We start from the raw sequence: 72,089 nt of genomic DNA on the forward strand, positions 1-72,089 counted from the left end.
ATGGAAGCCTGCAAGGTTAGAGAAAAACAATCCTCATCTACATACACTCTTAGAAAAAAGGGTTCCAAAAGGGTTCTTCGGTTATCTTCACAGGAGAACCCTTTTTGGTTCCAGGTAGAACCCTTTTTGGTTTCAGGTAGAACCCTTCTGGGTTCCATGTAGAACTCTTTTCACAGAGGGTTCTACCTGGAACCAATAAGGGTTCTTCAAAGGGTTCTGCAATGGGGACAGCCAAAGAACTCTTTTAGGTTCTACAGTCGTGGCCAAAAGTTTTGAGAATGACACAAATATTAATTTTCTGCTGCCTCAGTTTGTATGATGGCAATTTGCATATACTCCAGAATGTTATGAGGAGTGATCAGATGAATTGCAATTAATTGCAAAGTCCCTCTTTGCCATACAAATTAACTGAATCCCCAAAAAACCTTTCCACTGCATTTCAGCACTGCCACAAAAGGACCAGCTGACATCATGTCAGTGATTCTCTTGTTAACACAGGTGTGAGTGTTGACGAGGACAAGGCTGGAGATCCCTCTGTCATGCTGATTGAGTTTGAACAACAGACTGGAAGCTTCAAAAGGAGGGTGGTGCTTGGAATCATTGTTCTTCCTCTGTCAACCATAGTTGCCTGTAAGGAAACACGTGCCGTCATCATTGTTTTGCACAAAAAGGGCTTCACAGGCAAGGATATTGCTGCCAGTAAGATTGCACCTAAATCAACCATTTATCAGATCATCAAGAACTTCCAGGAGAGCGGTTCAATTGTTATGAAGACGGCTTCAGGGCGACCAAGAAAGTCCAGCAAGCGCCAGGACCGTCTCCTAAAGTTGATTCAGCTGCGGGATCGGGGAACAACCACTACTGAGCTTGCTCAGGAATGGCAGCAGGCAGGTGTGAGTGCATCTGCACGCACAGTGAGGCGAAGACTTTTGGAGGATGGCCTGGTGTCAAGAAGGGCAGCAAAGAAGCCACTTCTCTTCAGGAAAAACATCAGGGACAGACTGATATTCTGCAAAAGGTACAGGGATTGGACTGCTGAGGACTGGTGTCAAGTCATTTTCTCTGATGGGGCATCCGGAAAAAAGCTTATCCGGAGAAGACAAGGTGAGCGCTACCATCAGTCCTGTGTCATGCCAACAGTAAAGCATCCTGAGACCAATCATGTGTGGGGTTGTTTCCCAGCCAAGGGAGTGGGCTCACTCACAATTTTGCCTAAGAACACAGCCATGAATAAAGAATGGTACCAACACATCCTCCGAGAGCAACTTCTCCCAACCATCCAGGAACAGTTTGGTGATGAACAATGCCTTTTCCAGCATGATGGAGCACCTTGCCATAAGGCAAAAGTGATAACTAAGTGGCTCGGGTAACAAAACATCGATATTTTGGGTCCATGGCCAGGAAACTCCCCAGACCTTAATCCCATTGAGAATTTGTGGTCAATCCTCAAGAGGCGGGTGGACAAACCAAACCCCACAAATTCTGACAAACTCCAAGCATTGATTATGCAAGAATGGGCTGCCATCAGTCAGGATGTGGCCCAGAAGTAAATTGACAGCATGCCAGGGCGGATTGCAGAGGTCTTGAAAAAGAATGGTCAACACTGCAAATATTGACTCTTTGCATTGACTCTTTGCATTTCATGTAATTGTCAATAAAAGCCGTTGACACTTATGAAATGCTTGTAATTGTACTTCAGTATTCCTTAGCAAAATCTGACAAAAATATCTAAAGACACTGAAGCAGCAAACTTTGTGGAAATTAATATTTGTGTCATTCTCAAACTTTTGGCCACGACTGTAGATAACACCTTTGTATATTCTCTCTGGCAGTTCAATTTATCCAATGAGTTTTTCACAGCTAATCTCCAACAACCGCTACCTCTACCCAGCCCAGCTTCATCTCCATCCATAGGCCCTGGCATTGGACATGTATTCCTAATATGGACACCATATCAGTGGATGTTTAGGAGGGTTATGTCAATCAGAAAGAATGCAACTCATTTTCTGTCTTTATTTACTCCCTTCCCAGAGGAGTAGAGAGCAAGGACAGGACTGACCCTGCCCAAACTTTATTCTTGTCCTCCTATCCTCGTCTCCTCTCCTAGTGGGTCCATTGTCGTCACTGGTCTGCTCCATGCACCAACTAATTGGCTGCTGTTTCTGCGAATAACACGCACAGAGATGTATTCTTTTCGTATCTTTCTTTCTTGCGTTCCAACTTGCAGAATGTCTGAAATTGAATAGGACACCAAATAGGTATCTTACTTTTCCATATCAAATCCACCAACTGTAGCAAAGGAGAATACTATTATTTCTGTATCTGTATTCTTCAGTCAGAGTTATGACTAGTAGTGGAGGGCTACACTGAACATCCCTAAGCCAACGAAGATAGAAGACATGGGTTAAAATACTATTTGAAATCCTTTCAAATACTATATTTGTGCTTAAGTGAACTTGCCTGGAGCAATAGAATAGTCTCACAATTGCAAACCTGCCCCTCTGGCAGTCTAGGCACAACCTCTCCCCTCTGGCAGTCCAGGCACAACCTCGCCCCTCTGGCAGTCCAGGCACAACCTCGCCCCTCTGGCAGTCCAGGCACAATAGAACACACACATTATTTGAAAGATATCAAGTAGTATTTGAACCCAGGTCCGGAAGATCGTATCTGTTCTGAGTTTCTGCTGTCTATTTATTGGTCACAGAGGGATTAGACTAGCCCTGTAATTACCAGACTGATTACCGCTGCGTAGCAAAAAGCCATGTAAGTTCGCGAGACCTGGCGGCTTGCGAGGCTGGGATTAGACAACATGGCTGAGAGAAGACAGTGGATCAGGGGGAACCAGGAAGGACAAAGCTCAGAGGAGAGACTGCAGGAACAGAATGTTGTGATGAAGAGAGGAAGGCTAGGGGAGAGCAGCTGATAGTGATGTAGCACATTTGGAAACAAAGACGATAAACTATTATTTTACAGCATCTGGTGGATGGAGAGGAAAATGGGTATTGTGGAAGCAACATTACACAGAGATAGAGAGAGAGAATGACAGAGAGAGAATGACAGAGAGAGAATGACAGAGAGAGAGAGATAGAGAGAGAGAATGACAGAGAGAGAATGACAGAGAGAGAGAGATAGAGAGAGTCCAGGCACAACCTCGCCCCTCTGGCAGTCCAGGCACAACCTCGCCCCTCTGGCAGTCCAGGCACAACCTCTCCCCTCTGGCAGTCCAGGCCCATCTCTCCCCTCTGGCAGTCCAGGCACAACCTCTCCCCTCTGGCAGTCCAGGCACAACCTCTCCCCTCTGACAGTCCAGGCACAACCTCTCCCCTCTGGCAGTCCAGGCACAACCTCGCCCCTCTGGCAGTCTAGGCACAACCTCTCCCCTCTGGCAGTCCAGGCACAACCTCTCCCCTCTGGCAGTCCAGGCACAACCTCTCCCCTCTGGCAGTCCAGGCACAACCTCTCCCCTCTGGCAGTCCAGGCACAACCTCGCCCCTCTGGCAGTCCAGGCACAACCTCGCCCCTCTGGCAGTCCAGGCACAACCTCGCCCCTCTGGCAGTCCAGGCACAACCTCTCCCCTCTGGCAGTCCAGGCACAACCTCTCCCCTCTGGCAGTCCAGGCACAACCTCGCCCCTCTTGCAGTCCAGGCACAACCTCGCCAATTAGGATCTGGCTAAAAATACTTGAATCAGTCATAGAGCCCATTGCCCTTTATGGTTGTGAGGTCTGGGGTCCGCTCACCAACCAAGATTTCACAAAATGGGACAAACACCAAATTGAGACTCTGCATGCAGAATTCTGCAAAAATATCCTCCGTGTACAACGTAGAACACCAAATAATGCATGCAGAGCAGAATTAGGCCGATACCCACTAATTATCAAAATCCAGAAAAGAGCCGTTAAATTCTACAACCACTTAAAAGGAAGCGATTCCCAAACCTTCCATAACAAAGCCATCACCTACAGAGAGATGAACCTGGAGAAGAGTCCCCTAAGCAAGCTGGTCCTAGGGCTCTGTTCACAAACACAAACACACCCCACAGAGCCCCAGGACAACAGCACAATTATACCCAACCAAATCATGAGAAAACAAAAAGATAATTACTTGACACATTGGAAAGAATTAACAAAAAAACATAGCAAACTAGAATGCTATTTGGCCCTAAACAGAGAGTATACAGTGGCAGAATACCTAACCACTGTGACTGACCCAAACTTAAGGAAAGCTTTGACTATGTACAGACTCAGTGAGCATAGCCTTGCTATTGAGAAAGGCCGCCGTAGGCAGACATGGCTCTCAAGAGAAGACAGGCTATGTGCTCACTGCCCACAAAATGAGGTGGAAACTGAGCTGCACTTCCTAACCTCCTGCCCAATGTATGACCATATTAGAGAGACATATTTCCCTCAGATTACACAGATCCACAAAGAATTCGAAAACAAATCCAATTTTGATAAACTCCCATATCTACTGGGTGAAATTCCACAGTGTGCCATCACAGCAGCAAGATTTTTGACCTGTTGCCACCAGAAAAGGGCAACCAGTGAAGAACAAACACCATTGTAAATACAACCCATATTTATGTTTATTTATTTTAACTTGTGTGCTTTAACCATTTGTACATTGTTACAACACTGCATATATATAATATGACATTTGTAATGTCTTTATTGTTTTGAAACTTCTGTATGTGTAATGTTTACTGTTCATTTTTATTGTTTATTTGACTTTTGTATATTATCTACCTCACTTGCTTTGGCAATGTTAACACATGTTTCCCATGCCAATAAAGCCCCTTGAATTGAATTGAATTGAGAGAGAATGACAGAGAGAGAGAGAGAGAATGACAGAGAGAGAATGACAGAGAGAGAGAATGACAGAGAGAGAGAATGACAGAGAGAGAGAATAACAGAGAGAGCTTGAGAGAGAAAGAGCAAAAGAAAGAGATATAGATAGGATTAAAGGTACTACGTGTAACAATGTAACACACAAACTGTCTCTATTGTCAAATTGACTGGGGCCAGCAAATCTCTTGATGTCAAATTGACTGGGGCCAGCAAATCTCTTGATGTCAAATTGACTGGGGCCAGCAAATCTCTTGTTGTCAAATTGACTGGGGCCAGCAAATCTCTTGATGTCAAATTGACTGGGGCCAGCAAATCTCGTTGTCAAATTGACTGGGGCCAGCAAATCTCTTGATGTCAAATTGACTGGTCCGTTGTTGAATTGAACGTATAGCTTCTTTAAGTTCGGACAGGTCACCATACTCTCATCTCTTTGAGTGACGCTGTCACGATCGTGTGGAGGATTGATGGACCAAAACGCAGCTTTAGGAAAATAAGCCATCTTCTTTTATTTTTTAAAGATGACGAAAAATAAACACGAAACACTTAATACAAACTAACAAAACAACAAACGATCGTGAAGCTAATAAACGTCGTGCACATACAACAGGCTACAAACGGTCTGACATAGACAACTACTCACAACCAATGAGAGCCTATGGCTACCCTAAATAAGGCTCCCAATCAGAGACAACCGAAATCAGCTGTCTCTAATTGGGAACTCATTCAGGTAACCATAGACTCTCCTAGACAACTAAACATACATAGACAACACTAGACACATGCACTCCACACAAACCCATATACTATACCCAACAACCCCTTTACCATAAAAAACACCCAAAACCAACAAAACACAAACATTCCCCATGTCACACCCTGACCTAACTAAAATAATAAAGAAAACAAAAAATACTAAGGCCAGGGCGTGACATAACCCCCCCCTTAAGGTGCGAACTCCGGGCGCACCATTACACAGTCTAGGGGAGGGTCTGGGTGGGCTTCCATCCACGGTGGCGGCTCCGGCTCTGGTTGTGGTCCCCACGTCACCACAGTCCCTAACCACCTCCTAGGCTTCCTCCAAATGACCCCCCTCCACATTAACCCCATTGCATTAAGGGGCAGTTCCGGACTAAGGGGCAGCTCCGGACTAAGGGGCAGTACCAGGGTCAGGGGCAGTACCAGGGTCAGGGGCAGTACCAGGGTCAGGGGCAGTACCAGGGTCAGGGGCAGCACCAGGGTAAGGGGCAGCACCAGGGTAAGGGGCAGCTCCGGACTGAGGAATGGCAGCTCCGGACTGAGGAATGGCAGCTCCGGACTGAGGAATGGCAGCTCCGGACTGAGGAATGGCAGCTCCGGACTGAGGGACTGCAGCTCCGGACTGAGGGACGGCCCATGGCTGGCTGACAGATCTGGCTGCTCATGGCTGGCTGACGGATCTGGCTGCTCATGGCTGGCTGACGGATCTGGCTGCTCATGGCTGGCTGACGGATCTGGCTGCTCATGGCTGGCTGACGGATCTGGCTGCTCATGGCTGGCTGACGGATCTGGCTGCTCATGGCTGGCTGACGGATCTGGCTGCTCATGGCTGGCTGACGGATCTGGCTGCTCATGGCTGGCTGACGGATCTGGCTGCTCATGGCTGGCTGACGGATCTGGCTGCTCATGGCTGGCTGACGGATCTGGCTGCTCATGGCTAGCTGACGGATCTGGCTGCTCATGGCTGGCTGACGGATCTGGCTGCTCATGGCTAGCTGACGGATCTGGCTGCTCATGGCTAATTGACGGATCTGGCTGCCCATGGCTAGCTGACGGATCTGGCTGCTCATGGCTAGCTGACGGATCTGGCTGCTCATGGCTAGCTGACGGATCTGGCTGCTCATGGCTAGCTGACGGATCTGGCTGCTCATGGCTAGCTGACGGATCTGGCTGCTCATGGCTAGCTGACGGATCTGGCTGCTCATGGCTAGCTGACGGATCTGGCTGCTCATGGCTAGCTGACGGATCTGGCTGCTCATGGCTGGCTGACGGATCTGGCTGCTCATGGCTGGCTGACTGATCTGGCTGCTCCTGTCTGATTGGCGGCTCTGGTAGATCCTGTCTGGTTGGCGGCTCTGGCAGATCCTGTCTGACGGACGGCTCTAGCGGCTCCTGTCTGGCTGGCGGCTCTAGCGGCTCCTGTCTGGCTGGCGGCTCTAGCGGCTCCTGTCTGGCTGGCGGCTCTAGCGGCTCCTGTCTGGCTGGCGGCTCTAGCGGCTCCTGTCTGGCTGGCGGCTCTAGCGGCTCCTGTCTGGCTGGCGGCTCTAGCGGCTCCTGTCTGGCTGGCGGCTCTAGCGGCTCCTGTCTGGCGGACGGCTCAGTGGGCTCATGGCAGACGGGCGGCTTTGCAGGCTCATGGCAGACGGGCGGCTTTGCAGGCTCATTGCAGACGGATGGCTCAGATGGCGCTGGGGAGACGGATGGCTCAGATGGCGCTGGGGAGACGGATGGCTCAGATGGCGCTTGGCAGACGGGCAGTTCAGTCATCGCTGTGCAGACGGCAGACTCCTGCCGGCTGAGGCGCACTGTAGGCCTGGTGCGTGGTGCCGGGACTGGTAGCACCGGGCTGGGGACACGCATCTCAGGGCTAGTGCGGGGAGCAGCAACAGGACGCACAGGACTCTGGGGACACACAGGAGGCTTGGTGCGTGGTTTAGACACTGGTGGTAAAGGGCTGGAGACACGCACCATATAGCTAGTGCGTGGAGGAGGCACTGGTGGTACTGGGTTGGGGCGGGGAGGTGGCGCCGGAAATACCGGACCGTGCAGGCGTACTGGCTCCCTTGAGCGCCGAGCCTGCCCAACCTTACCTGGTTGAATGCTCCCCGTCGCCTGACCAGTGCGGGGAGGTGGAATAACCCGCACCGGCCTATGTAGGCGAACCGGGGACACCATGCGTAAGGCTGGTGCCATGTACGCCGGCCCGAGGAGACGCACTGGTGACCAGATGCGTTGGGCCGGCTTCATGACATACGGCTCAACGCTCAGTCTAGCCCGGCCGATACGTGGAGCTGAAATGTACCGAACCGGGCTATGCACGCGTACAGGAGACACCGTGCGCTCTACTGCGTAACATGGTGTCTGCCCGTACTCTCGCTCTCCACGGTAAGTACAGGGAGTAGGCGCAGGTTTCCTACCTGACTTCGCCACACTCCCTTTAAGGCCCCCCCCAAGAAATTTTTGGGTTGTACTCACGGGCTTCCAGCCTTGTCTCCGTGCTGCCTCCTCATATCGCCTCCTCTCGGCTTTAGCTGCCTCCAGCTCTTCACGAGGAAGGCGATATTCTCCCGGTTGTGCCCACGGCCCCTTACCATCCAGTATCTCCTCCCATGTCCACGAATCCTGTGTAGGTGGGTCCTGTTGCCGCTTTCCATGCCGCTTGGTCCTGTAATGGTGAGTAGTTCTGTCACGATCGTGTGGAGGATTGATGGACCAAAACGCAGCTTTAGGAAAATAAGCCATCTTCTTTTATTTTTTAAAGATGACGAAAAATAAACACGAAACACTTAATACAAACTAACAAAACAACAAACGATCGTGAAGCTAATAAACGTCGTGCACATACAACAGGCTACAAACGTTCTGACATAGACAACTACTCACAACCAATGAGAGCCTATGGCTACCCTAAATAAGGCTCCCAATCAGAGACAACCGAAATCAGCTGTCTCTAATTGGGAACTCATTCAGGTAACCATAGACTCTCCTAGACAACTAAACATACATAGACAACACTAGACACATGCACTCCACACAAACCCATATACTATACCCAACAACCCCTTTACCATAAAAAACACCCAAAACCAACAAAACACAAACATTCCCCATGTCACACCCTGACCTAACTAAAATAATAAAGAAAACAAAGAATACTAAGGCCAGGGCGTGACAGACGCATGTTCCGAGAGTGGACATAGACAATGTTGTCACACTAAGTCAAGCAAGGGTGCCATGCATCATAGGAGTCGTCAGCTCCAGAGGTCTTTCCTCACCCTGTTAACGTTCACCACCGTCCACAGGCTTTAGAGTAGGTCTATTTCTCTGTCTTTTTATTGAGTTTTTAGCTCTACCCCTCCTTCCTGGCTCTCTCTATATATCTCTTCCTCTATTTTATGTCTTTTGCTCCCTCTCTCCTTACATTCCTCCCTCTCCTCTCCTTGCCTCTAGGGAGCCATCAATGCATATGCTGGTGAACATTTCTCCCTCTCCCTCTCCGTCTCTCTCTCCCTCTCCGTCTCTCTCTCCCTCTCCATGTCTCTCACTCTCTCTTTCAATTTCAATTCAATTTCATTTCATTGCCAAAGCAAGTGAAATAAACAAGAATTAAAACTGAGACGAAACAAATTTAACAACATCAACAAAAACCTATTAACAGTAAACATTGCAGTCAAAAAGGTTTCAAAAAGATAAAGACATTTCAAGTGTTATATCATCAGTTATGTACAGTACTTTAGCAATGTGCAAATAGTTGCAGTACGAATAGTAGTACAAATAGTACTACAAATACCACCAATACTTATAAACAGATCAATATTGGTGATATTCACAATGTTGTTTGTGCTCCACTAGTTGCCCTTTTCCCATGGCAACAAGCCACACGTCTTGCCACTGTGATTGCACATGGTGGTATTTTGCCTAACAGATGTGGGAGTTTATCAATGCTGGATTTGTTTTCAAATTCCATTTGGGTCTATGCAATCTGTGGGAAGTATGTGTCTCTAATGTGGTCATACATTTGGCAGGAGGTCAGGAAGTGCAGCTCAGTTTCCACCTAATTTTGTGGACAGTGGAGACATATCCTGTCTTCTCTTGAGAGCCAGGTCTGCCTATGGCGATGTCTCTCAATAGCAAGGCTATGCTCACTGAGTCTGTACATAGTCAATGATTTTCTAAATTTGTGGTCAGTCACAGTGGTCAGATATTTTGCCACTGTGTAGTCACTGCTCAGGGCCAAATTGCATTCCAATTTGTTTGGCTGATTCTTTCCATTTAGTTATCTTTTTGCTTTCTCATAGTTTGGTTGGATCGGTTTGTGTTTGTGAACAGAGCCCCAGAACCAGCTGGCTGAGGGGACTCTTATCTAGCTTCATCTCTCTGTAGGTGAGGGCTTTGTGGGGGAATGTGTGGGCATTGCTTCCTTTTAGGAGGTTGTAGAATTGAAGATCTCTTTTCTGGATGTTGATAACTAGCGGGTGAAGTCATAATTCTGCTCTGCATACATTGTTTGTTTTGGTTTTGGTTTTGGTTTTGCATTGAACACAAAGTATATTTTGTCAGAATTCTGCATGTGGATTCTCAATTGGATGTTTGTCCCATTTTGTTAATTCTTGGTTGGTGAGTGGACGTCAGAACCATAGAGGGCAATGGGTTTTATAACTGATTGAAGTATTTGGGATGTCAAGTTTCCTGTCTCTCTCTCTCTCTCTCTCTCTCTCTCTCTCTCTCTCTCTCTCTCTCTCTCCTCTCTCTCTCTCTCTCTCTCTCTCTCCTCTCTCTCTCTCCTCTCCTCTCTCTCTCTCTCTCTCTCTCTCTCTCTCTCTCTCCTCCTCTCTCTCTCTCCTCCTCTCTCTCTCCTCTCTCTCTCTCTCTCTCTCTCTCTCTCTCTCTCTCCTCTCTCTCTCTCCTCCTCTCTCTCCTCCTCTCTCTCTCTCTCTCTCTCTCTCTCTCTCTCTCTCTCTCTCTCTCTCTCTCTCTCTCTCTCACTCACTCTCTCACACAGAGGGAGAGAGAGCAAGAACGAACGAGAGAAAGAGGCCGTGTTCACAATCTGTCTTGCCAACTAAAAAAAACTAAACTAAACAAAAACTACATACTGTATACTAATTGTACCACATACTATTTAGAATTTTACTGTTTAGTAAAAATGAATGAAGTAAGCAACACATATTACCACACTAGGCTCATACATACTGAGAATGCATCATCTAATGGGCAATTACGTTGATTCCCACCATTAGTTAATTTTAGAACAGTGCATCCACTTATCTGATTATCAGCTTTTGTCAAACCCGTGGGTCTGGAAAGATGATTCTCTTCTTCAATAGTGTGCAGTAAATTCTACTAGATGAACAACCAAAATTAGTATGACATCCTGGCATTTAAAGCATAATCAACTGTAAAAAATGTGCATACCGATAATGCCTACTATTTAGAACACATGTATTCGGACACGGCCAGAGCGAGGGAGAGGGAGAGGGAGAGAGAGAGAGAGAGAGAGAGAGAGACAGAGAGAGAGAGAAAGGGAAAGAGAGAGCCATAAAGAGAGAGGAAGAGAGACATGTACAGTCACTCTAACCTATAATAGTCCTTAGTAAGTGGTGACACGTAGCTATAGTGGTCCCTTGACCGGTGCTTCACACTGCCACAGCCTGGAGACTGCCCCGGGGCACTGGGCAATCTCATGGTGGTTAGCGGCCCGTCTCAGGGCTACCGGAGACTGGTGGGGGCAGTTGGGGATGGTGGATTGGAGAAAGTAAGGAAAAGGGAGATTTGAAGACTTGGAATGGAGAGAATAGGGCAGTGAGGAGGCGAAGAGGAGAGGGAAGGAAAGGACAGGGAGAGGTAGGGGTGTGTCTTAAAGAAGGTTTAAGGTAGTGAGAAGGAAGGGAAGAGAGGAGAGGGGTGGCGGCAGTTTACCTCCTGGGTAAAGCAGGGCAATGGAGGTGGACTCTTAGACATATCAGTTCATTCATCAGAGTGACAGCTATCTTGAGTCAGATTGTATCAGGAGACATCGTTCCCACTTCCCAGGAAATCACTGTCAAATAACTTCACCCCCCCTTTCCTCCCTCTCTCTCTCCCTTCCTCATCCCCCATTACTCCCTCTCTCTCTCCCCCCCTCAGCCCTCTTCATCCCCCTTTCCTCCCTCTCTCCCTTCCTCATCCCCCTTTACTCCCTCTTTCTCCCCCCCTCAGCCCTCTTCATCCCCCTTTCCTTCCTCTCTCTCTCCCTTCCTCATCCCCCTTTACTCCCTCTCTCTCTCCCCCCCTCAGCCCTCTTTATCCCCCTTTCCTCCCGCTCTCTCGCCCCTAGTGTATTATGTCCTTAAGCAATACAATCTCTCTCTCTCTCTGTCTGTCTGTCTGTCTGTCTGTCTGTCTGTCTGTCTGTCTGTCTGTCTCTATCTTTCTCTCACTCTCCCTCTCTGACCCATTTCAGTTGAAGGCATTCAGTTGTACAACTGACTAGGTAGCCCCCCCCCTCTCTCTCAATTTCAATTCAATTTCAATTTAAGGGGCTTTATTGGCATGGGAAATATATTTTTACATTGCGAAAGCAAGTGAAATAGATAATAAACAAAAGTGAAAAAATGAACCTTAAACATTACACTCACAAAAGTTCCAAAATAATAAAGATATTTCAAATGTCATATTATGTCTATGTACAGTGTTGTAATGATGTTCAAAATTTGCACCATTGTAACTACAACCTATATTTACGTTCATTTATTTTCCCTTTTGTAATTGAACTATTTAATAGTTAAAGTACAAAAGGGAAAATATATAAACATAAATATAGGTTGTATTTACAATGGTGTTTGTTCTTCACTTGTTGCCCTTTTCTTGTGGTAACAGGTCACAAATCTTGCTGCTGTGATTGCACACTGTGGTATTTCACCCAAGCGGGATAAGCGGGATAAACTCACAATAGATATGTGAGTCTCTCTCTCTCTCTCTCTCTCTCTCTCTCTCTCTCTCTCTCTCTCTCTCTCTCTCTCTCTCTCTCTCTCTCTCTCTCTCTCTCTCTCTCTCTCTCTCTCTCTCTCTCTCTCTCTCTCTGCTTTGTGATATTTTTACCGTTGAAAGTCAAACACTGCAGCTATCACAGGATTACAAATGATACTTTACATGTCATCATATGATTGGCTGTGTATGACCCAGGCCATTGCATTGTTATTTGGCTGCGTTTACACAGGCAGCCCAAATCTGATCTTTTTTATCACAAACTGGTCTTTTGTCCAATCACATCAGATCTTTTCACATCAGATATTTTTCAGAGCTGATCTGATTGGTCAAAAGACCAATTAGAGAAAAAAGTACCAGAATTGGGCTGGCTGTCTAAATGCAGCCTTACTTTCTCTCTCTCTTTTTTCTCTCTGTTTCCTAATTACGCTGAGTGCACAAAACATTCGGAACACCTTCCTAATATTGAGTTGCACCCCCTTTCACCCTCAGAACAGCCTCAATTCATCGGGGCATAGACTCTACAAGGTGTCGAAAGCGTTCTACAGGGATGCTGGCCCTTGTTGACACCAATGCTTCCCACAGTTCGGTCAAGTTGGCTGAATGTCCTTTGGGTGGTGGACCATTTTTTGATACACACGGGAAACTGTTGAGCGTGAGAAACTCAGCAGCGTTGCAGTTCTTGACACACTCAAACCGGTGCACCTGGCATCTACCACCATACCCCGTTCAAAGACACTTCAATCTTTTTTCTTGTTCATTCAACCTCTGAATGGCACACATATAAAATCCATGTCTCACTTAAAAATCATTTTTTTACCTGGCCAGTCATGGAAAGAGCAGGTGTTCCTAATGTTTTGTACACTTAGTGTAGTTTTCCATATAATAAAAATAACCCAAGGGCATACTAAACAATAACACAAGGCAATGCTAATACACAGGAAAATACAAAAACACATCCCAGTAGTATAGGCAGGAAGTTGAGCGATGAGTCAAATATATAAACCGGTTTCTCATGGTCCTGTTCCTGCCAAATCCAGACATATGAACATAATCAGTACAACTTTGGCCACATGGGATTGATAGATAGGCAATACTTAAACAGTGATGGAGGGTACGGGTCAGTGTTTCCCAATCCCAGTCCTCTGAGAGAAGAAGAAGAGGGAGAAGGAATAAAGGAGGAGCAAGCAGTTGGAAATAAACATTCTATTACTTTTTGCTACGGAGTTCCCTTGCAATTGCTGTTTTGTGTTAAAGTAAAATGTTTGAAAGGAAGGATAATCTCACATTTATGTGCTACGGAGTTCCCTTGACATTGCTGTTGTTTTGTGTTTTGCATTGTGTGTGTTTTGTGTTTCTGTTGTATATTTTCTGTTGTTGTTGGTGACTGTCATACATTTAAATGATAAAAGTCAAATCTTTGAAAAGAAGCATAATCACATGTATGTGCTGTGCCAATAAAAATGCAGCCTGAGTGCCGGTCTGTTTGTGCTATCATGCCAACTCAATGTCACTCAATGGCTGCATTTACACAGGCAGGCCAATTCTGATTCTCGTTTCCACTAATTGGTGTTTTGACCAGTCACATCAAATATTTTCACTTCAGATCTCTTTCAGAGCTGATCTTATTGGTCAAAAGACAAGTTAGTGAAAATAAGATCAGAATTGGGAGGCCTATGTGAAAGCAGCCATTAGGTCAAACACATAAACCAGTTTTTCATGGTACTCTTCCTGACATTTCATTGTTGGTTCACCACAGAGGTTCGAAGTAAATCCAGACACATGAACATAATCAGTAAACCCCACAAGGGGCCACAAGCATAAATCAACTGATGTGGGCTAAAGGTCAGTGTTTCCCAATCCTGGTCCCGGCCATGAGGACCATAAGGGGCGAATATTTTTGTTTTTACCATAGCACTAACACATTGAAACAAGTAATCAGCTCATCATAAAGCCTTTTATCATTTCATAAAAGGCCGTGTTGGTGATAGGGCAAAAACTAAAATGTGCACCCCATTGGTTCCCCGGGACCAGAGTTTGTAATTTGAGAAACAACTGGTGCATGTGCTTTATAAGGATTTCAACTTGTATGTGACTTGTCTAGGCCCAACTGCAGCAGAGGCAGTAGTGGTTATACCAAGATGGATCATCTGTGGTTGTTTCCTCTGGAAGGACTGGCGTACTGTATGTCTTCCAGGGGGAACTTGATAGGTTTCTGTGCATCTGAATCCCCGTGGTTCGGTATATGGGAGAGGATGCAGTGTTGAGGGGGTTGGCTAGCCCGTAAGAGAAGAAGACGAGGGACAAGGGAAGGAAAGTTAGAAAGAGTGATGAGTTGGATCATCGTGACAATGCTGGTTTATTCTTCTTCTTTTTCTAGTATGTTTTTGGAGTTCCTTGACATTGTTGCTGTTTTGTTGTGTTGTACATTGTGTTTGTGTTGTATGTTTTCTGTTGTTGTTGGTGACTGTCACATGTCTAAATTATAAAAGTAAAATGTTTGAAAGGAAGGATAATCTCACATTCATGTGTAAGAAAGTCATACATATTTAGCATGAGTGTCAATCTGTTTGTGCTGCCATGCCAATTCCTTATCGCTCATTATCATGACAGACATGTTTGTCTTGACAATGAGCAATGGGGTTGGGACCAGGCTAATGCCCACATTCCACCCTGACAATGATCTCTACTTCGGCCACAAGGGTGTGATATAGGGCCATAATCAATCATCTAATGGAGGGTATAAGTCAGTGTTTCCCAATCCCGGTCGTGTGACCCTATGGGGTGGATATTTTAGCTTTTGCCCTAGGACTAACACATTTTATTAACTTGATTCAACTCATCATCAAGCCTTTGATTATTTCAATCAGGTGTGTTGGTGATAGGGAAAAAATTATAATTTTGGGTTCCCAGGAAAAGGAATTGTAATTTGGGAAACAATTATGTATTTAAAATAAAAATCTAACAACACAAGTCAGTTAAGAACAAATTCTTATTTAGAATGACAGCTTAGGAACAGTGAGCTAACTGCCTCATTCAGGGGTAGAATAACAGATTTATCCCTTGTTAGCTAGGGGATTCGATGTAGCAACCTTCCGCTTACTAGTCCAACGCTCTAACCACTAGGCTACCTACCGCCCCGTGTATGTGCTTAAAGGGGATTCAAACATGTTTGGCTTGACAAGCACACAAACATAACTGGGACCAGGCTAATAAAAAGGACTGGAATACATGTCCATGCAATATTGTATGTCTCAAACAAGATGAAAAGACCCCATGATGGTAGAGGAATACATTTTCTATGATCTTAGTTCATTAGTGTCTGACACCCAAACCATACAACCATTCATCTGTCAACATAAAAAAACATGAAAGCATTCCAAGTCAGAAATCACAGCTGTGGGTTTATCCTATGGGGAGAGAGTCTCAAATATTGAACTCTATATAGCCAATATAGTGATATAAACATCTTCCCTCTCAAATTAATGTCTTGAACCATACATCAATCCAAGTGTAGAATCATTTTTTAAAAATAGAATCCTGGATATTCCTAGCCTAATTAAAAAACATCCTTTTTTAACAAAAGATAAAAAAAAAAAAAAGGTAAGACTGATATTTGGAAAGGTGTAAATATAGTTGATAATGCTGAAAACAGCTGCTGTGCAAAGATTTCATCAGTCAGCTTGGTCTCATAGAATAGACGTAACATAGTAAACGAAAATCCGGGTAACTCAAGTTACATTTGGTATGGTGACATATATAACGCGAATGTCTAGCGCCCTAAAGGTTGCGTGTTCGAATCTCATCATGCACTTTAGGTAATTAGCAACTTACTAATGAACTACTTGCTACTTTGCAACTACTTAGCATGTTAGCTAACCTTTCCTCTAAACATAACACTTTAACCTAATGCCTAACCCTAACCTTAACCTCAACCCTAACCTTAACCCTAACCTTAACCCTAACCTTAACCACCTAGCTAACGTTAGCAACAACAAATTGGAATCCGTAACATATCATACGCATTGCAAATTCACAACATATTGTACGAATTGCAATTCTTAACATATCATACGAATTGTAATTCATAACATATCATACACAATTGATGATAGATATCCACACATGTATAAATACCAGACCAAATGTAACATATCATACTAATTTGAACATCCACGACTGTCCTTTACTATGTTAAGTCTAACCCTGAGTCCAGGTTGCATCAGTCCTATTGCCTTAGCTTGTGCAACAGGTGAGTACTGTATGTATGGCTTTATGGTGGATCAGTAGCTATTGGTGAGAGACCTGCATAGAAGCATAGTGACGTGGTCACGTTATTGTGATATATAAATACCAGCGCAGCAGCCAGCCTCCCTCTCCAAAAGGACTAGCCGAAAAGCTCCAGATGAATTAACTGCATTCCCAGCTTCAAATGAGTTCTGCACCCTGCAGAGCTGGAGCTTGCTGTTTTACTTTGCTAACAGTAAACTACACATTCATCACAATCAAACAAGATATTTTGATTTGATAAGAAAATGTATCTAAGTTTACATAACAATAATGATTAAATTGTGGGCGTTTTGAGATCAGCAAAGATGCAAAAACGGATTATTGAGTGTGTGCTGCTCCCGCTTGGATTTGAGACGAGGACTTGATCGTTGCCTTGATCGTTGTGTAACATCGTCAATTTCTTCAAAACATTTCGTTGCTTTGATACAAGTCTTTAACAGCACCACGTCGATAAAGGCGCGCGTCGGAAGTGGAAAAGATATGGAAATGCGCACTGCGCGAATGGCTAAACTCGGACGTGCCATGGACAGTGTATGAAGCGCTCAGGTAAGTCTTTCAATAGAAATGAATAAAGCGAGCAAATATGTTGGTTTTTTCATGGGAATTATTAAAACAAGATTAAAGTTACATTGTTTAATATGTCCCTAAGCAATGAAGGATTGGTGTGCTTGGTGAAAGCAAGACTACTCTAACACTCTTACAGAGGAGCTGCTGCACACCTGGATGGCGCGTACCCAAACTGTGAACAGGACGTTAGTGCAGTCATTTTACACGCTACACCAGAGAGGGAAACAGATGCGTGGGTGGAAGCAGAATCAGTAGTACTACATCTCTTCTGCAAGGAATCTATTGATTTTGGGTCCAATGTGGGTATAGGACTATATGACGACCACCATATTTCTCATTACATCAAAAAATAAAGTTGAGTAAAAATTCTACAACCATCTGCAGTCAATTCATTAACCTCATTCATTAATCAACAGTTGAACAGTTGCTGGCTAGCTGCAGTGGTAGCCTGCCCATTTGGGCGTTAGGGGCAGAGCCCCACATGTGATTGGTCAAATTGTAAAAAAAAAAAATATATAAAAATATATATATATACAAATAAATATATTATATAATTCATGATTATGTTTTAAATGTTTCATAAAAGTGATAAACCCAGATTTTTTCTGTGTAAGTCAACACAACATGTCGCCTGATAAACAGCATGGGGGAAACAATACAATTGACCAGCCACAGTCATGCTTTTTTTGCCCTACCAGATCTGCGATGAGAAGGTTCTAGCTAGTGTATGGTGCGAGAGACTCATTGGGAGGTAGACTAGAGCAGACCCAGAAGTTCTGACTGAGTGAACATTTCAGCGCTCCAGGGTGGTCCATTTACAGGTGGAAAAACAGGTGGAAAAACAATCGAAGCAATGTTCGCACGGCCTACGCGCCCACGGAGCTGCTGCTGCTGGCAGAGTCAATGAGGAGCAGAGTAGTAAGTAACTGCACCACTTGTTTTGAACAATAAACAATTTTTTAAACAGGAAAATGTACACACAATTAAAAAATTGTTTATTGTTCAAAACAAGTGGTGCAGTTACTTACTACTCTGCCCTCATTGACTCTGCCAGCAGCAGCAGCTCCGTGGGCGCATAGGCCGTGCGAACATTGCTTGGATTGTTTTTCCACCTATTTGATATGAGGGAGAACTGCCCCAATGAAATCACTGAATTTTATAGCATACATTTTTACAGCACTAAGTAAATGGACCACCCTGGAGCGCTGAAATGTTCACTCAGTCAGAACTTCTGGGTCTGCTCTAGTCTACCTCCCAATGAGTCTCTCGCACCATACACTAGCTAGAACCTTCTCATCGCAGATCTGGTAGGGCAAAAAAAGCATGACTGTGGCTGGTCAATTGTATTGTTTCCCCCATGGTGTTTATCAGGCGACATGTTGTGTTGACTTACACAGCAAAAATCTGGGTTTATCACAAAGCATGATCAAATTAATTAGCTACCTGTAGTAACTTTGAGAAACATTGTGAAATAGTTTGGTAGTATCATGACACAAGGCGAGACCCAGATGCAGACACAAGAGGCAGATTGTTGGAGTCTTACAATGTTTATAAATCCAAAAGGAGTATGCAAGAGAATGATCATGGACTGGCAAAAGGTCAAAACCAGATCAGAGTCCAGGAGGTACAGAGTGGCAGGCAGGCTCGTGGTCAAGGCAGGTGGTTACAAAGTCCAGAAACATGCAAGGGTCAAAACCAGGAGGACTAGCAAAAGGAGAAATGCAAAAAGCAGGAGAACGGGAAAACCGCTGGTTGACTTGGAAACATACAAGACGAACTGGCACAGAGAGACAGGAAACACAGGGATAAATACACTGGGGAAAATCAGCGGCACCTGGAGGGGGTGGAGACAATCACAAGGACAGGTGAAACAGATCAGGGCGTGACAGGTAGATTTTTGGGTCAAATGAACCCTTTATCTACCTTTGATAAGCAGATAGCTAGCTAGTTAGCTCCCATGCCAATTTCAAGTCTTTCTAAACTAATATCTGACTAACTCAGATAAGAAAGTTAGAAAGTTAACTTGCTCGCACATCATGCTTTGTGACATTATGTTAGCCATCCCTAGTTAGACAATGTGTTTTCACTTATAGTATCTGCATGCTTGTTGCATTCTCCCTGGGGCACTTGTTCATTTGTGAGCTGGCTGCTCATTCTAAATAGACCCACACCCCTGGGTTTCAACCAATCACAGCCGCCACTGGCTGACTGTCTGTACTTTGCAGGCCAGAACAAATGCACATCAATTGATTTTGTTGACAAAACATACCTGGTTCTCCGAGGACGGTTGCTACAGCATCCCATGCTTTTTCTTTGGACAAAGCGTCCTTGTATTTGGGGTTGCTGGGGTCGTACAGCAAAGAGTGCTTCTCAACTTCGATGATCAAACGGGTGTCAACCATTTTGCCAACTTTGTCCTGTCCTGTCAAATCAGAATAACTTCCAAGGAGGGTTAGGGGAGGGGTCTACTCTACAGCATCATCTGCCTCAAAAGATAATACAAGGTAGACCATCAGCTCTGCAACTGCCTTTCTGTTCATCAGCTGGTTTGAATGTTTAAATGTTTCTAAAAGTATTGCTACTATACATATAACAACCTACCTCCAGTTATGAACTAGGAAGACTACAATCAATCAATCAAATGTATTTATAAAGCCCTTCTTACATCAGTGCTGTACAGAAACCCAGACTAAAACCCCAAACAGCAAGCAATGCAGGTGTAGAAGCACCTAAAACTTCAGTTTAGTTTATATGGGATTTTCATACAGGTAGCCTTCTACTATTGTATTGATGTAGCCTACTACTATTATTCATGTTTCTATTACATTTTCACTATGAAGCTGAGTGAATATGTTTTTAAGTGTCAAAAAAAGATTTAGGCACTTTGTATGGTGTTTACGCATGTGGATCTGAGAAAAATAGACTCCAGACCTAATGTTAGGTTGCTGCTACAGCAGCTGCACAACACCTATGATTTATGCACGTGCTGATATAGCAAGTAACATTGACTACAGAATGACTCTTATCAACTCAGTATCAAGCAAGTCTCACAGAAATCCATGCGTGGCATAGCTAGGCCGTTACATACTCTTATTATTATTAGTGTGCTTGCTGAAGGCAAGACCACTCTAGATCTCTTACATAATAATGTGAATAATATTTTGGGCGGCATAAATTAACGTGGGCTTGAATGAGAACAATTGTAATACATTGGTAGCTATTCAACAGTGTCCTGCTCCTCAGCCAATTAAACCACATGACCAACTTTAAAATGTTCAGGCTATACTAACTACAAAATTCTCTAAAACCTTTCTAAACTATATAAATAAATGTATTTGCATACATTTGCATAACACTTAATGGATTCAATGCCAGCCATAAGAACAAAGTGGTGCACATTTTAAAAGCTACCACTCTTTAACCATTTCAGCTACAAACATTAAAGCAACTTTAACATTTTCAAAACTTAAAAAAATTATAACTATTGACATTTGCATAAATTCCCAAAACATTACCCATCTAAAATAGCAGTAACTCTTGAACCGTTCAAGCTAGAAACACCAAACCAACTTTTACATATTCAGGCTATCAATCAATACATCAATAAATCAATTAATCAATCAATCAATCAATCTTTCAATCTACCTACTTTTTCAACTATAACCGGTCACTACCTTTACTACTGCAGTCACTAGCACTACCATAAATACTTCAAGACAAGCTAGCAAGCACACACATATTCTTTAGGAAATGTACTTTTCTAGTATGTCTGTGTTATTCTTTTCACATGGCTGAACCAACTTTATATGTATTATACAATTGTAAAATGTGAACAATTCAAAGCATGAACATTTTTGGCCTGCAGGCTTTTGCATTGATATGCAGCATTGCCTGTGTGTAGTTTTTTTTATTAGTTCAATGACTGACTGTGAAACTATCTGACTTGACGTTAGGTATTTGCTCAGCGTCACCCATCATAGCGTTTTACTGTGACAGAAGTCACCCGGAGATGAGCTGATTTACTGCCAGGACATGCATGTCCTTAAAGATAAGAACGTTCCATTGTGGTTAGCTAAACATGTCATAAGATAGTTGACAAGGACATCATCCAGAGTTTCAAATGAACAGATATGCCACTTTTCCAGTTCGCTCTTGTTGCAGGGCGCGTTGACAGGAATTAGAATTTGACTATAGAATACCATGCCTTTGTTATGTGTGACATGACAATTGGAGAGAAAGAAGATTACACAGGCAGCCACATTCTGATCTTTTGCCCAATTATTGTCAAAAGAGCTGATCTGATTGGTCAAAAGACCAATAAACAGCAAAATATCAGAATTGGGCTGCCTGTGTAAATGCAGCCAAAGAAGAGGTGTGGAAAGAATGTCACCATGCAGGTTTGCAGATAGTCGCCCCATTTCCATCCAACCATGTTTCTGTGTAAAAGGTAAGTGGATGTAGGAGGGCAACATGATGCTATTCTATTAATAGGCTATTTGCTCCAAAAATGCATTTTCATTGCCATGTGGATTTCCACAAGTGATCACATAACCTTTCACATGTGAAATCATGTGAAACCATGTGGTTTTGGAACACTTCACATGTGATGATATTTCACATTAACCTTCACATGTGAATTAAAATGTTCACATAATGCACTACAAGCTAAAATGTGTCATTAGGATGTCCCCGGAACATCCTGAAATAGCCAAAGTGTTTTAAACTTACAAATGTGATGTACATGATTACATTGTGTATGTATATTTATACTGTCATTGTTATTCAACATGTTCTCACCCGGGATTTGAACTCATAACTTCTTAGTCCCCGGTATTCTGATCCTCCTGCTATGCCACCTTGTCTGTGTGAATAACTGAGTTCATCTGTACACTGAGTTCACTTCCTACAATTTGGACTTCAACGTAAATCTCAGCATTGTATGAAGAAAAACGATTTGATTTATCATAGTGATTCAGGAGTAACATTTAAACATAATAACATTAGACAACTATACAAAAAAAATCTAGTTGCTGAAATAAGTAAATAGAATCAATGATGAGAGAATAGTCAGATTAACTGATAACTAAAATAGCAGTGCAGATGGCACTCTTTTGCTAAGTGCAGAGATGTTTTATAGGTACTGAAAGTGATGGGCCTACTGAGAATGTTACAGACTTTGTGGTGCTGCAGAAACATCAGCATACCCAGATGGGGTCATATTGAAAGGTCACTAGTACGTGATCATGCTAAATGTAATCCTATTGTCAATGATACAAGATTTGCACCCAATTTTAGCTGAGCAGCATACCACTTACCTTAAAACCTCCATTTCATTACTTCTCTTACAACAACAAAAAATCACATGAAGAGAATAAGATGTTTTCACTCATTTCTATTTTTTACATGTGAAAATTGAATTAGCATTTTCACATGTGAAAACTTAACTTTCACATGTGGAATTGCATTTTCACATGTGAAAAACTGTCACTTGAAAATCTAATTTGCACCTTAACGGGAAAAACTTTCAAAAGTTGTCACATAGTTTCATGGTATCACATGATGAAATTTTACATCCCCATGTTGTCACATTTATTTCACATGAGATCATGTTTTCATATGTGTGGTTTCATGTTCTTTTACATGTTGACACATGTAATCACATTAACTTCACATAAGATCACATATGAAATTCATATGGTTTTTCCTGTAAGGGAACTGCAGTCACTATCACTACTATAACTTATTTCAAAACTATAAATACTTTAAGACAGGCTATCAAGCACACAAATGTTCTTTAGGAAATGTACTTTTGTAGTTTGTCTATTTATTCCACTCACTCTAGCACTTAAACCGAGTACGCATTCAACACTTAAAATACCACTTGAATGGTCAAAACTTAACGCTACTCCTCTTGAACCGTTTAAGCTATCAAAAGCAAACAAATGTTGAGATATGCAGACTGAAACAATGTAATAATTGCGCACAGCTTTTTGACACTATTATACTTTTCGAACCATAAATATTTTAAATGTGCATTACAATGGTAAAATTAAGATGCTAGCATACATCCAAATGAGGAAAAAATGTATTACCCTTCAGAAATACTTGTAATAGGCCTTTGATTATTGATTTAAAAAAAAGAAAAAAGCAATGGCAGATTGCATCATCTGTGGATCTATTGAGGGGTTATGCAAATTGGAGTGGGTCTAGCGTTTCCGGGATGATGGAGTTGATATGTGCCATCACTAGCCTTTCAAAGCGGTAGTCATTTAGGCAGGTTACCTTCGCTTTTATGGGCACAGGGACTTTGGTGGTTTTGTCTGAAATGGCAAAATGTATCAACTTGACCAATCCACATTTTGTATTTTGCCCTCAAAAACATATATTTTTTAAAAGACCAAATGTTTTGTGGATCTTCTATGTAACTTTCTTTTAGTAATATGTTGTTCTCCTTTATGGTTTAACTTGGAGACATAACCCGGGTTTAAATTGGACCCCGGTCCACCAGGTTACACTCCAAATGAATGGCTCAGAAATAATACTTTTTAACACACTTTAATAATTATACTCAGATAGGCTAAGTTGCCTTTTTACAGAATGGCATTACAGAATTTGCACTTCCATATGTGGAAACATTGCCACTGCAACATGTTAACAACACCTTTTCACATGTGAGGAGAATAACACTATTTCACCATCACACGTGAAAGGGAGATTTTCACCTGCGGAGTTTTCATACATGTGAAAATGCAAATGTGATTTTTACGTGGTTGTTTTTTACTTGTCTTGGTGTGGGCTCAGGAGTGGAGCAGCGGTCTAATGCACTGCATTTCAGTGCTATAGGTGGCATTACAGACCCTGGTTCGATTCCAGGCTGTATCAGAGCTGGCTGTGATTGGGAGTCCGGTAGGACGGCACACAATTTGATTTTCAAATGTTAAACTGCATATACAAATGTTGAAGTGAAACAGCTAATTTCACATGTGCAACTGCAACTCACATGAAAAGTTGGTGTTAACATGTGAACTCCACATTTTATACATGTGAAAATATGGTTTCACGGGAAATTTAAGCTCAACATTTGAAAATGCGATTTTCACATTTTTCAACTGCAAATTTTACGTCCTTTTTTGTAAGGGTAGTATGCAACAGCAAAATCAAAGAATCCCGGTTGAATAGTTGAACTATTCAATTGTTCAGCCTATAATATATTCCTCTCGAAGGCGTATTCAAATTGCGAGTGCTGCACAGGGAGAGAAATATGTATGCCCTGTCACTCACTGTACAACATTCTTAATGCAGTCGCAGGAAACACACCTTTGAAAGCAGTTTTGATGGTCACTGTTCAAAGAGGAGGATCACTTGTCTTTCTAGTGTTAATACAGATGTAGGATCTTCATTTCACCTGTATTGTCACAGCAAAATAATCCTGCAGCAACAGGATTTGAACATTTAGTCCATTGGCTGCGTGCCAATGGAATGTTCTTTTTTGGGGGGGGGGGGGGGTGGCGACATTCAAGTCATTAATGTGTTGCTAACTAGCAACAAGATAGCCTAATGTTATACTTTAGAGTTTGTGATTTAGCTAATGATTAGCCAAATGGGGTAAATGCAGATGGGTAACCCTCAGCCTATTTATTTATTGACACTATGCTGCATCATATGGGCTACATCAGGTGATAATGATAACCCCTGCCTAATAGTATTGTCCAATATGTTATTGGGCTCATTTCTGGAGGGGGAAAGTATATTTTAAATGTCCGCATCATTTTATTTTCATTCATTTTGTAGTAGACTGCCCATTTAAAAAGTTACCAGAACTGACTTTCTCACAGTTACCGACTTTCTCCCCAAAAAGTGTAGGTCCCCCATGACCTGTAGTATGAAGTGCTGCTGTCAGTATTGTTGTCAGGAGGTTTAGGTAAATCCCAGTTTGACCGTACTTCTTTAACGTCAAATGAATGGACGTAATGGCAGTATTCCGACCTCATAAACCACCACTTTTTTGTTGTTGTTGAAATATATACATTTGAGTTATTTTGATGTTGGAAGGTAAACAATCTCTCTAACTTGTCTATCATATATGAATGTGGTTCTATGACTCAGTTTGGCAACCCTTTAATTAAGCCCAATGTTGCATTTTTGCAGCACTTACAAATCTAACTCTAGCTCTGGCTCAGAATGTTTGTTTCTGAAATGTATTTTTATTTTTATTTTACATAATCACTACATCTTAGAGAAGATAGGAAAAAATATTTCATGTCATGTACTTGCATGGATGGCTTACAACATATGCTTGTTTGGTGGACTAGTGTAGTCTTAGACGAGTGGACAGGTTTCTGATGTTTCAGAGTCTACTGATGCCACAATAATCATACAGACACACAACACACACTGCTCAGAGATACATCTGGGTCTAAGGAGATGCACTAGGTAGTGTTTGTCATGATGTTTTAGTTTAGGACCTGTACACAATGACATTTTCTGGAAGCATTGCATTTGTGAAACCATGGTTCTTACAGGGTTAAGCTTTGAACTTCAAACCAATGTTGAAATGTGCAGACTGACTCAACTTAGTCAGTGCATACGGCTTGTTGATACTATTTATACTTTTTGGATTCATAACCATTTAACATTTGCATAAATTAACATGGGTTTGAATGGGAAGCATAAGAATACAGTGGTAGCTATTCAAAACGGTCCTGCTCCTTGGCTACAAGACCAACTTTAAGATGCTGAAGCTGTCCTAACTTCAAGTTCTCTAAAACCTTTAGAAACTATAATGACATAATATAGACTATAATGACAAAACATTAGGAAAACACGCCCTTTCCATGACATAGACTGACCAGCTGAATCGAGGTGACAGCTATGATCGTTTATTGATGTCACTTGTTAAATCCACTTCAATCAGTGTAGATGAAGTGGAGGAGACAGGTTTAAGAAGGATTTTTAAGCCTTGAGTCAATTGAGACGTGGATTGTGTATGTGTACCATTCAGCGGGTGAATGGGCAAGACAAAAGATTGAAGTGCCTTTGCACGGGGTATGGTAGTAGGTGCCAGGAGCACCGGTTTGTGTCAAGAACTGTAACGCTGCTGGGTATTTCATGCTCAACATTTTCCCGTGTGTATCCAAGAATGGTCCACCACCCAAAGGACATCAAGCCAACCCCAAGCCAACCCCATTATACAGAGTGGCTACGCTAAAGATACTGAGATTTTTGCGCATGTGCAGGATCGAGTCCTTTCAGCTGTTGCCTTAGTGCTCACTCATTTTGTGACTCTGCTTCCGCTTGTTCAAACAAAATTAGTTCATTGTCTGTTGTAACAGTAATCAAAGCAAACATGAGAACGACACAACAGGCAGTCTAGCAATTTCATGTTCTTTTTTCAGGAGGGGAGTTGGCCTACATGCAGCTATTTAGGCAAGCTAGATGTACACAGCATATCAAAAAGCAAGCCACAGACAGGCAGTAAGTAGCGATTCGATGTGCAAGCATTGGCTATAGGGAGACAGAGTTCTTTTTTTAGCAGCTGGCTATATGGCAGCATAACAATAAAGATGACATCATCACAAAAAACGCTGTTCGTTTTCCCCAATGCAATGTGTAGACTTGCTTGTGCAATGGCAATATCCGTTACAACAGACAGATAGCCTTCATATATATATATATTTTGTCCACTCAGTATATATATACAAAACATTAGGAACACCTGCTCTTTCCACGACATAGACTGACCAGGTGAATCGAGGTGAAGACTATGATCCTTTATTGATGTCACTTGTTACTTCCACTTCAATCAGTATAGATGAAGGGAAGGAGACAGGTTAATCAAGAATAGTCCACCACCCAAAGGACATCCAGCCAACTTTTTTATTTTTTTTATTTCACCTTTATTTAACCAGGTAGGCTAGTTTAGAACAAGTTCTCATTTACAACTGTGACCTGGCCAAGATAAAGCAAAGCAGTGCGACACAAACAATAACACAGAGTTACATGTGGAATAAACAAACATACAGTCAATAATACAATAGAGAAAAAGTCTATATATATTGTGTGCAAATGAGGTAAGATAAGGGAGGTGGGCAATAAATAGGCCATAGTGGCGAAATAATTACAATTTAGCAATTAAACACTGGAGTGATAGATGTGCAAATGTTGAATGTGCAAGTAGAGATACTGGGGTGCAAAGGAGCAAAAAAAATAAAACAAATAACAGTATGGGGATGACGTAGTTGGATGGGCTAGTTACAGATGGGCTATGTACAGGTGCAGTGATCTGATCAGCTCTTACAGCTGGTGCTTAAAGTTAGTGAGGGAGATATGGGTCTCCAGCTTCAGTGATTTTTGCAATTCGTTCCAGTCATTGGCAGCAGAGAACTGGAAGGAAAGGCGGCCGAAGGAGGAATTGGCTTTGGGGGTGACCACTGAAATATACCTGCTGGAGCGCGTGCTACGGGTGGGTGCTGCTATGGTGACCAGTGAGCTGAGATAAGGCGGGGCTTTCCTTAGCAGAGACTTGTAGATGACGTGGAGCCAGTGGATTTGGCGACTAATATGAGGCGAGGGCCAGCCAACGAGAGCATACAGGTCGCAGTGGTGGGTAGTATATGGGGCCTTGGTGACAAAACGGATGGTACTGTGATAGACTGCATCCAAATGCTGAGTAGAGTGTTGGAGGCTATTTTGTAAATGACATCGCCGAAGTCAAGGATCGGCAGGATAGTCAGTTTTACGATGGTATGTTTGGCATCATGAGTGAAGGATGCTTTGTTGCAAAATAGGAAGCCGATTCTAGATTTAATTTTGGATTGGAGATGCTTAATGTGAGTCTGGAAGGAGAGTTTACAGTCTAACCAGACACCTAGGTATTAATATCAAAATATTACAAAGCAGTGACCCAGCCACTTGTTTTGGTAAACAGCTGAGGGGTGGGACTTGAGTAAAATAACCACTCACAAATTCATAGACAAAGCTATGGATGCAAGGACCTACCATCCATGAGATTGAAATGATAGTTTTACCATGTTTTAAAGCTATAGTGGTTGTTTACATTGACTTTGTTTACAAACATTGGAGTAAAACAAGCTTATATTTTGGCTTCTGATGGGTTCCTACAGTTGAACTAAGCTCACTAAGAGAACTAAGAGGCATTGATAAAGTATATTATTCAAGAGTCAACGGCTATATATCAATCATTTAACGGTCCAAAAATGGATGTAGTACCTGCGGGTTGCCTCTGTAAATGACACAAACATGAGTTATTAACAAAGTCATGTTATGTTTTCTGTATAAATTAGAATATTATATAACCAACTTTTGGGCACTGGAAAGTGCAATTTGTCATGAGTGAAAATAGAAACTGTCATGATTTTGCGCTAATAGAGTCAGACAATTATGTCCTTACAATAGTTTTGATTTAGATTGACAGAAATGTCTAACCGATTTATGCAACTTCGCCTCCATGCCACATGCAATTGTTTACAGTCACAACACTAGGCTGTTGAATGGACATCATTCCAATGTTTTGGACTGCGGTTCAATGAATCCCCACATCAGACCACTTATTGGCGCAACAGGTTTCAGGTGCTAGGGCTAGGGGTTTACTCAGAAACACTGACCCATCTTGAACAATAAAATGTCAACCCTTGACCTAGCCTTGACCGAGTCTTCAATCAGATACACCCAGTGTTGTCCAGGACTTGCACGCCACTGATAGACTAGCCAGCCTACTAAAATTGTGCTGATTGGAACCTGCTTGTCCATTTCTGTCTTAACCTAAAGTAGGGGCAACCTGCGATTGTTACATCCATTTTTGGACTTAGAATTCATAATATAAACCCATTGAAGAGTATAAGAGTTTAGTTCCACTGTCCAACCCCATCAGAACCCAAATATAACCATGTTTTACCCCTTTGTTTGTAAACAATGCAATTGTAAACAAACACTGTATAGCCTCAAAACATGGTTAAAAGTATAATTTGGATATCTTGGATGGTCAGTCCTTGCATCCATAGCTCTGTCTATGAACTTCAGAGTGGTTACATTTCTCCAGCCCCATCCTTTAGCTATTTACCAAATCAGTGGCAGGGTGACAACTTTGGTTACATTTCTCCAGCCCCATCCTTTAGCTATTTACCAAATCAGTGGCAGGGTGACAACTTTGGTTACATTTCTCCAGCCCCATCCTTCAGCTATTTACCAAGTCAGTGGCAGGGTGACTGCTTTGTAGTAAAGAGGCATGGGGAATACGTGGAAGAAGTGCATGGATGTATGCCTGCCTGAGGTAGTCCATGGAAATGTGCTGTTTTTCTGATGAAGGACACAGTGAACAGTGTCAATATGGGCCCCCTGCCCAGAGAATGTCCATGTGCTGTTGTGGGTGAACAAAGTGGAGTGGTGAAGCAGTATAGTGGAAAAGGTGAAATAACACACTCTTACATAACAAAAACATTGAAACATCACTCAACCCCTCATCCATAAGATGGTTTTCATAGACAAATGTCAGAATGACTAATGATGTTCAATTCTATTCTAATTTATTCTATATTCTTCATCTATTCTGTTCTTTTCAAATTGTCCATTACTTTAGGCTACTAGAATGTCTATTTTCCATCCTCAATAACTGACAGTTCTATTTTTATTTTCAGCCTTATGGGCCATTTCCTGATTCATCTCCCTGACCTCCAACCCCACCCCCACCTCCCCGCTATGAATCCCCAAGACTGCACCTCCATCCCTGGGGATTTCAACCTCTCCTCCTCCTCCAGGGGCTACTCCACAGTCACCAACCTCTTCATGAACGAGTCCGGCGAGAGCGCTCCCTTCCAGGACAGCAGCACCGTTATCACCGCAGTAATCTCTATGACTGTATTCATGGTGGGCCTCCTGGGAAACACGCTGGCCATCTACGTGGTCCTGCGCTATGCCAAGATGAAGACTGTCACCAACATGTACCTTCTGAACTTAGCTCTGGCAGATGAATTGTACATCTTAGGACTTCCCTTCCTGACCACCCAGAACGTGCTCTCTTATTGGCCGTTCGGGCAGTTTCTGTGCCGCGTGGTCATGACGGTAGACTCCATCAACCAGTTCACCAGCACTTTCTGCTTGACCGTGATGAGCATTGACCGCTACCTGGCTGTGGTGCACCCCATTCGGAGCGTCAAGTGGCGGCAGCCGAAGGTGGCTAAGGTCATCAACGGGCTGGTGTGGGTGGTGTCGTTCGTGGTGGTGCTGCCGGTCACCATCTACTCAGATGTTCAGGACCGCTTCAACTCGTGCAACATGAGCTGGCCTGATCCCCAGGAGCTGTGGTCAACGGTCTTCATCCTCTACACGGCCATCTTGGGCTTCTTCGGCCCCCTGCTGATCATCTGCCTCTGCTACCTGCTCATCATCATCAAGGTATAGTTGGGTTGTACTATAACCCACATCCTCTTTAGTCTTATGTTGTTCATTGTTTGTTCATTGTTTAAGGCCCCTTCCATTTGTTTGAGACCCCATTCCATTTGTTTGAGACCCCATTCCATTTGCTTGAGACCCCATTCCATTTGTTTGAGACCCCATTCCATTTGTTTGAGACCCCATTCCATTTGTTTGAGACCCCATTCCATTTGTTTGAGATCCCATTCCATTTGTTTGAGATCCCATTCCATTTGTTTGAGGCCCCATTCCATTTGTTTGAGGCCCCATTCCATTTGTTTGAGGCCCCATTCCATTTGAGTCCTTAATCCCTTCTTCTCACTGTCCCAAACTGAATTCTAATGGTTCTTAGGTTTGTTTCTATTTCCAAACCCAATGGACCAGTGCCTTAGACCCTGGCCTGGGCCTAAAACCTCTCCAAACAACTATAAAACCTCTCAATATAGTGATCGTCAAAGGTGTCCATGTCCAAAGGTATTCCTTCACAAAGTCACAGACCAAAACCTCCCATTCATTACAGGTGAAGTCTGCCGGGGCCAGGGCGGGCCTGACCAGGCGGCGCCGCTCCGAACGCAAAGTCACTCGCATGGTAGTCATCATCGTGGTGGTCTTCGTCATCTGCTGGCTGCCCTTCTTCACCACCAACATAGTCAACCTCGTCTTCATCATACCAGAGAACAGTGTCACCGCCGGCGTCTACTTCTTCCTGGTCATCATGACCTACGTCAACTCCTGTGCCAACCCGCTCCTCTACGGCTTCCTGTCTGACAACTTCAAGCAGAGCTTCAGGAAGGTCCTGTGTCTCCACAAGGCGAACGGGGTTGGGGTGGGGGACGGAGGAGACATGGGGAGCGGAGGGGGACGTCCCATATCCCCTAGGCTGGAGAGGGTGGAGACGACGCAGCAGCATGACCCGCTCTTCACCCCCCGGATCATGGACTTCAACAATGGACACATGCAGAACAACCAAGTAGGTAAATGTATAGAAATAAAACGACTAGAACGGACATTCGTTCTGTGATGGGTGGACTACTAATTCTATGGGTCAATATTCTACCCAAGAACTGTGAATGGCTGTCAGGTATCAATTATTTTGGTCAGTCTGCCAAAGATAATCTTGAAGGCTGTCATTTTCATTCATTGGTAGTCAACTGCAGCATACAATATAACTAGATTCACAGCCAATTTATATGTCATTTATATTTATCTAAATTATAGTACTTGATCGTTTTTTCACCTGCAGAGCATCTTAAGAAGTAGAATAGATTAATAAGCACTTACTACACAGGGCGTTTACCCTTCTCCTTGGCCCACAACTGCTTTACAGCATAGAGGGTGAGAGGAGCTGAAAAATTACTCTGGAAGCCTAACATAGTAAATCCTCCTGATCAGAAGCTTTGACGCTGAGGGGATCCAGTGTACTGTGTGCTGATAGTTAGTTACATCCACTAGTACTGTAAATGGGTACCACTGATTTCTCCTCTACGGTTGATGCCTCCAGCATATTTCATTTTTTTAAAGTTCTGAGTGCTATGCATTTCACTAGTATTTTTGCATCACAACATTGAAGTGTAAGGGGCCTCCAGTTTTTTAGATAGACTGGGGCTTTATATTTGCCATCTGGCTCTTGTTTAAATAATAGAGAAATCAGACCTTCCTGTTGAGTGCCTGACAGACTACCATTTCTATAGGAGTAGTTAAAACAATCTAACAATGGCACTTTTAGTATTTAAAAAAGGCTTGATATACCTCTACCGGTATGCCATCAAGCCCTGGGGTTGTTCCAGACTGAAAGGATTTAATAGCATCAAAAAGTTCTTCCTCTGTAATTTGGCCTTCGCACTGATCTTTCTGTACATTTGTTAATTTTCTATTTTTATATTATTTGGAAAGAATTCCTTACTGTAATCTTCATTCAGTGGGAGAGGATGAGACGGAAAAGAGAACATCTGCCTAAAATAATTATCTTCCTCTTTTAAAATACCATTCGGAGAATCATAGATGACTCCGTCTTCAGTAACGAGTTTCTGCAAATAGTTTTTGTTAGTGTTCCTGTATTGGAGATTCCGGAAGAATTTTGTGCATTTTTCTCCATATTCCATCCAGTTTGCTTTATTTTTGTAATAGATTACATTAGATCATTCTTGAATAAGTTCCTCAAGTTCTTTTTGTTTTTCCTATAACTTATTTTGTATCTCTGTAGTATTGTTTTTATTGCTATCTACCTGTACAATTAGTTCATGGATTTCCCTTGTTAGTCTTGTCTCTTTAGCCAGAAACTGCTTTTCATTATTGATGAATATTGAATTTGATTTACCCCTGAAGGTACATTTAAAGGTATCCCAAACAATAAGGGGATTTGCTGAACCTATACTATACTGGAAAAATTCTGTTATAAATGATTTTGTCTTAGTTAAAAATACGTTGTCCTCCCGTAAACTTTGATTAAATTTCCAATATCCCCGTCCACGTGGAAAATCTATAAGAGTTATGTGAAGGCCAATTAGATGATGATCCGATCACATTCTGTTTCCTATTAAAACTTTTTTGCAAGAGAGAAAGAGACAAGAAACTAGTCAAGACGACTAGCTTGATTAAGTCTCCTCCATGTATATCTCACTAGGTCGGGGTTTTTTAGTCTCCAAATATCCTAACTAATAACTATATCCACGGTGATGATAGTTTGTAGAGTGATTACCTTTACGGTCCACTGGGATATTCAAAAGGATCCATCTTCCTTGCCAATCATTCCGGACTATTTGCACATTTAGATCTAAATTTCTGTTAATTCAAATCATCACACCTTTTGAGTTCCTTTGTCCATGACAGAAAAGTATTTCACCACCCCATTCCTTTTTCCACACACTCATCTAAGGATGTAGAGTGAGTTTCCTGTAAACAGTATATGTTAAATTCCTTTTCTTTTAGCCATGTAAAGACTGATCTTCTTTTTTAATCTGCTAAACCATTACAATTATATATATTTTATTTTATTTATTTCACCTTTATTTAACCAGGTAGGCTAGTTGAGAACAAGTTCTCATTTACAACTGTGACCTGGCCAAGATAAAGCAAAGCAGACAACAAACAACAACACAGAGTTACACATGGAATAAGCAAACATACAGTCAATTATACAATAGAAAAAGTCTATATACTGTCTGTGCAAATGAGGTAGGATAAGGGAGGTAAAGCAATAAGTAGGCCATAGTGGCGAAATAATTACAATATAGTAATTAAACACTGGAGTGGTAGATGTGCAGAAGATGAGTGTGCAAGTAGAGATACTGGGGTGCAAAGGAGAAAAATAAATAAAATATATAACAGTATGGGGATGACGTAGTTGGATGGGCTAGTTACAAATGGGCTATGTACAGGTGCAGTGATCTGTGAGCTGCTCTGACAGCTGGTGCTTAAAGTTAGTGAGGGAGATATGAGTCTCCAGCTTCAGTGATTTTTGCAGTTCGTTCCAGTCATTGGCAACAGAGAATTGGAAGGAAAGGCGGCCGAAGGAGGAATTGGCTTTGGGGTTGACCACTGAAATATACCTGCTGGAGCGCGTGCTACAGGTGGGTGCTGCTATGGTGACCAGTGAGCTGCGATAAGGCGGGGCTTTACCTAGCAGAGACTTGGACCTGGAGCCAGTGGGTTTGGCGACGAATATGAGGCGAGGGCCAGCCAATGAGAGCATACAGGTCGCAGTGGTGGGTAGTATATGGGGCCTTGGTGACAAAACGGATGGTACTGTGATAGACTGCGTCCAATTTGCTGAGTAGAGTGTTGGAGGCTATTTTGTAAATGACATCGCCGAAGTCAAGGATCGGTAGGATAGTTAGTTTTACGAGGGTATGTTTGGATCATGAGTGAAGGATGCTTTGTTGCGAAATAGGAAGCCAATTCTAGATTTAATTTTGGATTGGAGATGTTTAATATGAGTCTGGAAGGAGGGGTTACAGTCTAACCAGACACCTAGGGGTTTGTAGTTGTCCACATATCAGAACCGTCCAGAGTAGTGATGCTGGACGGGCGGGCAGGTGTTGGCAGCGATCGGTTGAAGAGCATGCATTTAGTTTTACTTACATTTAAGAGCAGTTGGAGGCAACGGACAGAGTGTTGTATGGCATTGAAGGTCGTCTGGAGGCTAGTTAGCACAGTGTCCAAAGAAGGGCCAGAAGTATACAGAATGGTGTCGTCTGCCTAGAGGTGGATCAGAGAATCACCAGCAGCAAGAGCGACATCATTGATGTATACAGAGAAAAGAGTCTGCCCGAGAATTGAACCCTGTGGCACCCCCATAGAGACTGCCAGAGGTCTGGACAACAGGCCCTCCGATTTGACACACTGAACTCTGTCTGAGAAGTAGTTGGTGAACCAGGCGAGGCAGTCATTTGAGAAACCAAGGATGTTGAGTCTGCCGATAAGAATACAGTGATTGACAGAGTCGAAATCCTTGGCCAGGTCGATGAAGACGGCTGCACAGTACTGTCTTTTATCGATGACGTTTATGATATCGTTTATTACCTTGAGCGTGGCTGAGGTGCACCCATGACCAGCTCGGGAATTGGATTGCACAGCGGAGAAGCTACGGTGGGATTCGAAATGGTCAGTGATCTGTTTTTTAACTTGTCTTTTGAAGACTTTAGAAAATCAGGGCCGGATGGATATACAGTAGGATAACAGTTTGGGTCTAGAGTGTCAACCACTTTGAAGAGGGGGATGACCGCGGGCAGCTTTCCAATCTTTAGGGATCTCGGACGATACGAAAGAGAGGTTGAAGAGACTGGGAATAGGGTTTGCAACAATGGCGGTGGATAATTTTAGAAAGAGAGGGTCCAGATTGTCTAGCCCAGCTGATTTGTACAGGTCCAGGTTTTGCAGCTCTTTCAGAACATCTGCTATCTGGATTTGGGTGAAGGAGAAGCTGGGGGGGCTCGGGACACCCTGAGGGGCAGACCACAAGCTGTCAGGATTGACAAGCCAATCTCCACCACACTGACTCTTAACACAAAGGCCCCCCAGGGGTGTATCCTGAGCCCTCTGCTGTAGGTATAATAACCAACAACGGCGAATGAGCCTATAGGAAGGAAGTAAGTGAACTGGCATTGTGATGCCAGGACAACAAACTTTCCTCAACATCAGCAAAACAAAGGAGTTGATTGTTGACTTCAGGAAGCAGAGGGAGGAACATGCCTCATCCACATCAATGGGACTACAGTAGAGTCATTCTCCTCGCTGTCCACATCACCAAGGACATGACATGGACCAACAACACCACCACAACACCGTCTCTACTTCCTAAGGCGGCTGAAGAAATTCCAAATAGTACTGCTGACCTGTTGCATCACGGCCTGGCACGGGAATTGCTCCATCCAGCTGTTGGTGAAGAAGGCCCAGTACATCACTGGGACCGTGTTCCCACCCATCCAGGACATCTACTCAAAACGTTGCCTGGGGGCAGGGGGCAGCATTATCAAGGATCCCACACACCCCAGGCACTCCTTTACCGTCAGGCAGATGGTATCGGAGTATGAGGTCTGATAGCAACAGACTCAGAGACAGTTTCTATCTACAAGCCATCAGACTGCTGAACAACTGGTCTGACCACCTCCACTGACTCTGCACACCTTAGCACCACTCACTTACTCACTCACACAGCCTCACAGATATGCAGTCATCCACACACACACACACACACACACACACACACACACACACACACACACACACACACACACACACACACACACACACACACACACACACACACACACACACACACACACACACACACACACATTCATGCTACACACACACACACACACACACACACACACACACACACACACACACACATTCATGCTACACACACACACACACACACACACACACACACACACACACACACACACATACATGCTACACACACACACACACACACACAATCATGCTACACACACACACACACACACACACACATTCATGCTACACACACACACACACACACACACATTCATGCTACACACACACACACACACATTCATGCTACACACACACACACACACATTCATGCTACACACACACACAATCACACACATTCATGCTACACACACACACACAATCACACACATTCATGCTACACACACACACAATCACACACATTCATGCTACACACACACACACAATCACACACATTCATGCTACACACACACACACACACACACACACACACACACACACACACACACACACACACACACACACACACACACACACACACACACACACACACACACACACAATCACACACATTCATGCTACACACACACACACACACGTTCATGCTACACACACACACAATCACACACATTCATGCTACACACACACACACACACACACACACACACACACACACACACACACACACACACACACACACACACACACACACACACACACACACACACACACACACATACATTCATGCTACACACACACACACACACACACACACATTCATGCTACACACACATCACAACTGCTGCTACCAGACCTTATTATCATTGTCAAATATTGCACAATTTATACACTTGCCCACCAATCGCCCATTCCCCAAACACGTGTAAATATTGGACTATAAACTGTGCCTTTCTATATTATACTTATGCAAAAAGAAAAATGATATTCTACTGAGCCATTTACTTTATATTTTAATTCTAATCTTTTGTTATGTCTTTCTGTTGTTGCGTTGTCAAGAAGGAACCTGCAAGTAAGCATTTCGTTGGATGATGTAAACCATGTGCGTCCTGTACATAAGACTAATAAAACATAAAGCTTTACTTGTTTGTGCGTGTGTGAATAGATTCTTGGTGATCTCCATGGAGTGACTTGTCTCCATCTGAGAGCTGTGTCTTTGTCTAGTACTCCCTGTTAGTGTGAATGTGTTTCTTTGATGCCATAATGTGAGAATACACAATCATCAAAGCAGCTCTGTGTGACATATCAGACAGAAGATGCTCAGAGAGATGTCCTCTTTTCTATTATATCTTAAAAGAGATTTATCGTCTCTTTTACAGTTTGAAGATTAAAAACAAATCGTGACTGACGGGGGGGGGGGGGGGGGACAAGGGGGGACGGACGGGGGCGGAGGGGGATGGGGGGGTGTATGTCATGAGCTTTGTCCAGTCAAGCAGTCCATGATGGTGGTCGTTGCTGGTCGTTGTTTGTAATGTCTAAAATGTATCTCTTGCTGTCTTTGCAGTGTGTTCAAAATGAGACTTGTGGCAACATGACGACGGAGCTTCTGCCCTTAGAGAGCCCAGTGATTGATCAGTCTACTCTATGATGAGGCCTGATTGGTCAGTCTACGCTATGATGAGGCCTGATTGGTCAGTCTACGCTATGATGAGCCCTGATTGGTGAGTCTACGCTTTGATAAGCCCTGATTGGTTAGTCTGTGCTTTGATGAGCCAAGTCGCCTCCCTCTCCATCACGACAAACAATCCATCATCTGGAGCCTTCCCATTGTCAACCCATGTAGCTCTTGACCAATGACCTCTCTCGGACGATACAGGAAGAAGAGATACATGGGACTTCAAAGAACACTTCCTGTTCTGACACTACACTGAACGATTTCTGCCATGACACCTCTCCTGTTTGTCAGTATAAACCTCAGACATGTACAGCACATTGCACCACTGGAAGGGGCTGAGGGGAGGACGGCTCATAATAATGGCTGGAATAGAAACTATGTGTTCAATGTATTTTATACCATTCCACTGATTCCGCTCCAGCCATTACCACAAGCCCGTCCTCCTCAATGAAGGTGTCACCAACCGCCTGTGCATTGCACCAGCTTGGTGTCATGGAACCATCAAGTGCACTATCTTCATGTACTTTATAGAGTCCTTACATATACTATATGGAAAGACTATTTTTTAGACTGTGAATGGGCGAAAACTTGCCCTAGATTAAAATTCCCTAGAAAATGAACCAGAGTATTCCATTCACTTTATATGAACTGGGTCATTTGATTTGATCAGAAATGTTGTGAATTTAGATGGATTGTCGTCTTTGTGAGCTTGGAACCTTCTGTATGTATTCCATCACTATGTAGGTGTGGCCATGACGGGAATGTACTACACACACTGTCTATGACCCTTGTCCATTTGTCACTATGATCACCTGTAACAAGTCCCAATGGGTCATAATGCCCACCTATGGACTCATGGATGATTTCTGCTCTGGGCAAAGTTATTTCAAGCTGGGATGACCAGTGAAATGGTACTAGAGGAAACCTGCATTGTGGAAAACGAACACTGTCTCCGAACAGAGAGAATGATGATAACGATGATGTCAATCCAACAGATGAATCTGGCGTACAGTACTCACTGTATCTATGGCATAATGTTATAACTGAGGATCCTATTCATATTATTGATGAATTATTGTTATTTGTTGGGTATTATTATTATAAACTTGGGTAGTTGTTCCAAGTGTTTTGGTTATTTGAATGTGTTTATTTGAGATGAATGGATCCCCTTGACCTTTTATTGGCGGTTGAAGCACTGGTGCAACTTCCTTGTGCTCGGCCTTACCTGGGGTTGTGCTCGGCCTTACCTGGGGTCGTGTTCGGCCTTACCTGGGGTTGTGCTCGGCCTTACCTGGGGTTGTGCTCGGCCTTACCTGGAGTTGTGCTCGGCCTTACCTGGAGTTGTGCTCGGCCTTACCTGGGGTCGTGCTCGGCCTTACCTGGGGTCGTGTTCTTTAGGCACCACACGGAATCAAACTGACTGAAACAGGGAGGGACTACCTCCTAGACTAATGTCCAGTAAGATACACAGATTTTAATTTCCCGTTTTGAAATGTTTTCCCTTGCATGCCCTACTGAACAATCTGCGTACAACAGCATAGTCGTCGCTGTCTGATGAAAAGCACTAATCTCCAAAACAGATTTTTTTCAGGAAATGGAAGAAATTACCATATTGTTCCATTAATGAACACACAATTATGAAACTTCAGGAGCTATTTTGAATACATTTTCTTGGTCCTAGAGTCATTAAATGTTCAGAGTACATTGCTTTCAATAAATAAATACAAATGTAAATGGCAAGAATGGAGTTACAAGGTTTTCATCAGACAGCGTCGCAGTGATTCATCTGCTGTACACACATGCAGTATTTTATGGATTACCTTTAACTGTATTGATTTCAATGAGCACACAATCCACACTGACTGTCTTACAGTCATGTATGACACGTTCAAGATTTATACAGTAAGTTATTATCTGTGTATTCTACTCTGGTATTACACCGTGGTCAAGTAAATTTAAAAAAAGTTGCTGTTACTTATACTAATTATTTTAGATAATAGATAGCATTATTGCTAATGTGCACCATCTGGACATGTGTTCAAAATGTTTCATTTCAGTGTTATTGTTTTAATAAAATGACAAAAAGACAATTGGTTCGATCAATATGCATGTAGCCTGAGTACCAGTCTTTTTAGCTAACATTCCACTCCTTTGGAAAACGACAGGAGTGGCAAGGAGTGGAATGTAAAAGCTGAACAGATACTGCGACCAGGCTAATATGCATGCTCTTTGGATGGATGTCGCTCCCGCTGTCTCTGTCTCTCTCTGTCTTTCTTTCTTTCTCTCTATGTGCCCTTCTTTCATCTCCATGATCCCTCCCTCTCACCAACCGTCCTTGGTGCTTTCTCTTTCTCTTTCTCTTCCTCTTCACCCCTATCTCCAGTGTGTTTACAGGCAACGTGTCCCAGTGGCGTACTACTGCAGGTGTACGGGTGAAAACAACAAGCTCCCCATTAAACCGCTAGGCCCTAGGCTACACCTAACTGTTTGACTGGCATGTTTTCCACCCCTCAATGTCAGGGGAAAGGACAGAATGAGAGCAGCAGGGTATTGGAAGGTCTGTTCTCAAATCTTCCTCTGTACGTCAGCTAGTCATTACATGGACCGTTGAATAAAGCTCATGTGTGTTGACAAGCTTTGTTGTGTAGTCTTACTTCAAATCTGTTGGGAACAATGGCTATGTTTTGAGACTTATCTCAATGAGGTCAACGTTATAGCTTCAAGAAAAGGTCCACACACTGCCATAGCGCTTTTAACGTTCTCCAATTATACGAACAAATGGTGGATTTTAAAAGTGTAATACCTTTTAATAATACAATAATAATAAAAATGAATAAAGTTTTAATATACCAAGTAGGCAGCAGTTCCATCAATTTCTGCTTACAGGAGAGCAAGGGATTAGTTATAACTGCGGTATTGTCCGACACAGGCCCCGTGGGTCTTAAGAGGTCGCAGGTGTGGGGGGAATTGCTTTTTCCACCCATAAATGTTTATTCAATAGGAAATAAACAAACCTGCAATTACATTGGTGCTTGCGGTGGTGTCAAGCCCGGCTTGCCTCTAGTGATAAATCTGTAGCCTCCATACTCTGGCTTGAACAGTGATGAGACTATGAGGTCTCAGAGGAAGATGTAACGTTGTGGAGAAGAGGAGAGAGGAAGACCTAAGGCAAAAGCCAAATACTATTTTAGGGTTTTAATTGGTTTACAGATGTTGGTTTTATATTGACGCTTCTTGAAATAGGGTAACATTAGACTGCACTGTACGGCATTCTACAGCTAAGTCTTGGGATGAGTTGATGCATTTTGAAATACAATGCAATCAATATGTAGGCTATTTTATTCATTTCTATTTATTTAACCTTTATTTAACCAGGTTAGTCTCATTGAGATAACATATCTTTATCTCAATGAGATTAACCTGGTTGACTAAAGGTTAAATAAATTAAACATTATAAAATAGCCTACATATTGATTGTATTGTATTTCAAAAAGCATCAACTCATCCCAAGACTTAGCTATAGAATGGTGTAGCCCAGAGGGGCGAGACAGGCACCCTTTCCCAGAGAAAGAACATTTTCAGTAGGGAAGAGCTTCTCTGTTATGAATGACCACACATACTTCTCTTTCAGTAGGGAAGAGCTTCTCTGTTATGAATGACAACACATACTTCTCTTTCAGTAGGGAAGAGCTTCTCTGTTATGAATGACCACACATACTTCTCTTCCAGTAGGGAAGAGCTTCTCTGTTATGAATGACCACACATACTTCTCTTTCAGTAGGGAAGAGCTTCTCTGTTATGAATGACCACACATACTTCTCTTCTCTTCCAGTAGGGAAGAGCTTCTCTGTTATGAATGACCACACATACTTCTCTTCTCTTCCAGTAGGGAAGAGCTTCTCTGTTATGAATGACCACACATACTTCTCTTCTCTTTCAGTAGGGAAGAGCTTCTCTGTAATGAATGACCACACATACTTCTCTTTCAGTAGGGAAGAGCTTCTCTGTTATGAATGACCACACATACTTCTCTTCTCTTTCAGTAGGGAAGAGCTTCTCTGTTATGAATGACCACACATACTTCTCTTCTCTTCCAGTAGGGAAGAGCTTCTCTGTAATGAATGACCACACATACTTCTCTTTCAGTAGGGAAGAGCTTCTCTGTTATGAATGACCACACATACTTCTCTTCTCTTTCAGTAGGGAAGAGCTTCTCTGTTATGAATGACCACACATACTTCTCTTCTCTTTCAGTAGGGAAGAGCTTCTCCGTTATGAATGACCACACATACTTATCTTTCAGTAGGGAAGAGCTTCTCTGTTATGAATGACCACACATACTTCTCTTTCAGTAGGGAAGAGCTTCTCTGTTATGAATGACCACACATACTTCTCTTTCAGTAGGGAAGAGCTTCTCCGTTATGAATGACCACACATACTTCTCTTTCAGTAGGGAAGAGCTTCTCCGTTATGAATGACCACACATACTTCTCTTTCAGTAGGGAAGAGCTTCTTTGTTATGAATCACCACACATACTTCTCTTTCAGTAGGGAAGAGCTTCTCTGTTATGAATGACCACACATACTTCTCTTCTCTTCCAGTAGGGAAGAGCTTCTCTGTTATGAATGACCACACATACTTATCTTCTCTTCCAGTAGGGAAGAGCTTCTCCGTTATGAATGACCACACATACTTCTCTTTCAGTAGGGAAGAGCTTCTCCGTTATGAATGACCACACATACTTCTCTTCTCTTTCAGTAGGGAAGAGCTTCTCTGTTATGAATGACCACACATACTTATCTTCTCTTCCAGTAGGGAAGAGCTTCTCCGTTATGAATGACCACACATACTTCTCTTTCAGTAGGGAAGAGCTTCTCTGTTATGAATGACCACACATACTTCTCTTCTCTTCCAGTAGGGAAGAGCTTCTCTGTTATGAATGACCACACATACTTATCTTCTCTTCCAGTAGGGAAGAGCTTCTCCGTTATGAATGACCACACATACTTCTCTTTCAGTAGGGAAGAGCTTCTCCGTTATGAATGACCACACATACTTATCTTCTCTTCCAGTAGGGAAGAGCTTCTCTGTTATGAATGACCACACATACTTCTCTTTCAGTAGGGAAGAGCTTCTCTGTTATGAATGACCACACATACTTCTCTTTCAGTAGGGAAGAGCTTCTCTGTTATGAATGACCACAAATACTTATCTTTCAGTAGGGAAGAGCTTCTCTGTTATGAATGACCACACATACTTCTCTTTCAGTAGGGAAGAGCTTCTCTGTTATGAATGACCACACATACTTCTCTTTCAGTAGGGAAGAGCTTCTCCGTTATGAATGACCACACATACTTATCTTCTCTTCCAGTAGGGAAGAGCTTCTCTGTTATGAATGACCACACATACTTATCTTCTCTTCCAGTAGGGAAGAGCTTCTCTGTTATGAATGACCACACATACTTCTCTTTCAGTAGGGAAGAGCTTCTCTGTTATGAATGACAACACATACTTCTCTTTCAGTAGGGAAGAGCTTCTCTGTTATGAATGACCACACATACTTATCTTCTCTTCCAGTAGGGAAGAGCTTCTCTGTTATGAATGACCACACATACTTATCTTCTCTTCCAGTAGGGAAGAGCTTCTCCGTTATGAATGACCACACATACTTCTCTTCTCTTTCATTAGGGAAGAGCTTCTCTGTTATGAATGACAACACATACTTCTCTTTCAGTAGGGAAGAGCTTCTCTGTTATGAATGACCACACATACTTCTCTTCCAGTAGGGAAGAGCTTCTCTGTTATGAATGACCACACATACTTCTCTTTCAGTAGGGAAGAGCTTCTCTGTTATGAATGACCACGCATACTTCTCTTTCATTAGGGAAGAGCTTCTCTGTTATGAATGACAACACATACTTCTCTTTCAGTAGGGAAGAGCTTCTCTGTTATGAATCACCACACATACTTCTCTTTCAGTAGGGAAGAGCTTCTCTGTTATGAATGACCACACATACTTCTCTTTCAGTAGGGAAGAGCTTTTCCGTTATGAATGACCACACATACTTCTCTTCTCTTCCAGTAGGGAAGAGCTTCTCTGTTATGAATGACCACACATACTTATCTTCTCTTCCAGTAGGGAAGAGCTTCTCCGTTATGAATGACCACACATACTTCTCTTTCAGTTGGGAAGAGCTTCTCTGTTATGAATGACCACACATACTTCTCTTTCAGTAGGGAAGAGCTTCTCTGTTATGAATGACCACACATACTTCTCTTCTCTTTCAGTAGGGAAGAGCTTCTCCTTTATGAATGACCATACATACTTCTCTTTCAGTAGGGAAGAGCTTCTCTGTAATGAATGACCACACATACTTCTCTTCTCTTTCAGTAGGGAAGAGCTTCTCTGTTATGAATCACCACACATACTTCTCTATCAGTAGGGAAGAGCTTCTCTGTAATGAATGACCACACATACTTCTCTTCTCTTTCAGTAGGGAAGAGCTTCTCTGTTATGAATGACCACACATACTTCTCTTCTCTTTCAGTAGGGAAGAGCTTCTCTGTTATGAATGACCACACATACTTCTCTTTCAGTAGGGAAGAGCTTCTCTGTAATGAATGACCACACATACTTCTCTTTCAGTAGGGAAGAGCTTCTCTGTTATGAATGACCACACATACTTCTCTTTCAGTAGGGAAGAGCTTCTCTGTAATGAATGACCACACATACTTCTCTTTCAGTAGGGAAGAGCTTCTCTGTAATGAATGACCACACATACTTCTCTTTCAGTAGGGAAGAGCTTCTCTGTTATGAATGACCACACATACTTCTCTTCTCTTTCAGTAGGGAAGAGCTTCTCTGTTATGAATGACCACACATACTTCTCTTCTCTTTCAGTAGGGAAGAGCTTCTCCTTTATGAATGACCATACATACTTCTCTTTCAGTAGGGAAGAGCTTCTCTGTAATGAATGACCACACATACTTCTCTTCTCTTTCAGTAGGGAAGAGCTTCTCTGTTATGAATGACAACACATACTTCTCTTTCAGTAGGGAAGAGCTTCTCCGTTATGAATGACCACACATACTTCTCTTTCAGTAGGGAAGAGCTTCTCTGTTATGAATGACAACACATACTTCTCTTTCAGTAGGGAAGAGCTTCTCCGTTATGAATGACAACACATACTTCTCTTTCAGTAGGGAAGAGCTTCTCCGTTATGAATGACAACACATACTTCTCTTTCAGTAGGGAAGAGCTTCTCCGTTATGAATGACAACACATACTTCTCTTTCAGTAGGGAAGAGCTTCTCTGTTATGAATGACCACACATACTTCTCTTCTCTTTCAGTAGGGAAGAGCTTCTCTGTTATGAATGACCACACATACTTCTCTTTCAGTAGGGAAGAGCTTCTTTGTAATGAATGACCACACATACTTCTCTTTCAGTAGGGAAGAGCTTCTCCGTTATGAATGACAACACATACTTCTCTTTCAGTAGGGAAGAGCTTCTCCGTTATGAATGACAACACATACTTCTCTTTCAGTAGGGAAGAGCTTCTATGTTATGAATGACCACACATACTTCTCTTTCAGTAGGGAAGAGCTTCTCTGTTATGAATGACCACACATACTTCTCTTTCAGTAGGGAAGAGCTTCTCTGTTATGAATGACCACACATACTTCTCTTTCATTAGGGAAGAGCTTCTCCGTTATGAATGACCACACATACTTCTCTTTCAGTAGGGAAGAGCTTCTCTGTTATGAATGACAACACATACTTCTCTTTCAGTAGGGAAGAGCTTCTCCGTTATGAATGACAACACATACTTCTCTTCTCTTCCAGTAGGGAAGAGCTTCTCTGTTATGAATGACCACACATACTTCTCTTCTCTTCCAGTAGGGAAGAGCTTCTCCGTTATGAATGACCACACATACTTCTCTTTCAGTAGGGAAGAGCTTCTCTGTTATGAATGACCACACATACTTCTCTTCTCTTTCAGTAGGGAAGAGCTTCTCTGTAATGAATGACCACACATACTTCTCTTTCAGTAGGGAAGAGCTTCTCCGTTATGAATGACCACACATACTTATCTTCTCTTCCAGTAGGGAAGAGCTTCTCTGTTATGAATGACCACACATACTTATCTTCTCTTCCAGTAGGGAAGAGCTTCTCCGTTATGAATGACCACACATACTTCTCTTTCAGTAGGGAAGAGCTTCTCTGTTATGAATGACAACACATACTTCTCTTTCAGTAGGGAAGAGCTTCTCTGTTATGAATGACCACACATACTTATCTTCTCTTCCAGTAGGGAAGAGCTTCTCTGTTATGAATGACCACACATACTTATCTTCTCTTCCAGTAGGGAAGAGCTTCTCCGTTATGAATGACCACACATACTTCTCTTCTCTTTCATTAGGGAAGAGCTTCTCTGTTATGAATGACAACACATACTTCTCTTTCAGTAGGGAAGAGCTTCTCTGTTATGAATGACCACACATACTTCTCTTCCAGTAGGGAAGAGCTTCTCTGTTATGAATGACCACACATACTTCTCTTTCAGTAGGGAAGAGCTTCTCTGTTATGAATGACCACGCATACTTGTCTTTCATTAGGGAAGAGCTTCTCTGTTATGAATGACAACACATACTTCTCTTTCAGTAGGGAAGAGCTTCTCTGTTATGAATCACCACACATACTTCTCTTTCAGTAGGGAAGAGCTTCTCTGTTATGAATGACCACACATACTTCTCTTTCAGTAGGGAAGAGCTTCTCCGTTATGAATGACCACACATACTTCTCTTCTCTTCCAGTAGGGAAGAGCTTCTCTGTTATGAATGACCACACATACTTATCTTCTCTTCCAGTAGGGAAGAGCTTCTCCGTTATGAATGACCACACATACTTCTCTTTCAGTAGGGAAGAGCTTCTCTGTTATGAATGACCACACATACTTCTCTTTCAGTAGGGAAGAGCTTCTCTGTTATGAATGACCACACATACTTCTCTTCTCTTTCAGTAGGGAAGAGCTTCTCCTTTATGAATGACCATACATACTTCTCTTTCAGTAGGGAAGAGCTTCTCTGTAATGAATGACCACACATACTTCTCTTCTCTTTCAGTAGGGAAGAGCTTCTCTGTTATGAATCACCACACATACTTCTCTTTCAGTAGGGAAGAGCTTCTCTGTAATGAATGACCACACATACTTCTCTTCTCTTTCAGTAGGGAAGAGCTTCTCTGTTATGAATGACCACACATACTTCTCTTCTCTTTCAGTAGGGAAGAGCTTCTCTGTTATGAATGACCACACATACTTCTCTTTCAGTAGGGAAGAGCTTCTCTGTAATGAATGACCACACATACTTCTCTTTCAGTAGGGAAGAGCTTCTCTGTTATGAATGACCACACATACTTCTCTTTCAGTAGGGAAGAGCTTCTCTGTAATGAATGACCACACATACTTCTCTTTCAGTAGGGAAGAGCTTCTCTGTAATGAATGACCACACATACTTCTCTTTCAGTAGGGAAGAGCTTCTCTGTTATGAATGACCACACATACTTCTCTTCTCTTTCAGTAGGGAAGAGCTTCTCTGTTATGAATGACCACACATACTTCTCTTCTCTTTCAGTAGGGAAGAGCTTCTCCTTTATGAATGACCATACATACTTCTCTTTCAGTAGGGAAGAGCTTCTCTGTAATGAATGACCACACATACTTCTCTTCTCTTTCAGTAGGGAAGAGCTTCTCTGTTATGAATGACAACACATACTTCTCTTTCAGTAGGGAAGAGCTTCTCCGTTATGAATGACCACACATACTTCTCTTTCAGTAGGGAAGAGCTTCTCTGTTATGAATGACAACACATACTTCTCTTTCAGTAGGGAAGAGCTTCTCCGTTATGAATGACAACACATACTTCTCTTTCAGTAGGGAAGAGCTTCTCCGTTATGAATGACAACACATACTTCTCTTTCAGTAGGGAAGAGCTTCTCCGTTATGAATGACAACACATACTTCTCTTTCAGTAGGGAAGAGCTTCTCTGTTATGAATGACCACACATACTTCTCTTCTCTTTCAGTAGGGAAGAGCTTCTCTGTTATGAATGACCACACATACTTCTCTTTCAGTAGGGAAGAGCTTCTCTGTAATGAATGACCACACATACCTCTCTTTCAGTAGGGAAGAGCTTCTCCGTTATGAATGACAACACATACTTCTCTTTCAGTAGGGAAGAGCTTCTCCGTTATGAATGACAACACATACTTCTCTTTCAGTAGGGAAGAGCTTCTATGTTATGAATGACCACACATACTTCTCTTTCAGTAGGGAAGAGCTTCTCTGTTATGAATGACCACACATACTTCTCTTTCAGTAGGGAAGAGCTTCTCTGTTATGAATGACCACACATACTTCTCTTTCATTAGGGAAGAGCTTCTCCGTTATGAATGACCACACATACTTCTCTTTCAGTAGGGAAGAGCTTCTCTGTTATGAATGACAACACATACTTCTCTTTCAGTAGGGAAGAGCTTCTCCGTTATGAATGACAACACATACTTCTCTTCTCTTCCAGTAGGGAAGAGCTTCTCTGTTATGAATGACCACACATACTTCTCTTCTCTTCCAGTAGGGAAGAGCTTCTCCGTTATGAATGACCACACATACTTCTCTTTCAGTAGGGAAGAGCTTCTCTGTTATGAATGACCACACATACTTCTCTTCTCTTTCAGTAGGGAAGAGCTTCTCTGTAATGAATGACCACACATACTTCTCTTTCAGTAGGGAAGAGCTTCTCCGTTATGAATGACCACACATACTTATCTTCTCTTCCAGTAGGGAAGAGCTTCTCTGTTATGAATGACCACACATACTTATCTTCTCTTCCAGTAGGGAAGAGCTTCTCCGTTATGAATGACCACACATACTTCTCTTTCAGTAGGGAAGAGCTTCTCTGTTATGAATGACAACACATACTTCTCTTTCAGTAGGGAAGAGCTTCTCTGTTATGAATGACCACACATACTTATCTTCTCTTCCAGTAGGGAAGAGCTTCTCTGTTATGAATGACCACACATACTTATCTTCTCTTCCAGTAGGGAAGAGCTTCTCCGTTATGAATGACCACACATACTTCTCTTCTCTTTCATTAGGGAAGAGCTTCTCTGTTATGAATGACCACACATACTTCTCTTCCAGTAGGGAAGAGCTTCTCTGTTATGAATGACCACACATACTTCTCTTTCAGTAGGGAAGAGCTTCTCTGTTATGAATGACCACGCATACTTCTCTTTCATTAGGGAAGAGCTTCTCTGTTATGAATGACAACACATACTTCTCTTTCAGTAGGGAAGAGCTTCTCTGTTATGAATCACCACACATACTTCTCTTTCAGTAGGGAAGAGCTTCTCTGTTATGAATGACCACACATACTTCTCTTTCAGTAGGGAAGAGCTTTTCCGTTATGAATGACCACACATACTTCTCTTCTCTTCCAGTAGGGAAGAGCTTCTCTGTTATGAATGACCACACATACTTATCTTCTCTTCCAGTAGGGAAGAGCTTCTCCGTTATGAATGACCACACATACTTCTCTTTCAGTTGGGAAGAGCTTCTCTGTTATGAATGACCACACATACTTCTCTTTCAGTAGGGAAGAGCTTCTCTGTTATGAATGACCACACATACTTCTCTTCTCTTTCAGTAGGGAAGAGCTTCTCCTTTATGAATGACCATACATACTTCTCTTTCAGTAGGGAAGAGCTTCTCTGTAATGAATGACCACACATACTTCTCTTCTCTTTCAGTAGGGAAGAGCTTCTCTGTTATGAATCACCACACATACTTCTCTATCAGTAGGGAAGAGCTTCTCTGTAATGAATGACCACACATACTTCTCTTCTCTTTCAGTAGGGAAGAGCTTCTCTGTTATGAATGACCACACATACTTCTCTTCTCTTTCAGTAGGGAAGAGCTTCTCTGTTATGAATGACCACACATACTTCTCTTTCAGTAGGGAAGAGCTTCTCTGTAATGAATGACCACACATACTTCTCTTTCAGTAGGGAAGAGCTTCTCTGTTATGAATGACCACACATACTTCTCTTTCAGTAGGGAAGAGCTTCTCTGTAATGAATGACCACACATACTTCTCTTTCAGTAGGGAAGAGCTTCTCTGTAATGAATGACCACACATACTTCTCTTTCAGTAGGGAAGAGCTTCTCTGTTATGAATGACCACACATACTTCTCTTCTCTTTCAGTAGGGAAGAGCTTCTCTGTTATGAATGACCACACATACTTCTCTTCTCTTTCAGTAGGGAAGAGCTTCTCCTTTATGAATGACCATACATACTTCTCTTTCAGTAGGGAAGAGCTTCTCTGTAATGAATGACCACACATACTTCTCTTCTCTTTCAGTAGGGAAGAGCTTCTCTGTTATGAATGACAACACATACTTCTCTTTCAGTAGGGAAGAGCTTCTCCGTTATGAATGACCACACATACTTCTCTTTCAGTAGGGAAGAGCTTCTCTGTTATGAATGACAACACATACTTCTCTTTCAGTAGGGAAGAGCTTCTCCGTTATGAATGACAACACATACTTCTCTTTCAGTAGGGAAGAGCTTCTCCGTTATGAATGACAACACATACTTCTCTTTCAGTAGGGAAGAGCTTCTCCGTTATGAATGACAACACATACTTCTCTTTCAGTAGGGAAGAGCTTCTCTGTTATGAATGACCACACATACTTCTCTTCTCTTTCAGTAGGGAAGAGCTTCTCTGTTATGAATGACCACACATACTTCTCTTTCAGTAGGGAAGAGCTTCTTTGTAATGAATGACCACACATACTTCTCTTTCAGTAGGGAAGAGCTTCTCCGTTATGAATGACAACACATACTTCTCTTTCAGTAGGGAAGAGCTTCTCCGTTATGAATGACAACACATACTTCTCTTTCAGTAGGGAAGAGCTTCTATGTTATGAATGACCACACATACTTCTCTTTCAGTAGGGAAGAGCTTCTCTGTTATGAATGACCACACATACTTCTCTTTCAGTAGGGAAGAGCTTCTCTGTTATGAATGACCACACATACTTCTCTTTCATTAGGGAAGAGCTTCTCCGTTATGAATGACCACACATACTTCTCTTTCAGTAGGGAAGAGCTTCTCTGTTATGAATGACAACACATACTTCTCTTTCAGTAGGGAAGAGCTTCTCCGTTATGAATGACAACACATACTTCTCTTCTCTTCCAGTAGGGAAGAGCTTCTCTGTTATGAATGACCACACATACTTCTCTTCTCTTCCAGTAGGGAAGAGCTTCTCCGTTATGAATGACCACACATACTTCTCTTTCAGTAGGGAAGAGCTTCTCTGTTATGAATGACCACACATACTTCTCTTCTCTTTCAGTAGGGAAGAGCTTCTCTGTAATGAATGACCACACATACTTCTCTTTCAGTAGGGAAGAGCTTCTCCGTTATGAATGACCACACATACTTATCTTCTCTTCCAGTAGGGAAGAGCTTCTCTGTTATGAATGACCACACATACTTATCTTCTCTTCCAGTAGGGAAGAGCTTCTCCGTTATGAATGACCACACATACTTCTCTTTCAGTAGGGAAGAGCTTCTCTGTTATGAATGACAACACATACTTCTCTTTCAGTAGGGAAGAGCTTCTCTGTTATGAATGACCACACATACTTATCTTCTCTTCCAGTAGGGAAGAGCTTCTCTGTTATGAATGACCACACATACTTATCTTCTCTTCCAGTAGGGAAGAGCTTCTCCGTTATGAATGACCACACATACTTCTCTTCTCTTTCATTAGGGAAGAGCTTCTCTGTTATGAATGACAACACATACTTCTCTTTCAGTAGGGAAGAGCTTCTCTGTTATGAATGACCACACATACTTCTCTTCCAGTAGGGAAGAGCTTCTCTGTTATGAATGACCACACATACTTCTCTTTCAGTAGGGAAGAGCTTCTCTGTTATGAATGACCACGCATACTTGTCTTTCATTAGGGAAGAGCTTCTCTGTTATGAATGACAACACATACTTCTCTTTCAGTAGGGAAGAGCTTCTCTGTTATGAATCACCACACATACTTCTCTTTCAGTAGGGAAGAGCTTCTCTGTTATGAATGACCACACATACTTCTCTTTCAGTAGGGAAGAGCTTCTCCGTTATGAATGACCACACATACTTCTCTTCTCTTCCAGTAGGGAAGAGCTTCTCTGTTATGAATGACCACACATACTTATCTTCTCTTCCAGTAGGGAAGAGCTTCTCCGTTATGAATGACCACACATACTTCTCTTTCAGTAGGGAAGAGCTTCTCTGTTATGAATGACCACACATACTTCTCTTTCAGTAGGGAAGAGCTTCTCTGTTATGAATGACCACACATACTTCTCTTCTCTTTCAGTAGGGAAGAGCTTCTCCTTTATGAATGACCATACATACTTCTCTTTCAGTAGGGAAGAGCTTCTCTGTAATGAATGACCACACATACTTCTCTTCTCTTTCAGTAGGGAAGAGCTTCTCTGTTATGAATCACCACACATACTTCTCTTTCAGTAGGGAAGAGCTTCTCTGTAATGAATGACCACACATACTTCTCTTCTCTTTCAGTAGGGAAGAGCTTCTCTGTTATGAATGACCACACATACTTCTCTTCTCTTTCAGTAGGGAAGAGCTTCTCTGTTATGAATGACCACACATACTTCTCTTTCAGTAGGGAAGAGCTTCTCTGTAATGAATGACCACACATACTTCTCTTTCAGTAGGGAAGAGCTTCTCTGTTATGAATGACCACACATACTTCTCTTTCAGTAGGGAAGAGCTTCTCTGTAATGAATGACCACACATACTTCTCTTTCAGTAGGGAAGAGCTTCTCTGTAATGAATGACCACACATACTTCTCTTTCAGTAGGGAAGAGCTTCTCTGTTATGAATGACCACACATACTTCTCTTCTCTTTCAGTAGGGAAGAGCTTCTCTGTTATGAATGACCACACATACTTCTCTTCTCTTTCAGTAGGGAAGAGCTTCTCCTTTATGAATGACCATACATACTTCTCTTTCAGTAGGGAAGAGCTTCTCTGTAATGAATGACCACACATACTTCTCTTCTCTTTCAGTAGGGAAGAGCTTCTCTGTTATGAATGACAACACATACTTCTCTTTCAGTAGGGAAGAGCTTCTCCGTTATGAATGACCACACATACTTCTCTTTCAGTAGGGAAGAGCTTCTCTGTTATGAATGACAACACATACTTCTCTTTCAGTAGGGAAGAGCTTCTCCGTTATGAATGACAACACATACTTCTCTTTCAGTAGGGAAGAGCTTCTCCGTTATGAATGACAACACATACTTCTCTTTCAGTAGGGAAGAGCTTCTCCGTTATGAATGACAACACATACTTCTCTTTCAGTAGGGAAGAGCTTCTCTGTTATGAATGACCACACATACTTCTCTTCTCTTTCAGTAGGGAAGAGCTTCTCTGTTATGAATGACCACACATACTTCTCTTTCAGTAGGGAAGAGCTTCTCTGTAATGAATGACCACACATACCTCTCTTTCAGTAGGGAAGAGCTTCTCCGTTATGAATGACAACACATACTTCTCTTTCAGTAGGGAAGAGCTTCTCCGTTATGAATGACAACACATACTTCTCTTTCAGTAGGGAAGAGCTTCTATGTTATGAATGACCACACATACTTCTCTTTCAGTAGGGAAGAGCTTCTCTGTTATGAATGACCACACATACTTCTCTTTCAGTAGGGAAGAGCTTCTCTGTTATGAATGACCACACATACTTCTCTTTCATTAGGGAAGAGCTTCTCCGTTATGAATGACCACACATACTTCTCTTTCAGTAGGGAAGAGCTTCTCTGTTATGAATGACAACACATACTTCTCTTTCAGTAGGGAAGAGCTTCTCCGTTATGAATGACAACACATACTTCTCTTCTCTTCCAGTAGGGAAGAGCTTCTCTGTTATGAATGACCACACATACTTCTCTTCTCTTCCAGTAGGGAAGAGCTTCTCCGTTATGAATGACCACACATACTTCTCTTTCAGTAGGGAAGAGCTTCTCTGTTATGAATGACCACACATACTTCTCTTCTCTTTCAGTAGGGAAGAGCTTCTCTGTAATGAATGACCACACATACTTCTCTTTCAGTAGGGAAGAGCTTCTCCGTTATGAATGACCACACATACTTATCTTCTCTTCCAGTAGGGAAGAGCTTCTCTGTTATGAATGACCACACATACTTATCTTCTCTTCCAGTAGGGAAGAGCTTCTCCGTTATGAATGACCACACATACTTCTCTTTCAGTAGGGAAGAGCTTCTCTGTTATGAATGACAACACATACTTCTCTTTCAGTAGGGAAGAGCTTCTCTGTTATGAATGACCACACATACTTATCTTCTCTTCCAGTAGGGAAGAGCTTCTCTGTTATGAATGACCACACATACTTATCTTCTCTTCCAGTAGGGAAGAGCTTCTCCGTTATGAATGACCACACATACTTCTCTTCTCTTTCATTAGGGAAGAGCTTCTCTGTTATGAATGACAACACATACTTCTCTTTCAGTAGGGAAGAGCTTCTCTGTTATGAATGACCACACATACTTCTCTTCCAGTAGGGAAGAGCTTCTCTGTTATGAATGACCACACATACTTCTCTTTCAGTAGGGAAGAGCTTCTCTGTTATGAATGACCACGCATACTTCTCTTTCATTAGGGAAGAGCTTCTCTGTTATGAATGACAACACATACTTCTCTTTCAGTAGGGAAGAGCTTCTCTGTTATGAATCACCACACATACTTCTCTTTCAGTAGGGAAGAGCTTCTCTGTTATGAATGACCACACATACTTCTCTTTCAGTAGGGAAGAGCTTCTCCGTTATGAATGACCACACATACTTCTCTTCTCTTCCAGTAGGGAAGAGCTTCTCTGTTATGAATGACCACACATACTTATCTTCTCTTCCAGTAGGGAAGAGCTTCTCCGTTATGAATGACCACACATACTTCTCTTTCAGTAGGGAAGAGCTTCTCTGTTATGAATGACCACACATACTTCTCTTTCAGTAGGGAAGAGCTTCTCTGTTATGAATGACCACACATACTTCTCTTCTCTTTCAGTAGGGAATAGCTTCTCCTTTATGAATGACCATACATACTTCTCTTTCAGTAGGGAAGAGCTTCTCTGTAATGAATGACCACACATACTTCTCTTCTCTTTCAGTAGGGAAGAGCTTCTCTGTTATGAATCACCACACATACTTCTCTTTCAGTAGGGAAGAGCTTCTCTGTAATGAATGACCACACATACTTCTCTTCTCTTTCAGTAGGGAAGAGCTTCTCTGTTATGAATGACCACACATACTTCTCTTCTCTTTCAGTAGGGAAGAGCTTCTCTGTTATGAATGACCACACATACTTCTCTTTCAGTAGGGAAGAGCTTCTCTGTAATGAATGACCACACATACTTCTCTTTCAGTAGGGAAGAGCTTCTCTGTTATGAATGACCACACATACTTCTCTTTCAGTAGGGAAGAGCTTCTCTGTAATGAATGACCACACATACTTCTCTTTCAGTAGGGAAGAGCTTCTCTGTAATGAATGACCACACATACTTCTCTTTCAGTAGGGAAGAGCTTCTCTGTTATGAATGACCACACATACTTCTCTTCTCTTTCAGTAGGGAAGAGCTTCTCTGTTATGAATGACCACACATACTTCTCTTCTCTTTCAGTAGGGAAGAGCTTCTCCTTTATGAATGACCATACATACTTCTCTTTCAGTAGGGAAGAGCTTCTCTGTAATGAATGACCACACATACTTCTCTTCTCTTTCAGTAGGGAAGAGCTTCTCTGTTATGAATGACAACACATACTTCTCTTTCAGTAGGGAAGAGCTTCTCCGTTATGAATGACCACACATACTTCTCTTTCAGTAGGGAAGAGCTTCTCTGTTATGAATGACAACACATACTTCTCTTTCAGTAGGGAAGAGCTTCTCCGTTATGAATGACAACACATACTTCTCTTTCAGTAGGGAAGAGCTTCTCCGTTATGAATGACAACACATACTTCTCTTTCAGTAGGGAAGAGCTTCTCCATTATGAATGACAACACATACTTCTCTTTCAGTAGGGAAGAGCTTCTCTGTTATGAATGACCACACATACTTCTCTTCTCTTTCAGTAGGGAAGAGCTTCTCTGTTATGAATGACCACACATACTTCTCTTTCAGTAGGGAAGAGCTTCTCTGTAATGAATGACCACACATACTTCTCTTTCAGTAGGGAAGAGCTTCTCCGTTATGAATGACAACACATACTTCTCTTTCAGTAGGGAAGAGCTTCTCCGTTATGAATGACAACACATACTTCTCTTTCAGTAGGGAAGAGCTTCTATGTTATGAATGACCACACATACTTCTCTTTCAGTAGGGAAGAGCTTCTCTGTTATGAATGACCACACATACTTCTCTTTCAGTAGGGAAGAGCTTCTCTGTTATGAATGACCACACATACTTCTCTTTCATTAGGGAAGAGCTTCTCCGTTATGAATGACCACACATACTTCTCTTTCAGTAGGGAAGAGCTTCTCTGTTATGAATGACAACACATACTTCTCTTTCAGTAGGGAAGAGCTTCTCCGTTATGAATGACAACACATACTTCTCTTCTCTTCCAGTAGGGAAGAGCTTCTCTGTTATGAATGACCACACATACTTCTCTTCTCTTCCAGTAGGGAAGAGCTTCTCCGTTATGAATGACCACACATACTTCTCTTTCAGTAGGGAAGAGCTTCTCTGTTATGAATGACCACACATACTTCTCTTCTCTTCCAGTAGGGAAGAGCTTCTCTGTTATGAATGACCACACATACTTCTCTCTAACACACATAGCTCTTTTTCACTAATGTAATGGACCCCCATTATTGATGCACCAAACGTCATGACAACCCTTCAGCAGCCCACTGGCAACCCACTGCTTTATAGAGTGTCTCTGATGCTTGTTGATGCCCGATCTAGACTAGACAAAACGACTGTGAGATGCGGTCTGGGTCTCTTCACTGGGGGTGGCTGACGTCGGCCGGCTTCCCCAGGCTCCACAGCCCATTCCTAGGTCGAGGAGCGGATTGTTTCCCTCGGCCTGACAGGCTAGCCTGGGTGGACGGTGTTGTGGTGGGGATGGCTGCTGACTTTTCAAGCCTTCCGACTCTCTCGTCAGCGGCACAACGCTATCCTGCAGAACTGTGTTTTCTTTCAAATACTTTAGCAACGCTTGATAGTATTTGAACCCACGACTGCTATCCTGAAGGTGTTCAAGGCAGCTGTACTGTAGTCAAACAATTGTTTCCAAAATATAACATATTCCTACAAGTATCGTCTGACAGGCATAGGACTTCCTCCTCCTATAGAGGAAATATGCATGGAGGATATTTAATTTGGCGCACGATATCCGATCTGTTTTACAAATGAGATGTGGTGATTGTGTGTTCTTGTATCCTCCAAGCTGCAACAAACGTTCTGCCTCAATTAGCATTTAATACATTGCTTTTCCAAGGCCACAATTCTTTGCTTCAAACAAAGCTCTTGTCTAAAAGTTTGCGTCTGAGGTGACTACCTGTAAAGCACCCTCCCCGTAACTGAACGTGTTCTGTGTTCTCAGCTCCCAAATTATTCATTTCCAGGTTTTGCAGAGAAATGCTAAACCTGGTTTTGCAGAGAGTGGTAAGCAAGGTCACTGAAGGAGAGTTCAAAGGATTTCCTCAATCTGATTTAAAGAATATAGCAAGGCTTTGATGTATCTTGGTCTGTTAACTCAAAGGAATTGAGCTTGAGGTCTTTGACCTTGACCAACTAGAATTACTGCAGTGTAATCTTACGAAAGAAGTGAGACAGAGTGAGCCTACTCTGCAGCTATTAGAAAACACAGGAAGAAAAGTTGAAATGGTTTAATTTGTTACCATTTTTTTCTCCACTATACAGGCTTAGTTGTTATCTCCACATGAATGCTTAAGAAAGGTGAAGCCTTAACCCATCACCAGTGTCTTCAAGTAGACACCCTGAGAGTCAAGTGAACATTTCTGGTTTTGTCCTTCTCCTTTTCTCACCCTGGAGGGGGGGGGGGGGGCACTTTTCTTCTGTAGCAATCTAGGAGTATGAGCACCACCACTTCTCAATTATGTGGAGAAAAGTTTTCCATTGGGCAAAAAGAGGGGGAAGAACGGAGGGGATGGAAGTAGGAATGAGAAGGAGGACAGAAGGAGAGACGAGATAAGGCAGACAAGGAGGAGGTATAAGATTTCTGTTCTACACATCCTCAGGACCGAAAGCCTTTATCGTTCGCTCCGGTGATCTCCCCACAGGGGTTTCTGTGATGGACAGATTGGTCCAGAGGGCTCGATGGGGACGTGTGGCTGAATAATCATTTATTCATTTGTCTAATGACGGAATGGATGACTGTTTAACAGAGGTGATAAGTAACCTTGCCTGTGGCCTGTAGATTTGAGTTTGTCCTCAAGTTAATGCTAAAGCTTAAAGATGGAATCTGGTGAAACTGACACATCTGTTTGGGCTATTACAACAACAAAGACGTTACTGCAAACAACAAACACTGTTTTTCCCCCTCAGACAAAACTGCACGCGTGTTAGAACAGAACAATATGTACTGAATGTTCTTTTACCACGCTCCTCCTCTCCGTTTGGACCCTCCTCACCTCCGTTTAGTCAACAAAACAAAAACCATAACAAAGGCGCTGGGGTGAACAGTGACGCTGTTTCCCCTAATGCAGATTCCATCTTTAATTGGTGAAACTGCCCTGTCCGTTTGGGATAGTACCACAACAAAGACGTCACTACAAAACCATAACACTGTTTTTTTCTCCTCAGACATCACTGTGATCTAACTTTTTTTTTACCACACTGTGCAGACGCTCCTCTTTTCAGTTTTCCCTCCATTTCATGAACAAAACAAAAACAATAACAAAGGCTGTGGGGCGAAGAGTGGTGCTGTTTCCCTTAATGCAGATTCCAGATTTAAGCTTCACTGGCTATAATGGTATTGTTAATTTGATGTATAAAGGAGGTGGTTTACTGTGTTAGCCTGCTGAGCTTAAAGCGCAACTGAAGGCAATAAACAACTTATCTGATTGAAAACGGCCTATGTGGCATCCTTATTATTCAGAAACATTTATTCTAGTGTCAAAATTGACTACAAAGTCTAAATAGGATAAAATGTTTCATAAAGTCAGTCTCGTCCAAAACTGAGTTTTGTACGTGAGTTTGTCATTACTAACTGGAGTGTTGGGTTTTGATTTCGACAATGCTCACTTGCCCACTAACACAGGATACACAGCTGCATTGATTGCTCTCTATCCAATCCTACTGCAGAACACACAGACAATGAGACAAACCTGCCCAGCAGTGCAGCGGATCTGACTTTGTTTACATAAGACAACACATTGCTAGATGTACAATTGGGTGACTAAAACCTCCTCAGTAAAAACTTCAAAATGAATTACAGATTTCTTGAGTTATCTTAGATTCCTTCTGACTATTTTGGGGAAATATCACTATTTCACCACCACATGTGAAATTGTAATTCCACATGTGAAAGTGAGATTTCAACATGCAGAGTTTATCATATGTGAAACTGCATATCTGATTTTCATATGTGAAAGCACAAGTTTGACAGGTAGTTTTTTTGTAAGGGAGTACTGGCTTTGTTCCAATAGTTTGTCATGGGAGACAAACATCAGTAACTGCCACATCAAATCACATCACCAAGACTGAAATAGTTTTTGTTTAATGAGCAACAGAGTGGCATTGCATCTCAGTGCTAGAGGCATCACTACAGACCCAGGTTCGATTCCAGGCTGTATCACAACCGGCGGAGATTGGGAGTCCCATAGGACTTGGTTTGGCCGGGGTAGGCCGTCATTGTAAATAAGAATTTGTTCTTAACTGACTTGCCTAGTTAAATAAAGGTTAAATTAAAAAATGTAAAAACACATGCGTCCAGTCACTCTTAAGCCCAGGCATTAGGCTGCTCAGGGAGCTTATGCAAGTCTTCAGGTCTCTAATTTTGGATGGGTAGGCCAATGTGTTACGGAGGTGATTCGATGAACCACACTTGCTTGATGAGTCACCTTGTCTGAGACCTGGAGACTTGAGTAAGCTCCCCCAGCTAGCTAATGGCTAGGCTTTAGCTCGGCGGCTATTGCAGTCTTGTGGCATGCAGGAGACTCGGTCACAGGGGGGAAGTATTTGAGTAATTCAACTCATTGGTAACTGTATAACTGATGAAGACCATGAGGTTTCAAACATCAACATTAACACACGGTCTGGTTTGGTAAATAGAAATGTGATTTTTCTACACATCCAAGAGCTGTGAGGTCTAAAGTAAGTGTGAGATGTGTCAGTAGTAATCTGATGTCTATACATTTTCTGTCTACAAATATGTTGAATATTCAGACACTGAGTCAAAGCAGATGTAGTGATGTCTAATTTAACAGAGATTAGCATGTTTTTTTCAATGGTAAATTAGAGCTTCTGTTTCGGTTTAACAACTTTAAAAAATGTCTTGGAAGTATTTAGGGATGTCAGGTTTAAAATAGCATAGATGAGCTAATGATGTTACATGCACCCAATGTGTTCCAATCAATCAAAACGGATAACAGGCTGCTCGAGATGAGGAAGGATGATTTTAAATCAGAATTGTTTTTTGCGACGGAACAGACTGTGAGGTCGTGGTGAACTTTTCAGGTTAGCTGCTAGTTAGCAGGAGAGAATAAATGTGGTTTGTTTTAATTGGTAAATGATACATACAATAGCCTACCAACACACTGCTATACACAGACAGGAATGGAGAGTGTGGTCTTCTTGGATAGAACAAAGAGGGGGAGGATGTTATGGAGGAAATATGGACGAGATCAGGTGAGGAAATGGGAGGTGTGGGGGGCGCAGTATGAGGGATGATGGGAAAAAGGTGTTACTAGAGAGAAAAAGATAAGGAGTTGTTGGGGGAAAAGGAGAGAAGTGAAGTGGAAAATAAAGAACACTGGTTGTACAGTATGTTATTGCTTCTATTGCACGCTACTCTTGAATAAAGTATCATTTTAAATGAAAGTTATATATTGGGTTTGTTTAAGTGGTAATTAAGGTATTTTTTTTACGCTTCAGAAACAGCTAATAGCATCAATGTGATGGATCAGCTCATGATTAAATCTCTTCAGCCTGGTTCTTGGAAAGCAACTGATTTAATGGTTCCTGGTTTCCAACTGATTCTCTGTTTTTCCCGCTGCCCTCACTGTCTTTGTGTTTCAAACATGAGCTTGTCCGAGGTGTCGTGTCGCACTCGACGACAGCTGCTATCCATTGGAGCTCTGCGATTGGTTGCCCAAAATTCTGCGTCGGGGCTTAGTGAAGGGTCCATTCAACTCACAGGTAACTGTATAACTGAAAAGGCCATGGGGTTTCAAACATCATCAACATTAACACAATGTCTGTTCTGGTGAATAGAAATTTGATGTAGATTTTCTACTCATCCAAGAACAGGCTGTGTCTAAAGAACGTGAGACGTGTCAATAGCATTCTGATGTCTATTAATTCACTTTCTACGAACATGTTGTTGCCTCAGTTGCATGATACATTTGGATGAAGTAACATTTTAAATTAACGTTTATTATTTTTTTTCATTTAAGTGGTAATACAAAATGTGAGTGGTATTAAAAAAGATTATTGCATGATATTAGGCCATTTTTTCCCACCTCATTGCTTTCACCAATCTAACCATGTCAGGATCAGATCGGTCACTAAAAGAAGAAAGTAGCACTATCACACATGCGCCCAATTTGTTCCAATCACTCTCAAAATGGCTGACGGGCTGCTGGAGATGATGAAGGATGATTTGATGTTGTTCTTTGTGGCGGAGCACAAAGAAGACCGCAAGACCGTGAGGCTGTGATGAACTTTTCAGGTTAGCTGTTAGTTAGCACGAGAGGGTATGTAGTTTGTTTTAATTGGAAATTGCATGTACAATTGCCTACATACACACTGCTACACATAATCAAGAATGGGCATGTATTTTGGGAGAGAAAAGAGAGGATAAGTATGTGATGGAGGAAATATGGAAGAGGTCATGTGTCACGTGAGGAAATCGGAGGTGTGAGGGGCGCAGTATGAGGGATGATGGGAAAAAGGGGATGATAGAGAGAAAAAGATAAGGAGAGGAGAGAGGTGATAAAATACTGGCTGTACACATAGACATGTGTGTGTGCATATGTGATGGTGTGTGTGTGTGTGGTGTCAATATTTTCTATGTGTGTGTGTTCCAGGTAGAACCCTTTTTGTTTCCAGGTAGCACTATTTTGGGTTCCACGTACAACTCTCTGAGTAAAGGGTTCTACATAACTCAAAAGGGTTCTACCTGGAACTGAAAAGGGTTATTCAACGGTTTATCCTATGGGGACAGCTGATGAACCCTTTTAGGATTAGATTAGATTATGTTATTAGTCACATGGTCGCAGATGTAGTCGCAGGGTACAGTGAAATTCTTATGCTCCAACAGTGCAACAGAGAAGTGTATGAATGAAAACAATGTTATATATATATATACACAGTACCAGTCAAACGTTTGGACACACCTACTCATTCAAGGCTTTTTCTTTATTTTTAGAATTTTCTACAGTGTAGAATAATAGTGAAGACATCAACACAAAACTATGAAATAACACATATGGAATCATGTAGTAACCAAAAAAGTGTTAAACAAATCTAAATATATTTTATATTTGAGATTCTTCAAAATAGCCACCCTTTGCCTTGATGACAGCTTTGCACACTCTTGGCATTCATATGATCCATAACCCTATATCACCTATCACCTAACAAGACGTCAACGATCCTTGTGTACCCAGTAGAGAACTGGGATACTGCCTCTGGCAATTGAAGTAGGAAGGTTTAATGCCATAGATGAAGAAGAGCAGTCTGCGATTTAAGGAAGATGGAGAATGAACTGCACTTTTTATTGTTCTGTACTTTATATGATTATTTAAGAGTAACCTTGTTTAAAAAAAATGCAATAGCAGAAAGCAGAACTATACAAACTTCAATTTGTATTTTATGTTACGAATTTGCTGAACGTATGACAAATTCCATCTAGGTGGCTAACGTTAGCTTGGCTAGGGGTTAGGGTTAGGTGTCAGGGTGAAGCTAAAGTTAAGTTTAGGAGTTAGTTTAAAGGGTTAAGGTTGGGGTTAGCTAAAAGCGTTAAGGTTAGGGTTAGCTAAAAGCGTTAAGGTTAGGGTTAGTAGCAGGGTTAGCTAAAAAAACATTGCTAATTGGCTAAAATGCTAAAATTGTCAGTGATGAGATTTGAACTCGTAACTTTGCTTTGCTAGACGTTCTTTGTTAAATGCCGACCAACCATCCTACTTTAGTTTTTGCATTTATTAATTATCTGTCTCCTGTAACCATACCAAACGTAACATATCATACTAATTTGCCTGTCCCGGATTTACATTTACTATGTTACGCCTAGTCTATGAGACCAGGCTGGGAGAAGTGATGAAGGAAAACTTGAATGGCTATTCAGAGAAGAATAGCGTTCCTGGTTGCACATTTTACATCAAAAGCTTGGAAGATGGGACAACATAGGGTGTAGAACTGAAAGGTTTTTGTTTGATTCAAATATTTTCAATTTCAGTAGGAATGCAAATGGGTGTGTATGTGTTTGTATGTGTGTGTGTGTATGTATGCATGTTTGTATGTATGTAATTACTTATGTACAGTATGTATGGACGTGTATGCATATGTAAGAATGTTCATTTTCTTTGGATACAGCAAATACAGTGTCCATGTGGGATGGGCATCACGAAGATGAATGACACTATATTAAAATAAATAAAAGAAAACATCTAATCAAATACAAACACACAATAAATACATTGCTAGAGACAAAAGCAGGAACAAACAATGAATGAGGACGACAAGCCATGGTGACAGAAGGGAGAGGATGGATAGAAGACTTCAGAAAACTAAAATAACATATTGGCAGTCCAACAACCTTTGATAGGTTGTGGCAGCCACCTGCCCTCTGTCACAATCTATGATGCTCATCATTAATCATCGTCTTTCCTGAGGTCTGTTATGACAGCAGAGGGCTACAGAGTCGTCCTCCTGGGGTAGCTTGGTTCCCATTTACAATGTGAACAATGTGCTTCCCGTTCAACATGTTAATGATGCCCTTGAGGAGCGGTGCATGTGTGTGTGTGTGTGTGTGTGTGTGTGTGTGTGTGTGTGTGTGTGTGTGTGTGTGTGTGTGTGTGTGTGTGTGTGTGTGTGTGTGTGTGTGTGTGTGTGTGTGTGTGTGTGTGTGTGTGTGTGTGTGTGTGAGAGAGAAAAATAGAGAGAGCGAGTCAAATTGTGGACATATATAAATGAGATCCTCAGTGTGCATTTTTTTCCTCAGTGTGCATTTTTTAGTCTTTCAGTTTTTATTGTTATTCTTTTGTTTTTCAATCCTCTTATGTTTGTTGTGTAGTAAATATTTCTTTTTTTAATTTTCGTTTTTTCCCCCTGTTAAGTGCTTTGCTTTGCATTTATGTCTGAAATGTATTATATAAATAAAGTTGGATTTGATAGGGTTGCAAAGCTACTGGTAATTTACAAAAGTTACCGGAATCTTCAGTAATTTTCGTAATTAACAGAAAATCTATGGCAATCTATTGTGACTTTGGTAATTTATACTTGAATAACATGTTTAACATTTATTCATTTTATTAGAGGTTTTAAAAATATTCTATGTTCTAATTCCATGACGTACAGTAAGGCATTGTTGGCAGAATCGATGGATGCAGTTCAATGCATGATTAATATAATTCACCAATACATTTCTTGGTAGTCCAAAAAACCCTGCTATCAGGTTGTAAATCACAGCTGGTCTGGTACATTGTTTGCTGCCTCCACCCATTCAGGATGCACTGTTTGTTTCAATTACTCAATATTTTAAACAAAAAACCGGACGACTGTAACTAAGGCTGGGAATATCAATACAATAAAACTAGCAAGGGCAATGATCACAAGTTAGTCATAACGTGGCTAATAGGCTAGCATACATGTGTCAAACACAAGGCCTGCGGGCTAAATAGGACACACAGCGAGTATAAATGAGTCAACAGTTGAGTCATCTACTTTATGAAATTACAGCTTGATGTGCTCGTATCTGTGAATTCTACTTCAATTGTGCTGCTTTCCTGTGTCCTGTTTACAGAGGGAAAGTGTATGTACAGACATATAAAACATTTACAACAACCTATAGCTACGTTTTTGTTATTTGGCATTATTAAATACTTTTTTATTAGGGTCGCAGCATATTATGCACATCTACAAGGATAGCCGCAAAGGCTCCACAAATATTATTTATCTCTTATTTTGTTATAATATGTTAAAATGCTATGTACATCACCCTATGTACATAAATTGACATAAAGGGCCATATTTTTCAATGTTTAAAAACAAATAGGCTATGTCAGGCCCGCAAATTTGTTGTGTTTTTTCAGTATAGCCTGTGCTCTGATTGAGTTTGACACACCTGGGCTAGCGTATCTATTTAAATAAGTTTAAAAAAATGGAGCTTAGCGTTAGCTAGCTAACTGCTGGGAGAATGTCATGCCATTGTAGGAGTGGGTGAGTTACCTACTTTTTCCCCTTATATCGTTTTTTGGTGGCTACAGCTAGAGATGCAGGTGTCATGTGGTTAGCTTTTTTTGACGGCCAACTAGCTGAAAAAGTATCTCTCCCTCGTTAGATTTTAGATCATCTCGCTCTTGCTAGCATTCGTTGTTGATCTTGTTGTTGTTGATGTGCATAGGTAACTGAGGGAGAGAGAGCCTCACTTTTTATGGTTGTTTGATCAATAGTGAAGTTCCGAAATGTAAGAAGACTCCTTTGGTATTTACATATTTTCAGAAATCCATTCAGGTGTATTTTGTGGCTTTTGGCAAATGCGTTCCAATGATCTAAAGTCACGCTGTTGCTACTGCTTGTAAACATACAGTCCCGTTCAAGTGAATGATGGCAGGCCCATATAGGCCTACTAGCTCTGCTTGGCTATGGCGCACTGGTCTGCGTAGAGTCCGGTCCTGGACAATACCGTTTTTTGGGGAGTTTACTGCAGTGTCATTTAATTGTACAAACGCCGCTTTCCCACTCAATATTGCTATAGAATTTTCACAAATGCTTTACTATACGTAATTCCCAAACATTATATGAATTGATGAACACATGAAAATTACCATATCTAAGTGCTTGCTTGTCAGAAAATGTAAAAAATGTGTAATATACTTCCTGGGGCTGTATATGAACAGATATGAATAAGATTTAACATGGCTAAAATGTTGTCAGTTCCACTTTAATTTGAGCCAGTTCGCTACAGCAGGAACATAATCCTGCAGCAACAGGAAATGTGAATTATTATGTGGATTATAATTAATTCAACTTTTTGTAGGGGTTGATACAGTACATTTTTGTAAGGGAAAATCGAGTCTGAAATTTCTACGTGGAAATTACAAACTTCAGAAGCCTTTTTAAACCTCAAATACACTACAGGTTTTACATTTCCTGCATTGCAGGATGGTTTTCCTGCAACCGGGTGACAGAATGAAGATCCTTTATCTGTGTTCATATTGTCCATGACTTTCTAGTAGATAGACCACATGGTTCAAGAGAAAATAGCCTAATTAATAATTTAAAAAAGCATTTAATCAACAATGGCATTATTTTCAATTCAGAGTCAAAGACAGATCTAACCCTTGGTTTTCTTTTGAGCTATCTGAGCTCATTCAGATGAGAAAGCAACTAAAACTGGCTCTGTAGTGACTGGCAATCTTTCAGACAATTGAGAAACAGATGTACTATCTCGCTAAGAATACTAACTCAAGCTACTTTTTAAACTCTATCTCTGACTCTACGAATGCTCCTTCTAATTTTGGAAAACAGTAAATGCACTGCTGCTTGCAAATTCCTCTTCTTCCCTGACTAAGCAAGTTATCTCTGACTGGCATCATAACTGAGAAGAATTGGATAAGTGAGGCTTTAATCATCATTTTATCTCAGCAGGCTTTTTATTTGAGAGAAACGGTGGTTTAATTGACCCTGGTCAGTCAATCGACTGCTCTTCCCTCTGCCAGCCTCTAGCTGTCTTGACGTTTAACTCGTCAACTTCTAAGAAATATTTGTTTTCATTTCAACAATTTACCACTTGCAATGTGCTAGATGCCTTGCTGAAGATTGATGTAAAAAAATATATAAATCGACTGAGGCAGATATGCTTGATCCATTTTTGCTGCAGCTCTCTGCCCCCTGGTCCTGAATTATTAACCCATATTTTTAACCAGACTATTATACCTGGTACTATCCCTAAGGTTTGGAAGGCAAACCATGTAAAGTACTCCCTCTTCACAAAGGTGGTGACTCTTGTGACCTAAATAATGATCACCCCATTTCTAAACGTTCTTGTCGAGCTAAATTATTAGCATCCTTGATTGATTCTTTCTCATCTTTGAAATGTTTATCAGCCAGATTTTAGACCAGGTCATAGCACTATCTCTGCTGCATCTCTAGTTTTGATCTAACTAGGCAAGTCAGTTAAGAACAAATTCTTATTTACAATGACGGCCTACACCAGCCAAACCCTGACGATGCTGGGCTAATTGTGCGCCGCCCTATGGGACTCCCAACCACGGCCAGGTGTGATAAAGCCTGGATTCGAACCAGGGTGTCTGTAGTGACACCTCTAGCACTGATATTTTTGATTGATTTATTTCACCTTTATTTAACCAGCTAGGGTAGTTGAGAACAAGTTCTCATTTACAACTGTGACCTGGCCAAGATAAAGCAAAGCAGTTTGACACATAAAAGAACACAGAGTTACACATGGAATAAACAAACATACAATCAATAATACAGTAGAAAAATCTATAAACAGCATTTGCAAATGAGGTAGGATAAGAGAGGTAAGGAAATAAATAGGCCATGGTGGCGAAGTAATTACAATATAGCAATTAAACACGGGAATGGTAGATGTGCAGAAGATGAATGTGCAAGTAGAGATACTGGGGTGCTGTCACGTTCCTGACCTGTTTTCCCTTGTTTTTGTATTTGTTTAGTATGGTCAGGGCGTGAGATGGGGTGGGCATTCTATGTTATGTGTTTCTATGTTGGGTTCAACGTATTAGCCTGATATGGTTCTCAATTAGGGGCAGGTGTTTTACGTTTCCTCTGATTGAGAACAATATTAAGGTAGGCTGTTCTCACTGTTTGTTTGTGGGTGATTGTTCCTGTGTCAGTGTTTGTACCACACGGGGCTGTTTTGTTTCATTGCGTTCGTTCGTTCGTGTGTTCCGTCCTGTTCGTGCGTTCATGTGTTTTGTTCTCAAGTTCAGGTCTGTTCACGTCGTTTGTTATTTTGTAGTTTGTTTAAGTGTTCTTTTCGTCTTCGTTTAAATAAACGACATCATGTATTCAAACCATGCTGCCTTTTGGTCCAATTCTTGCTCCTCCTCAGACGAGGAGGAAAACGACCGTTACAGGTGCAAAGGAGCTAAATAAATACAGTATGGGGATGAGGTAGATTGGATGGGCTATTTACAGATGAGCTATGTGCAGTGATCTGTGAGCTGCTCTGACAGCTGGTGCTTAAAGCTAGTGAGGGAGGTAAGAGTCTCCAGCTTCAGATATTTTTGCGGTTCGTTCCAGTCATTGGCAGCAGAGAACTTGAAGGAGAGGCGGCCAAAGGAAGAATTGACTTTGGGGGTGACCAGTGAGATATACCTGCTGGAGCGCGTGCTACGGGTGGGTGCTGCTATGGTGACCAGTGAGCTGAGATAAGGCGGGGCTTTACCTAGCAGAGACTTGTAGATGAGCTGGAGATGCAGGGCCTTAGACCGCTGCGCCACTTGGGAGCCCAGTTATAAATGATATGGTTAAATGTATGGATAAAAAGCAGCATTTTGCTGCCCTCTTCACTGACCTGTCAAAGACCTTTGATACTGTTGTTCAATCACTGCTAATTCAGAGGCTTTCACCGATTGGCCTAGACCAGGCTGCATGTAACTGATTTAAAAATTACTTGACAGATAGAACTCAATGTGTATCTACTGATGGTGTTAAATCAGGTTTCCTGGATATTCCGAAAGGCTTCCTGCAGGAGTCGGTTCTGGGTCCTGTAGTTTTTACTGTTTACATTAACAATATTGACTTGTCTGTAAAAAATTGTAACCTGCACTTGTATGCCGATGATACTGTTGTGTATGCTATTGGTTGACCAGACGCCATCTGAACTATAGTCTGCCTTCATTGTATTACAGAAAAACTTTATTGACCTGAAATGAATATTGAATGCAGGTTAAACTAAGTATACATTGTTCTCATGAGTGCATAAAAATAACTCTAAATATTTAAGCATATGTACTTTGGATTGTGTCCATATTGATTGTGTCCCTGCTTCCAAATATCAAGGCATCTGGATTAACGAAAAGCTGTCTTTTTAAAAAAAGCATATTGATGAGTTGGTTAAGAAGTTGAGAATAAAAATGGGCTTCTTCTATAGAAATAGGTCCTGCCTCTCGCTAAATAGTAGAAAGCAGATTATTCAGTCAACGATGCTATCGGTCCTAGATTATGGTGACATCATCTATATGAACGCAGCTGCGACTTCATTACAGCCGTTTAAAGCGACAGTTTTAGTATTCATCACTGCATTCTCAACCAGAAAGTTGGTACGCCCTCTTTGATGTCACATACGTTGATACATTGCTATGTTTCCATATACAGTATAAAGCCATTTCACAAAAAGTCCCACTGTACCTAACATCATTACTAAACTTTAGACATGAGTTACCACAACGGGCTCAGGGATGGCTAACTCTGGACATTTCTTTGGTCTCTACTGAGTTATCAGCTGTTAGTTTTGTTCCACAAATAAGGTGCAAGAATCTTCAAAATGTTATTACATGTGATGTTTTGTTGCCTCTTGGGAAATTCAGAAAGATGATTGAAGACCATATTACTGATGAATGTGTTTGTTTTTTATGACCATATTTTACTATCTTTCTACTTATATTTTGATATGTGTATTTTCTATAGTTGCTGTAATTCAGGGCTCACCTGTAAAATAGACCTTAGTCTCAGTATGACTCTCTGATAAAATAAAGGTTAAATACATAGATAAATTACATCTGCAAGTCTTCCAACTATTGACTTTATTCACAACTGCCACCAGTTTAACGCCAAATCATTGACAACAAATACATGTTGACATAAAAAAATAAAGTTTGTAATAAAGGATATTTCATGCTGAAACAATTATATTAAACACCAATGGTATTCACTAAGTTGATGGTTTATATTTAGAATGATAAAGCTGTAAAATATTATTTATTTACTTCATCTTTAATTATTTAATATATTTTGTCACACAGAGGGCCATGGCTTATTAGAGACACCTGTGATAATCTGAAGTACCCAAAGCGGCCACTAGATGTCTTGTGATAGATTACATAAAATCCTTGAAAGAGCAAAATACTGGTAGTTTACTGGTAGACTTAGAAGGTTTCCAGTAATATAACCCCCCTTTGCACCCCTAGTCTGAGATGACTTTGCACATATTTCCCAAAGCTCTCTCTCTCTGTTGATCCTGAGTGATAGGAGGATGTATCAACGTAATCAAGGCATGAATATACCGTTATTTTCAAATACAATCTTTTTTGGGGCTTAGTTGTGGTCAATTTGCAGTGTACAAAATGTTATAATTATTTTCTGGCCCCCCGACCATTTGCTCTGACAAAATCGGGCAACGGCTAGATCTAGTTGCCTAACCTTTGGCCTACAGGACGTGTGTTTGGTGCCACCTGTGGATCACCCAGAGACACCAGCTGCTCTGATACAGCATTGACTGGTAGAGTGGATCTCTAATGGTATTTCTGAGGGAAAGGAGAGATGAGGAAAGGAAGGGAGATGAGGAAAGGAGAGGAGGTAGAGGGAAAGGGTAGGTGATGAGGGGAGAGAAGAGAAGGGGCGGAGAGGAGTGGAAAAGTGGGAGAGTGGAGGAGAGGAGAGCAGAGAAGAGAGGAAAGGAGGCAAGGAGAGAGCCCTGAGTGGTTAATTAGAACTGAAAGCAGCCCTTCTTTTTATCCCACGTGTCTTTTCATCCTTCCTTTCTCCAGAGACAGAAAGTACAGAGAGTGCCTCTGCTGGTGCTAGGACAAAAACCTCTCCCTCAACATCAGCAAGACCAAGAAGCTGATCGTAGACTACAGTAAAAGGGGGTGGAGGGAGAGTCAAGAGCTTCAAGTTCCTACGTGACCACATCCAGAACAGTCATGAAGAAGGTAAGGCAATCCCTCTTCTCTCTCGGGAGGCTTAAACAATTTGGCATGGCCCCTCAGATCCTTAGGAACTTTTACAACTGCACCACTGAGAGCATCCGGACTGGTTTTATCACTGTCTGGTATGGCAACTGCACGGCCCGCAACAGGAAGGCTCTACAGAGGGTGTTGCGGACGGCCCAACTAATCACTGGGGGCGAGCGCCCAGCCATCCAGGACATACATGCCAGTCACTGTCTGAGAAAGGCCTAAATAATTGCCAAAGATTCCAGCCACCCGAGACATGGACTGTTCTCCATGCTCCTGTCCGGCAGGCGGCACCGGTGCATCAAGGCTCAGACAAAGAGTCCTAAACACCTGGCCATAAGACTGTTCAATATCCAGGTTTACAACACTCTATTTTCCCAGGGGGCAGTAGCAACC

General features: G+C 42.0%; 1 protein-coding gene across 2 annotated transcripts; it reads left to right on the top strand.

The window, feature by feature from the left end:
• The first annotated feature begins 16,962 nt into the window (after positions 1-16,962).
• Positions 16,963-40,835, top strand: LOC129831931 (somatostatin receptor type 5-like). Of its 2 annotated transcripts, none has more exons than XM_055895567.1 (4): positions 16,963-17,405; positions 30,080-30,836; positions 31,375-31,828; positions 38,113-40,835. In XM_055895567.1, the coding sequence occupies exons 2-4, from the start codon at positions 30,084-30,086 to the stop codon at positions 38,124-38,126; spliced, it is 1,221 nt and encodes a 406-aa protein (XP_055751542.1). In that variant the 5' UTR covers positions 16,963-17,405; positions 30,080-30,083; the 3' UTR covers positions 38,127-40,835. The 2 variants fall into 2 exon arrangements, with proteins under 2 accessions (XP_055751542.1, XP_055751536.1); XM_055895561.1 differs by having other exon boundaries at positions 31,375-31,824.
• The last annotated feature ends 31,254 nt before the right edge of the window (positions 40,836-72,089 follow it).

This window comes from Salvelinus fontinalis, chromosome 2, assembly GCF_029448725.1.
Source record: "Salvelinus fontinalis isolate EN_2023a chromosome 2, ASM2944872v1, whole genome shotgun sequence".
Taxonomy (NCBI): domain Eukaryota; kingdom Metazoa; phylum Chordata; class Actinopteri; order Salmoniformes; family Salmonidae; genus Salvelinus; species Salvelinus fontinalis.

Coding starts and splice junctions, on each gene's coding strand:
- LOC129831931 (XM_055895561.1), top strand. CDS start 30,084: ATGGGCCATTTCCTGATTCATCTCCCTGACCTCCAACCCCACCCCCAC. Junction 30,837..31,374: donor ACCTGCTCATCATCATCAAG/GTATAGTTGGGT, acceptor CATTCATTACAG/GTGAAGTCTGCCGGGGCCAG. Junction 31,825..38,112: donor GACACATGCAGAACAACCAA/GTAGGTAAATGT, acceptor CTGTCTTTGCAG/TGTGTTCAAAATGAGACTTG.